The 72,089-nt window shown below is 38.2% G+C and overlaps 1 protein-coding gene across 1 annotated transcript; it reads left to right on the top strand.

Moving 5' to 3' along the window:
* The first annotated feature begins 15,236 nt into the window (after window positions 1-15,236).
* LOC114038901 (probable polypeptide N-acetylgalactosaminyltransferase 8) lies at window positions 15,237-65,328 on the top strand. Its single transcript, XM_027856413.1, is given in 11 exon segments — window positions 15,237-15,529; window positions 17,788-17,954; window positions 22,407-22,608; window positions 24,076-24,258; window positions 24,612-24,726; window positions 27,622-27,807; window positions 33,540-33,677; window positions 34,211-34,306; window positions 39,759-39,926; window positions 44,887-45,056; window positions 65,127-65,328. Coding segments are annotated over 11 exon segments (1,920 nt in total).
* The last annotated feature ends 6,761 nt before the right edge of the window (window positions 65,329-72,089 follow it).

Here is a 72,089-nt window from a genome sequence, read left to right as displayed (position 1 = left end):
CAAAACATACATTTTATAGTTATTTCGAATGAAGTTTTTCTATCCCTGCTGGATTTTGTAGTATGCAGAAAAGCTGATACTTTATGTGGGCTTATATCCTGCTACTTTGCTGGTTTCAATTAATTTTAGTAGAATCTTTAAGGATTCCTTAAATAGAACATCATAATTATGCATAGTATACACTAATTAAATGTTAAGTACTGTTATTTTTAAGGGAACACACATCTGTACAATGCTTACTGTGTGCCAGGTATTGGGGTTAAATGCCCGTTTTTCCTTCCTTCCCTCCTTCCTTTCCTCCCTCCTTCCTTCCTTTCTTTTTTCCTTCCTGCAAGGAAATAATTTGTCAAAATACAAGAAAAATAGAAAAGTATCAAGTCATGGAATTTTAAATGCTGATCAGAGGAGTTTCTCTTTGATCCTAGAGGAAATAGGGAACCATTGGAGTTTACTGAGGAAGAGAGGGATATGGTCAAACTTTGGCAACTGATATTTTAAAAACATAGGTCATCATGTTTTTAAACCATGTCATCCTCCTGCTCAATGAGCTCCAGAAGTGCACTAGTACTTCTGAGATCAGATATAAAGCCATCTTGTTTGTCATTGTTTGTCAGATGTTCAACCTCAGCGAAATCTTCTATGTACCTACTTATTTACATGTGAGCTCCTTGAGGGAAGAGACTTTTTTTTTTTTTTTTGCATTTCTTTGTGATCTCCACACTTAGCATGATGCCTATTATATAGAAATAAATAAATGCTTATTGACTGATTGTTGTAGACTTATGTGGAGGATATATTGGAGGGGGGAGAGAATTGAGGCAGGAAGACAGACAATTGCAGAGAAATACATTCGTGCAATGCTAGACAAGGGAGAATCAGAAATAATTGAACTCAGTAACCCACTATTTGATATCCCTGTTTGGTAAGAATTGCTGGGAGATCTGGAAAGCAGTCTGACAGAAACTAGACTTGGACCAAAACTTGCGCAATAATCCATGATAAATACAAAATGGATTCATGACTTGAATGTTAAAGATAATATTATTTAAAAATTACACGAGAAGTGGATCATATACTTTACATTTTATAGATAGCAGATAAATTCTTTTTTTAAAAATATTTATTTTTAGTTTTCAACATTCTGTAAGCTTTTGAGTTTTAAATTTTCTCGCTCTCCAAGATGGCATGCAATCTGATATAGGCTGTACATATACATTCCTATTAGACATAATTTTACATTAGTCATGTTGTAAAGAAGAATTAGAACCAGTAGGAGGAACCACAAGAAAGAAGAAACAAAACAAGAGAAAATAAAAAGCAAATAGTATGCTTCGATCTGCATTCCAAATCCATAGTTCTTGCTCTGGTTGTGGATAGCATTTTCCATCATGAGACTTCTGGAAATGTCTTAAATCCTTGGCAGATATATTATTAACAAAACAAGGGAGAGATACAATTTCAAAAGATAAAGTAAGTCATTTTGATTAGGTGAAATTGAAAAGCTGCACAAACAAAATGTAGGATAAGGGATGTAGTCAAATAGGTAAAAAAAAAAATCTTTGTATCAAATTTCTCAAATAAGGAATTCAAGATAATAATATGTAGATAAAAGACATTCTCCAATAGAGGCCAAAGGATATGAACAAAGAGTTCTGAAAAGAATTGCAAACTATTAACAGCTATATGTGAAAGAATGCTCCAAATCACTAATAATAAGAGAAATGCATATCAAAACAGCAAATTGGCAGAGATGACAAAAGACAAGTCAATTTTAGACGGGTTGTGGGAAGATAGGTACACAAATGTATTGGTAGAGCTGTGAAGTAATGCAACCATTTTGGAAAGCAGTTTTGGATTATGCAAATAAGTGGCAAATATCTACCTGGACCAAATATCTCTGGATCTTTGATTCAGAGATTCTGTTATTAATTTTATACCACAAGGAGGTCATTGATCTCTAATGTCCCTGCAACCTCTAAATTACCTTGCAAAAATGTTAGAACAAACTGTAAGTTGGATATAATAATTCGTATAGTATGTTGTTGTGAGGATCAAACTTTAGGGCACCCCAAAATGTCAACTATTATTAATCTGAACTTCTCTCTCTAAGATCTAAAATGAAGCCTTTTGTTTCCAAGGTAAACCTTCATTACCACAGCACAGCAAAACTCCCATAGGGTCACACTGATCCTCATGATTGATTTTGAGCACAATTTACTCTCATGTGGAGAACACATAATCCCATGATGAGAACAGATTGAGCTGTGATCACAGAGACAGAGTAAGTAGGTACTATTTAATAAAAGCCATGAACCAGCACCATGAAAGATTCAAGAGCTTCAGGTCTTTCCTAATCTCTGGGAATAAGTATCAAAATCATGTGTAAAATTAGTACATGATTTTTGGGGGAGGGGCGAGAAAGAGAAGAGTCTTGGACAAATCTTTTCCTAACCAGTAGCATCCCAGGCATAAAGTGTGGTCGTTTCCATTAGTAGAAAAAAAAACATCATCAATGTTACAACTAATTCAGATCTTTTAGAGTTTTTATTTTTTCAATTAACAAGTATTTTTCTCCTCACAGCCCCTGCCCAATTGAACAAAAATTAAATAAGAAAAGAAAACCAGTTTCAGAGAAAATTAGGAAGAATGATATGAAATATTTAATCATTGATTAATGATACATGATATGTAATTATTTGGTTAATGATACATGATATGTAATATTTAATCATTAAGGAAGGCATCCCATATTTCTGAGCATCACCTTAACACCCCCCCCCCAAAGTGAACATTCTTACTATTCCTATTGCTGAGGAATAATAGACTCTTCTACTAAATTATACTACTAAAACTAAGTAGAAAAGCAGCGGGAGGAAAGTAATGAGAAAATTACTTCCTAGTTTCTATTGAATAAACTTTTGGTCATGTCTATAAATCTTCAAGCAGGACCACTTATTTGAATTGAGGGTTTTGTTCCCCCTTCTTTCTGTATTTCTCCCCCAGTGGAGAGGATTATAATTCCAGGAAGTGTTCTGAAATCCCCATTTGTATAGAATGTCATGTCCTGAAGTAAGGGGAACATTCCTTTTTAATTTCTGGTTCAATTTTCTGTATGTTTCTAGATAAAGAAAGGCAAACGTTATGTATGATGTTGAAAAAACATACTTAAACCAAAACATTGATTTTTGCTGGTTCATTATTCATATTCACATTATTCATTATTTTCTAACTGTGGGTATTCCCCAAGGTTCTGTCCTGGGCTTTCTTCTCTGTATTGGCCTTGGACACTAGCAGGGGAGCAGAGTTCCTGGTTTCAGCTCCAGGGCGGAGAGGACAGTTGTAGTTTTCAGCCACCCGAGAGAATACAGGGAGCAAGATCATTTGTAAGACAGCATGGATGGGGACCCTAGCTGTGGCTTAAAAGTGGAGAGGAGATCCCAAGGTTAGGCCCTGGGACAGACCTTAGAAAATAACAGTAAGAAAGACCTGAGACTGGGAGCATCATTCTCCATACCTCAGGACTAGAACTTGATTATACTAATAGCTGCTAAAAAATTAAAATAAAATAAAATGAAAAATGAGTAAGCAAAGGGGAAAGAAGCCACCCATAGATAGCTACTATAGGGATAGAGAAGATCTATGTTCATATTTAGACCAAGATAATACAGCTAAAAAAGCCACTTCTTTTTCAATGAGAAATGTCAAATGGTCCCAAGCACAAAAAGAGTTTTTGGAAGTACTTTAAAAGGACTTTAAAAATCAAATAAGAGAGATTGAGGAAAATTAGAAAAAATAAAAGCAATACAAGACAATCAAGAAAATTATGAAAAGAAAGTTGAGCAACTTGAAATAGAGAATTAAAACTTATAGAAGAAAATAATTCCTTGAAAACTAGAATTGGGCAAGGAAAAGCTAAAGACATTTTAAGACACTAAGAAATAAACAAAATCAAAAGAATGAAAATATAGAAGAGAATGTGAGACATCACTTCAGAAAAAACAACTGATCTGGAGAGCAGATAGAGGAGAAATAATATAAGAATAGTCAGACTACCTGAAAATTATGACTAAAAAAAGAATCTTGATATAATATTACAAGAAATTATTAAGGAAATTACCCTGAAGTTTTAGAACAAGAAGGCAAAGTAGAAATAGAAAAAAAAATCCACCAATCACTACCTGAATGAGAGCCCAGAAGGAAAACTTACAGAAATATCATAGCCAAATTTCAAAGTTCCCAGGTTAAGAAGAAAATATTGCAAGCAACAAAAACAATTTAAATATTATAGAGTTACAATAAGGATTACACAAGACCTACCAGCTACATGAAGGACTGTAGGTCTTGGTATACTATATTTCATAGAGCAAAAGAGTGGTCACCATCAAGGGTAACTTAAACCCAACAAAGTTAAATATAATCCTGAATGGAAAAAAAAAAGGACATTTAATTACCTGAAAAGCTTTTAGGTATTTGTGACAAAAACACCACAGATCTTAAGGGAAAACTCAGCATATAAGATCCAGGAGAAATATAAGGTAAACATTAAAGACTTAATAAGGTACTTAATAAGGTCAAGTTGTTTACTTCTTATATGTGAAAATGATATCAGTACTCTTATGACTGTCATCATTATTTCAGTAGTTTGAGAGAAAGGCTTGAGCTGAGCTGTGTATGATGGAGTGATTCTAAAAAAAAATAAAACTATAGGAAGAGATAAAAAGGAACAATTATTTCATACAAATGAGGCATAAAAAGAAAAACTGATACAGAAGAAGCTAGTAAGGGGGAGGATGGGAAGTGTTGGAACCTGACTGTCATCCAGAATGGGTTAAAGAGGGAACAATACACACACACACACACACACATAATCTAGAAGGATATAAAAGTCTTCTCAGAAAGAAATCAAAGGGCAAAGGGATAGGGCAACGGAAGAGAATAAGGGAGGCACTCTTGGAGGGGTAGGTAGGTTAAGAAATAGGAGGGGAAAGTAGTGGGTACAAGGAAAGCTGAGGAGTGAGGGAGGATAGGGTAAATAGGGTGAGAAGGATAGTGAGGAAAAATAGGAAGGAGGAAAATCCACAAGTAATTATAGCTTAGAATGTGAATGGGATGAATTTACCCATAAAACAGAAATGGATAGCAGATTAAAAATGTAAATTCAACAATATGTTGCTTTCAGGAAACACTATAAAAATGAGAAATATACACAAAGATAAAATAAAGGGCAGGAGTAGAATTTATTATGTAAAAAAAAGCAGAAGCAGTAATCATTATCTTGGACAAAGTTAAAGCTAAAATAGATTTAATCAAAAGAAAAAAATAGGGAAATTACACTGTCAGCAATATTATTTAATATTGTTTTAGACAATTTAAAATGATTAGACAGTATAAAATACCTGAGAGTATACCTGCCAAAACAGACACAGGAACTCTATGAACATAAACATAAAATACCTTTTTTTACAAATAAAGTCAGATCTTTATAATTGTAGTAATATTTATTGTCCATGGGTAGGTAAAGCCAATACAATAAAAAAAGACAGTTATACCTAACTAATCTATTTATTCAATGCCATCCCAAATAAATTACTAAAAAAATTATCTTACTGAGTTAGAAAAAATCATAACAAAGTTCATTTAGAAGAATAAAAGTTCAGGAATTTCAAAGAAACCAGGGGGAAAATATGTAAAGGAAGCAGATTCAGCAGAATTAGGCTTTAAGCTATATTATAAGGTAACAACATTGCTGAAATGTAAAATGGATAACTTCAATTATTTTAAATTGAAAATTTTCTGGTATAAATAAAATCAATGTAGCCAAGAATAAAAGGAATACAGAAAATTGGGGAAATAAACTTTCATAGAAAATCTCTCAGATAAGATGTGATTGTGCTGTAGAAAATGAAGAGCTAGTTGATTTAGAAAAACATGGACAGATGCTATCCACCTTCAGAGAAAAAGGTGACAAGTGGAAATATGCATAGTACAGTCTTACATATATGTGTATGTTTATAGATAGCTATATATGTATATATATTATTTCTTTTCTAATTTTTCTTCTAGAGCTTTCACATATATACGAAAAGAAAAGAAAATATGGAAGAAAAATTAGAAAAGAAATAAGCTATGAAAAAGTTGGAAAGGAAAGCAATAGCTTGGCATAACAGGTATAAAACCTTGCCCAAATAACAAACTCCCTGAATATTAGAGTGGACTAAACAGAAGCAAATTACTCCAAGAGACAATAAGAAATATTAAAACAAGGTCAAAAGGCTAGAAAAAAATTGGAGGAAATATAAGGTTTCTGGTACCAAAAATAACTGACCTGAGAAACAGATGGAGGAGAGATGATTTAAGAATCATTGGACTACCTGAAAGTCATAATTAAAGGAAGGTCCTGGGGATCATATTTTGGGAAATCAGAAAAGAAAGCTTTCCATATCTCTTAGAACCAGAAGGCAAAGTAGAAATAGAAAGAGTCTACCCAGTTATCTCCTAAAAGAAACCCCAAAATGAAAACTTCCAAGAATAATATAGCCCAAATCTAGAGCTTTCAGGTCAAAGCAAAAAATACTTCAAGCAGCTGAAAAGAAAAAATATAACTACCAAGGAACCACAGTTAGTGGTAAATCATACATGATTTAGCAGCCACCACCATAAAGGAAAAGAAAGCTTGTAATATAATATTCCAAAAGATAAAGGATATAGACTTACAGCCAAGAATAACTTATCCAGAAAAACTGAGTATAGTCCTATGGGAGGAAAATGGGCCTTTCATGAAATGGAAGACTTCCAAATATTTCTAATGAAAAGACCAGAGCTGTGTAGAAACTTTGAAGTATAAGCACTGGAGTCAAGAGAAACATAATAAGGTAAATGTGAATGAACAATCATAAGGGATCAAACAAGGATAAATGGCTTATATTCGAATATGGAGATGATATATGTGTCCTCTCTGAACTTCATCATCAAGGGTCATAGAGAGAGTTGAATTAGATAGGTCTAGGGGTGGTTTTGTTATATCTTGATGATCTTAAAAGAAAAATGGAAAGAAGGTGTAAGGGGAGTACAGTGAGTAGGGGAGGGGAAGGGGAAGAAATCTAGGGAAAATAATCTCACATAATCAGTGTGAATAAATATGTATCTACACAAAAAAGGAGGAAGGAGTATTGGGAGGGGCTGACATTTGAACTTCACTCTCATCTGAACTGGTCAAAGGAGGGAAGAGTATACACACACACACACACACACAGATGGGTGCAGAAATATACATTTACTCAATAGGGAAATAGGAGGGAAAAATGAAAAGGGGAATTAGAGGAAGAGTAAATTAAGAGAGAAATTAATCCTAAACAAAACAAACTCTAAGGATGCATAAAAATATAGCATTATTGTAAAGACAACCAATTTTGACAGACTTAGTGAATCTTACCAGCGCTGGTTAGGAAACACTGCCCTACCTCACTTTTCTCCAAGAAAGATGGCTAGGCCTAGGCCATATGTTTTTTAACTAGGCATTTATTTTGTAATTGATTCTCTGGCATATGCACATTTCTTTTTGTAAATGTTATCCACCCAGGGACCTAAAAGCTCTTTTGTATCACCCCACAATACATATCCACAGAAAAGCAATCTAGAGTAGAGGGAGCCATTGGAGCCAAACTGGAGAAAGGTCTTGAATACAAGGATAAAGACTTTATTTGGTAGGCAATGGGAGCTATTAAATATTTTTAAAGAAACTTATAAAAACCCAAGGCACAGAGTGGTTCACCAATTTGCCCAATGCTACCTTAAAGATGTGAGTTGGAGCTAAAAGGAGATTTGGGAAGACGGGTCAGAGATGGATGAGAACTCAAGTGTCTTTACCTGGAATACAGGTTTGTATTTATTGGGTGTAAGTTTTAGATATTCTTGTTGTTGTTGTTGCAGTCATTCTGTTTGTTCTATATACAATCCCTATGTCATCTTGTATATTAATATTCCCAGTGTCTATGTTATTCTCTTATTAGTCTGTAAGCTCCTTGGGGATAGAGACCTCACATTATCTAAACTTTTCGTTTATCCCTTTCCCTTCCCTCCTATACCCTCAGAATATTGTGTGTGTAGTAGGTGCTTAATAAATGTTTAACATTCTTCTCAAAGTCATGCTACTTTGCCACAACTTGGTTACAATGAAGGCAGAAATATAAGTGAATGAAGGAAATCTCAATGAAGCATATCCTTTATTGTGTCAAATTTCATTCCATTCCCATCTGGCCTGAGTCAACACAATGTTTAGGAATATGATCTGTGTAGGTCACTGTTTTCTGGAGGCTTCTTTTGCATTGGAAAGATATCTATAGATTCTTTTTTTTTTTTAACCTTACTTTTCCCTTCTTTGCACATATACTAATTAGGTCTCACATTCCCTGCTACATTTCCATGTAAGTTTCCCCTTAAGATTAAAAAAAAAAAGCCTCATCTAGTTGGATACATAACATTTAGTCTGATTTCTGAAGCCTTGTAAGGTATGCCTGACTGACCCAGTAGTTCTTGGAAATCCATTCAAGCATGTTCTAAAAGTTTGAAACTGTCCTGAGAGCTGGGCTAGCTCAAATAGCTTCACTGAGTAGGAAACACCTGATTCTTTGGTAGTGTAATAATGTAACACTTGACAATACTGTGCTTTTGCTGAAGACGCCCTGGGGAAGAAGCCCATACCTTTTTTATCCTTTTTTCCACCCCAACCCTCCAAAGGACAAGGGAGCTGAACCAGCAAGGGAAAGTAGGCAGAAGATGTTGCTAGGGAGGTTCCTAAAGGTCTTCCTCACAGGGCTGCCTCTGCTCTTTGCCCTCTACATCATCTTCTTCCTTTTTATCAAGAAGATTGTTCCAAAACTAAACATACAGATACCTGCAAGGGAAGAGAAGACCTATCCACATCCTTCCAGAGGCAATTCAACAATGATAAATCAACCTCAATGGATGTTACATGATTTGGGTTAGGTTTGGACCCCTTTGAATCACAGACTATGGGAAAGAACCATGCAGAGGGTATGTCCAGTATGTTCATGGTCATGATTTTCACTGAAGGAGTATGCTTTAAAACATGTCTAAAGACGGATTTTTAGTATTTAGTTGCTCAACTAAAAATTGCACTCTATGAAAATGTAAGCAACACTATATACAAATATTAGCAACTACTAGTCAGTAATTCAATGAGCATTTGTTATGTGCCTACAATGTATCAGACACTGTGCTAAGTGCTGGAGATACAAATAAAGGCAAAAACACCTCTTGCTTTCAAGGATTCCCCAGTCTAGTGGAGTAGACAAAATGAAAAGAATCATAAAAATGAGATATGAATTGGACAGAATCAATAGAAGGAAGGTGTTATCATCAAGGAGGGCCAAAAAAGTTTATTGAAGAAGGTAGGATTTTAGCTCGGGTTCATAGGAAGCCAAGAAATGGAGATGAAGGGGAGAGAATTCCAGGCATGGGGGCAGCCAGTTAAAAATCCCCAGAGTCTGGAGATGGAGCATCTTATGTGAGGAACATCAAGGAGACCAGTGTCACTGGGTTACAGAGAGTATGAGGCAGTTGGTGTGAAGAGTAAGGTATAAAAAGAATAGAAAGTTAGGAGGGGACAAGGCTATAAAGGACTTTGAATGACAAACAGGATTTTTAATTTTTTTCTGGAGGTGATAGTTAACTACTGGAGTTTATTGAATGTGTGGGAGATTAGAGATGGGGTGTGGCACACATCCATTGATCAATTCCTCGTCATCCTTTTAGTTCACTGTGTGTACCAGGGGCAGCAAAGTCTGAGAAGCATTCTCAAAGTAACTCAAATTGGGGTCTAAGGAATCCAAAACTAGTGGGAAGAAGCTTTAACCACTGTGTGGTAGTTGTTTGTTCAGAGGACCCTGATGCCTAATGGCTTTTACGCTTATGTTTCACTGATCCTTGCCCATACTTCTGCCAAGGCTTTGTAACTGAAGGTTGCTTAACCTACATACTCCTCCTTCTGGAGGTTCTCAGAGCTAGGTTGTGGGTTGACATTTCAAGCAGATATATCTCAATCGCAGTGCATCAAGATTCCTGTGTGGGCTCCCAAATAGGGTCTACAGTTTTCCAAATTCATTCATTCATTAAATGAGCATTCATTTAGCACCTATTGGGTGCCGGGTACTATGGTAGGCACTGGAGATACAAAAACAAGAGTGTCTGTCCTCAAAGAGCTTACATTTTTTTTTTCAGGAAAAACAACCTATATGCATATAAGTAAATTTGAAATAGGAACAAAGTGATTTTGGTGGAGTAGGGAGCACTAGCAACTGAGAAAATTAGAATACTTTGTTCTCCTTTGACTTCCATGACTCTATGGTTTTCCTTCTGCCTATATTGACCATTCCTTTTCTTTGTTAGCCTCATCATCTGTCTCCCTCCCCCTAAACATGGGTGTCCCTAAAGTCCATGTGTCTTCTCTCTTTACATTCTCTTGGTAATCTCATAAATTCTCATGGGTCTAATTATCTGTACACAGATGACTTCTAAACATACATAGTTAGTCTTAATCCATTTCCATTCTTACATCTCTAATAGCCTGTTGGACACTTCCACTTGGATGTCCTATTGGTACCTCAAACATACCAAGTACAAAATTAGCTAATAAGTTGACCCTCTTAACCTTCCCTTGCTCTAAACATCCCTATTTTTGCTTAGGGCATGGTATACTCCATAGTCACCCAGCTTCTGACTTTGGGGTTATTTTCCAATTTTGGTGAGGTAGCATGGAACAGTGGAAAGGATTCTGGATTTGGAGTCTGAAGATCTGGGGTTCAAATCCTAGCCCCTTACTCATCTGTGTGACCTTACATAAGTCACTTGGTCTCTCTAAGCCTTAGTTTCCTCATTAGTAAAATGAAGGAGTTGGACTAGATGACTTCTAAGGTCTGGATCTATATCTTCAAACAGACTATAGGGAAATTCTCTACCGTTCTTAGCAAATCACCTCACAGAGCCTTTAATGGTATTCTTGGGGAGATGTTGGAGAGATATGGCCTAGGCATTGACATAATTACATGGATTTGAATCTGATTGAATGACCAGAACCAAAAGAGCAATTTGTTGATTAATGGTTAGATGCTATTTTGGAGGGAGTTCTGTTGAAGTGACCCAGGTGCTTGATCTTTTGTTATTTGACTTTTTTTTTTCCAATTTCTTCCATTTTTTCAATGACTTAAGCAAAGATATAAATGGGAAGAGAAAAAGTACTTATATGGTGCCTACTAAGTTCTAGGTGCTGTGCTAAGTGCTTTACAAATGTTAATTCACTTGATCTGCATAACAGCTTTGTGAGCTAGGTGCTATTATCCTCATTTTACAGTTGAGAAAACTGAGGCTGAGAGATTCAGTGACTTGCCAAGATTCGAACAACTGGCAAGTGACTGAGACCATATCTGAACTCAGGTCTTCCTGATGCCGGAATCAGCACTCTATCTACTGTACCACCTGGCTGTCTCTAAATGCTATGCTTGTAGATTTTCAGAAGACACACAACTGGGAGGCATATCTATCACTTTGGATGACAGAGTCAGGCTGCAAAAAGCTCTCAGCAACCAACTTGACATTATTTTGATTGAAATTTAATTGGGACAAATGTTCAAAAACTCAATTTCACGAGTACAAGCTGGATGATGAGTACCTTGACAGCAGTTCATTCACTTATTCACCCATTCAAAAGATCTGAGGATTTCAGCAGACTACAAACTCAATGTGAGTTGATAGTGAGTTGATATCAGCTAAAAGAGCTAATGTAACCTCAGGCTGTATTAAGAGGGAGTGTAGGGGAATGGCTGAACAAGTTGTGGTATATAAATGTAATGGAATACTATTATGCTATAAGAAATGATGAGCAGGTGGATTTCAGAAAAACCTGGAAAGACTTATTTGAACTGATGCTGAGTGAAGTGAGAAGAACACTGTACACAGTAGCAGCAACATTGTGCGATGACCAACTTTGATAGACTTAGGTCTTTTCAGCAATACGATGATCTGAAACAATTCCAAAACACTCATGATGGAAAATGCTATCCACATCCAGAGAAAGAACTGTGGAGTCTGGATGCAGATCAATGCATACTATTTTCTCTCTCTTTTTTTCTTTCTTGTGGTTTCCCCCGTTTTGTTCTGATTCAACTTTCACAACATGAATAATATGTAAATATGTTTTTTTAAATAGGGGGTATAGTGCCCAGAGCTATAGAGATGAAAATTTCATTGACATGATATGATCACTGATATGATCATATATGCAACATTATGTTCTTTTTTAGATTTCAGCATTTTAAGAAAGATATTAATAAAATAGGAAGATTTTTAGAGGAGCAGCCAGGATGGTGAAAAATATTGAGATTATAGCACATAAGAAAAGTTGAAGAAGATGACTTTAGCATATGGAAAATAAGGTTTAGGAAGGATATAATAGATACCCTTTAAGCAGAGGCAGCTAGGTGGTGCAGTGGATAAAGGGCTGGACCTGGAGTCAGGAAGACCTGAATCCATATCTGGCCTCAGACACTTACTATCTCTAGTGTGACTCTGAGCAAGCCACTTTTCCTATGCTTGCCTCGGTTTCCTCAATTATAAAATGGGGATCATAATAGTACCTATCTTCAGGATTGTTGTAAACATCAAAGAGATCATATTTGTAAAGTGAGCAGCATGGTGTCTGGCACATAGTAGATGCTATACAAATGCTAGTTATTTATTATTATTATTGTTATTATTAATAAAGTATTTAGTAGGACGTCAACTGGAAGAGAAATTAGACCTGTTCTTCTTGAGCTCAGGGGCGAATGTAGGAGAAATTGTGAAGATGCAAATTTAGGCTTGATATAAGGAAAAATTTCATAACAATTGGAGCTGTCCTAAAGTGGAAAGGGGGTGGCTTGAGAGATGGGGGTTCCCTACATTGGAGGGCTTTAAAAATCCAAGCTCAATGAACCCTTGTTGTCAGTTTACAGGCTACAGACTTACCTGGACGTTTAGTCTAGGAAAAGGAAAGAGATTTCCTTGGCATCCTGGATTTGCAGCTCACCTTTCTGGCCAGGGTTTCTGGTTCTTTGCACTCCCTAGTCAGAGTTCTTTGAATGTGTTTGCCTAACTGGTTTTACAACCCACTGTTTGCATTTTGACTATACCTTGAGATGTAGGCTTTCTGATCATTTCAAGATCCAGTTTTTCCATTTTCTGTTTTCATTCTGACCTCATTGTCCTAATTCTTTTAGATTGTCTGTTAGTTTGTAATGATAGATTGCCTTATGGGTATTGTCCATTCTGTTGTAGCCCGACAAAGGCTGATCTAGTACTGATAACTTCCCAGCTCCTTGTATCTTGGACCCATTTCTTATAAGGGCCAAGTGGGACATGAGAGAGTCACAGGGGTGTAATAATTCATATGAAAAGGACCTGGTCACTTACGTGAACTACAAATGAGACAATATTAAGCCCCACATTTTAAGAAGGATATTTACAAACTAGAGTGGATTCATATAAGGGCAATCAGACTCATGAGGGGATTGGGCACTATGCTGTATGATGATCAGTTGAAAGAAACTTGGAACGTTTCACCTAGAGAGCAAGAGATTTAGGGAGGACACGATAAAAGTGTTCAAGTATTTGAAGGCCTGTCAATGGAAAAGGGATATTTCTTGGCCCCAGAAAGTACAACTAGGAGTAATTTCAGGGAATATGAATAGTTGCAGGGAGGTATATTTTAGTTTGATATAAGGAAAACTTCCTAGCAATTTAACTGTTGTTCAGATGTTTTTTATTCATGCCCAACTCTTTGTGACCCCATTTAGGGTTTTCTTGGCAATGATATTGTAGTAGTTTGCTATTTCCTTCTCCAACTCATTTTACAGATAAAGAAACTGAGGCGAATAGTTAAATGACATGCTCAGGGTCACACAACTAGTAAGTGTTTGAGGCTGGATTTGAATTCATAAAGATGAGTCTTCCTGACTCCAGGCTGGGCACTCTATCTACTGAGCCACCTAGCTGCCCTTTTTTAACAAATTAATATATATGTATGTATACACACACATATACATGCATACATATGTATAAACATATGTGTGTATGTATATACACATATAACAATTTTATGTGTGTGTATGTATGTATGTAAATATATATACATATATACAGAGAGAGAAATATTATAGTAACTGTATTATCTACTTCACAAAGTTATTGTGAGGAAAACATTGTATAAATGTGTGGAGCTATTATTTTTATTTCTAACTTGGATTGGTGGTGGTGGCACCTTGAAATTATTTAATAGAATGTGAACTGATCATTGAAGGATTAGTAAGATTTCAATAGACAAAGAGAAGTAAGCTAAGTATAAGCAATGGCATAAACAAATGCATGCTGAAGGGCACAAATTTCTGGGAAGGTGAAATATATTCATCCCTCAGACACAGTGGAGTTCTGTGTAGGGCACAATAGCCAGGATTTTGGCTGGAGCAGACAATTTAGACCAGTAGGTCTTAATCTCTTGTTTTGCAACGGACCCCGTTGGCATTCCAGTGAAGCCTATGGACCCCTTCTTAAAATAATGCTTTTAAATACATAAAATGAAGAACCTAGTTTCACAAAGGAAACCAGTTTTATTGAAATGTAACTATAAAAAATGTATTTAAAAACAAAGCAAAACAAGTTCGTGGGTCTGTTGAGAGAACCTTCCTGGAACATTTCCTCAAACACGCTTCCTCCACTTTCCAGCTCTTTCTCAGGCTTCTTTCCCTCTGAGGCCACACTGTATCCAGCTTGCATCTCTAGCTTTGTTTCTTTCTCTAACCAGAGCTGTACCCCAAGTGAGTTTCCTTTTGCCTTTGTCCAGGTGAAAATATTTCTAGCTGATTCATACTAACACTCTTTAATGTGATTTTCCTTGACAGATAAAGGCTAATCAGACACCTAATAGATTTCTTGCAAGGATGGGATACAAACCAAATAAGTTTTAATGGTATAGTTGGGTGGAATGATCTGGAAGATGAGTGCTACCCAGGGTGGACAGGTTTGGGTACAGACCCAGACAGTTTTAAGGAATATTTAATTTCCTCTGGGGGCAAGGATCTCTTAATCTTTGGTTGAGTCTAGGAGAAAGTGGAATAGATAGAAATATCCAGCTGATTGTGGTTCACCTGAATGTTTTGTTTTTCTTCTATTCATCAGCTGAAAACTCCATGAGAAAGGCTACGATACACCAAGACATAATACAGCCAGAAGCTGTGAACAAATCTCTAGTGAAGGTGAATACCAGAGGGAATGGTATTTCAGCATTTGTGAAAGCCAGAAGACACAGAAAGCTCCAGAGGAAAATTTTCCCAGACTCTGCTCTTTTCCGACAGTGGGGTGATAACCTGACCAACGCCCAGCAGATCCAGGCCTTCATGCTCTTCTCCCTGTACGGTTACAATGTTTACTTCAGTGACCACCTGCCCTTTAATTGAACCATTCCAGACACTCGTTCCCTCAGGTACCGTGGAAATGGTATTGGTCTACCCAACCCCAAGCAGCCTCTTTTTAATTAGGGGCTAAATTTTTAGGGGAGTAGAGAAGATGGTCTGAAGAACAAGTAGAGGGCAGCTAGGTGGCACAATGGATAGAGCACTGGCCTTGAAGTTAGGAGGACCTGAGTTCAAATCCGGTCTCAGACCAGATACTTGACACTTACTAGCTGTGTGACCCTGGGCAAGTTAACCCCAATTGCCTAAAAAAAAATGAAGAACAAGTAGAGTGGTAGAGAGTGGCCTCTGCTTATCCCAGTACTGTTTTGCTTCCTATTTTAGAGAGGAGGAAATTAAGGTGCTAAAGTTTAATGACCCATTCAAAATTCCAGAGCAAATGAGAAATGTACAGAAAATTCATAAAGTGATAAGAGATTTTATAGTAGGAAAGGTTCTCTGAGATGATCAGGTCTAGTTTTTCTTCCCACTATTTATTTCTACTTTCCATTTTACAGATAAAGTGACTGAGTCCAGCAGTATCTTGGCCTTCTATTCTTTCAGACAGTCTTCTTGGAAGGTCCTCTTTGATATCTGACCCAATTTAGATCCTTTCTTCCCACTTTTCCCTTCTCCTTTCCCCAGTCTTCCCTTCTCATTTTCCTACTCTCTCTTCCTCTCATTCCCCCCTTCTTTCCCTTTTCTATTCTTTCTTTTTTTAAAAAAATTAATTTATTTTTAATTATCAACAATCACTTCCATAAGTTTTTGAGTTTTAAATTTTTCTTCCCCTCCCTCCCCACCTCCCTCCCCAAGACTGTGAGCAATCTGATACAGCCCTTTCTATTCTTTCAAGGCCCTTATACGGTGCACAACTCATTTCTTTTCTATGCAGTATTCCCAAATCCCCAAGGACTTTGAATCTCTCCCTTTGTACTTACCACTTCTTCCTTGTATCAGTTAGTCAACAAGCCTTTTTAAAAACACATTTTATGTACCACGCATTGTGTTAAGTTTGTCTCATTTATGTACATGTCTTATTATTTTTGGGGGGGGCAATTGGGGTTAAGTGACTTGCCCAGGGTCACACAGCTAGTAAGTGTCAAGTGTTTGGTCTGAGGCTGTATTTGAACTCAGGTCTTCCTGACTTCAGGGCCAGTGCTCTATCCACTGCGCCACCTAGCTGCCCCTACATGTCTTATTTCTTCTATAGATCTATAAACTCCTTCAGGGCAGAGACTGTATCATTTCATTTCTATATTCCCAATACTCCCCTTCCCCAACATTCTCCCCCTCCACTCCCATAGTACCTCACACATAGTAGCTAAGAAATATTTGTTAAGGGACAGCTAGGTGGCACAGTGGATAGAGCTCCAGCCTTGGAGTCTGAAGGACCTGAGTTCAAATTTGGCCTCAGACATTTGACGTGACACTTACTAGCTGTGTGACCCTGGGCAAGTCACTTAATCCTGATTGCCTCACCAAAAAGCAAATATATATATAATATATAAATACATATGTATTATATATAAATAAATATGTATTTATGCATATAAATATATATTATAAATATATGTATATTTGTTAAAATAATTTGATGTAGGTCCTTAAGGAACTTAAACCTCATCCTATAATTTCTGAGAGCCTTTATAGTTTCTTGTTCTGAGGAATGAGATAATGAAAGCAATATCCCACAAAGTTTAATTTGGTAATTTCATGCAGGATAGATTAAAGTTTACCTGAGACAGAGAAACTGATTTGTTAGTTATTGTCTTACTCCAGGGACAAAGGTCTGAGAGCCTAAACTAGGTAGGGCATTGGCAGCAGAAATAGAGGAAGGGACACATTGAAGGAAAATTAATGAAGACTTGATGAAGGGAAGAAGAAATCACAGATGTCTCTCTTTATGGTTTTAAATTATTAGTGGTAGTACCACTAACAAAATGGAGAATTAGGGAGTGAAGCTGACTTCCAGGGGCTAGGAAGGGGAATTCTAATTTGAAAGATTTTGAATTATAAGAGGTGGCAGGACATCAAATTGAAAATATCCACTGAAGTACAAATAATCTCTCCCTCTTAGCCAGAAGGATTGAGATTAGCAAAAAATATATAGAATAATTTCTTGACTGTCACTGTTTCAATCTCCTATTCAGAAGTGCATAGAAATTGTCTTGTATGACTGAGGTACTGTTCAATCATGCCTTTAATTGAGGGGGATGAATGAGATGACTTTTGGAGGTGACTCTAAACTCTCCCCCAAATTATATAAATATCACAAGGTCTCTTACAGGTGTCTTGAAAAGAAGTATCCCCCACGACTTCCAACCCTTAGTGTTGTTATCACATTTATGGATGAAGCTCTGTCCATTTTACAATGGGCCATTACCAGTATCATCCATAGAACCCCTTCTCACCTGCTGAAAGAGCTCATCCTGGTGGATGATTTTAGCTCAAATGGTAAGTGAAAGTTGTCTTTGGAAAGGGCTGGCACTGACTAATTAGAGTTAGCTAGCAGAGAATGCTGGGGAGGCAGAATGCTGGTGTGAATGTATGATAGTACCTGCTCATATTGGATTCTTTTTAATGAATTCCCTCCTGTCTATTGGAAGGATCCACTAGTAGCTTATAGAAGGGAAACAGTATTGAACTGGTCACTTGCCAATCAGGATTCCCAGGAAATGAGTGCAAAAAGATCAAATTTAACATAATTACAAATGGGTTACACAGATTATTTGACCAACAAACCAATAAACAAAAAAGAGAGGCAGTATGGCCCCTAGACAGTTAGAGATTTTGTCTTAGAGTGAGGAGGACCTAGATTCAAGTCTCATTTCTGACACATAGTGGCTGTGCTACCCTGGTAATGTTGCTTAACCTCTCAATGTTCTAGGCAACTCTGTAGCACTATAGGTTACAGAAAAAGTGCCAGCCCTCATTGGTAGAGAGTTTCCTTAGTAAGCAATTCCTTATACCAATGAAATCACAGGCTTAGTCCCTATTGTTGTTCAGTCATTCAGTCATGTTTGATTCTTTGTGACCCCATGGACTATAGCACACCAGGTCTTTCTGTCCTCCACTATCTCTTGAAGTCTGTCCAAGCTCATGCTCTTTGCTCCATTACACTATCCACTATCTATCTCATCCTTCTGCTGTCCCCTTCTCCTTTTGTCTTCAATCTTTTCTAGCATCAGAATGTTTTTCCAATGAGTATTATCTTCTCATTATGTGGCCAAAGTATTTAAGCTTCAGCTTCAGAATTTGTTCTTTCAATGAATAGTCAGAATTATGGGCAAGGAACTCTTAAAAGTCTTCTCCAGCACCACAATTTGAAAGCATCAATTCTGCTGTGCTCAGCGTTCCTTATAGTCCAAATCTCATAGCTATACATTGCTACTGGGAAAACCCATAGCTTTGACAATACAAACCTTTGCTGGTAAGATGATGTCTGTTTTTTAGTACTCTGTCCAGATTTGTTATAGCTTTCCTTTCAAGAGGAGCATCTTTTAATTTCACAGCTGCAGTCACTATTTACAGTGATCTTTGAGCCCAAGAATCTGATACTGCTTCCATTTCTTCTTCCTCTATTTCTCAGGAAGTGATGATACCAGTTGCCAAGATCTTTTTTTTTTTTTTTGATGTTAAGCTTCAAGCTAGCTTTTACATTTACTTTCTTCTCTTTTACACTCAAGAAGAGGCTTCTTAATTCCTTTTCACTATCAGCTGTCAGAGGGGTATCTTCCGCATATTTGAGATTGTTGATATTTCTCCTAGAAATCTGGAATTTTACATGATGAACTCTGCATATAAGTTAAATAAGTAAGATGACAACATACAACCTTGTTATACTCCTTTTCCAACAGTTCATGGAATCAGCTGTTCCAAGTTTGGTTTTAACTGTTGCTTCTTGGCCTGCATAGTTCCTCAGGAGACAAGTGAGAGGATCTGATACTCTCAACTCTGAGGAATTGCCACAACTTTTTGTAATCCACAAGGTCAAAGGCTTTACTGTAGTCAATGAAGCAAAAGTAGATTTTTTTTTTCCTGGAACCCCCTTGCTTTCTCCATAATCCAGCAAATGTTGGCAATTTAGTCTTTAGTTCCCCTGCCTCTTTGAAAACCAGCCTGCACTTCTGGTAATTCTCAGTTCACATAATGCTGAAACTTAGCTTGAAGAGTCTCAAGCATAACCTTGCTGGCATGTGAAATGAGTGCAATTATTCAGTAATTTGAACATTCTTTGGCATTACCCTTCTTCAGGACTGGGACATAAACTGACTTTTTCCAATCCAGTGGTCACTGAGAGTTTTCAGAATTTCCTGGTATACCTAGTGCAACACTTTTAGGATTTTAAATAGTTCAGCTGGAATTCCATCACCTCCACTAGTAGTCTTATTGTTAGCAGTGCTTCCTAAGGCCCACTTGACTTCATTCTCCAGGATTTATGGCTCTAGGTCAGCAACCATATCATTGAGGTTATCAGTGATGTTAAGATCTTTCTTGTATAGTTCTTCTGTATATTTTGCCACCTCTTCTTCATCTCTTCTACTTCTGTTAAGTCCCTACCATTTTTGTCTTTTATCATGGCCATTTTTGCATGAAACATTCCCTTGATACCTCCAATTTTCCTGAAGAGATCTCTTGCCTTTGCCATTCTATTGTTTTTTTTTTCATTTCTTTGCATTATTCATTTAATAAAACCTTATCTCTCCTTGCTATTCTCTGGAATTCTGCACTCTTTCCCTTTCTCCTTTCCTTTTTGCTTTCCTTCTTTCCTCAGCTATTTGTAAGGGCTCATCAGACAGTCATTTTACTTTCATGCTCTTTCATTAGGATTTTTTTTTATTGCTTCCTCCTGTACAATATTGCGAACCTCGTTCATAGTTCTTCAGGCAAACTATCTACCATATGTAATCCCTTAAGTCTATTCATCACTTCTACTACATATTCATAAGGGATATTATTTAAGTCATACCTATACTGTCTGATGTTTTTTCCTACTTTCTTCAATTTAAGCCTGAATTTTGCAATAAGAAGCTCATAATCTGAGCCAGTGTCAGCCCAGGTCTTGTTCTGACTGTATAGAGCTTCTCCATCTTTGACTTCCATCACTCTGATTTCAGTATTGACCATCTGGTGAAGTCCATGAGTAGAGTCACCTTTTGGGTTGTGGAAAAAGAGTGTTTTCTATGACTAGTAAGTTATCTTGACAAAACTCTACTAGTCTCTACCCTGCTTCATTCTTTACTCCAATGTCAAACCTGCGTGTTATTCCAATTATTTTTGATACCTACTTTAGCATTCCAATCCCATATGATGAATGTGACATCTTCTTTTGGTGTTACTTCTAGAAGGTGTTATAGGTCTTCATGGAACTGACCAACTTTGGCCTCTCCATTGTCAGTGGTTACAGCATAGACTTGTATTACTGTGACGTTGAACAGTTTGTCTTGGATTTGAACAGATATCATTCTGTCATTTTTGAGATTGCACACCAGTACTGCTTTTCTCACCTTTTTATTAACTATGAGGGCTACTCCATTTCTTCTAAAGCATTCTTGTACACAATAGTAGATGTAATGATAACCTAAATTAAATTCCCTTATTCCCATCCATTTAAAATCACTGACACCCAAATTATTGATGTTTAATCTTTCCATCTCCTGTTTGACTACATCTGGCTTACCCTGGTTCATAGATCTTACATTCCAGGTTCCTATGCAATATTGATTCTTATAGCATCAGACTTTCCTTTAGTCACTAGATACATCTACAGCTGCGCATTGGTCTAGATTCTTTCTGGAGTTATTTGTAGTCATTCTCCACTCTTCCCCAGTAACGTGTTGGACACCACCTGAGTGGCTTATCTTTTATAATATCTTTATCATATCTTTTATCATTTTAATACTGCCCATGGGGTTTTCTTGGCAAAGACACTGCAATGGTTCACCATTTCCATCTCCAGTGGATCACCTTTTGTCAGAACTCTCCACTAGGACCTGTTGGTCTTGGATAACCCTGCATGGCATAGCTCGTAGGTTCGTTGAGCTCCTCTGCTATGACATGCCATGTCACTACTCCTAGTAAATTATAAAAAAAAAATCTAGGATTTATATAGTGCTTTAAAGTTTGTAGAATTCTTTACCTATCATCTCATTTGATCTTCACAACAGCTCTGTTAGGTGGATACTATGATTATCCCCATTTTACAGCTGGGTAAACTGAAGCTGAGAGAAGTTACGTGAGTTACTTGCCCAAGGTCACAGATCTAGTGCATAGCCAAGGCAGGATTTCAAACTCAGGTTTTCCTTATTTCAAATCCAATATACTATCTACTGTGCCATCTAGCTGCATCAAAAAAAAAAAAACCCAAACCCATAAGTTTTTAAACAATGGCCTATAGCTAATGGTTCCTTCACTAAGTTGTAAAATTCATGAATAGTCTCTTAGTGATGCCTCTCTTAGATCAGCAATCATTTATAGACCATAGCTGCTTGAAAGGGGGCAATTGTGTATCTTTAGCTATTGGGAATAACATCCCAAGTTAACCCCAGGCCAAAACTACTGTGGGGCCCGTGGATTTGATCTCTTCCTTCTGAAATAAGAATGAACCAGGACCTTTCTATTTGGTTACAAGGTGAGAGTTGAGGGAGTGGAGTTGAGTAGGGAAGAGAATAGCATTATTCAGACCCACCTAACTAAACCCAACCTAAAAGAAGGGGGTGGAGTTACACATGCATGCATGTTATTTAGTGGCATGGTATTGTGGGAATCAGCTTAGCTTGCACTATGTAGATTCTATATACGTGGTTGCATGATATATGAAAATATATCATGATTGTATGAAAATCCTTCACTAGAATTAATATTATTGCACCCAGAAACTCTGTAAGAATTGTGCTTGATTGACAGAGGACCTAAAGGCAGATCTAGACAAAGAGATTCAGCTTTACAACCTCAAGCACCCTGGACTGCTGACACTGATACGTCACACAGAGAGGAAAGGGATAGCCTCTACTCGCCACTCTGGAAGTCAAGCTGCTACAGCAGATGTAGTGGTCTTCTTGGATGCTCATACTGAAGTGAATATTGAGTGGTAAGATACTGTGGGTTTGTCCATATGGGAAAGAGAAGTCATTAGCTGTTACACTTCTTCATGTGTAGTATAGGGTAGAGATGGAAGATAGCATTAAGTTCCTATTATCTCCACTATAAAATGAGGATGATATTCCTTATCCTTTCCCTGGATCAAACTGGAACTTTCTACATGAAAATGGCTCTTGAATTAAGAACACTGCTCTGAGAAAGGATTTTGTATTATAGCTACCCTGCCCCCAACTAATAACTTGCATCATTAAGCAATGGATGGGATGACCTTTGTCTAGCTGAACCTCTTGAATACACTGAATAAATAGATAATATTTCCCAAGAGAAGGAAAAAAAACTATTTAATAAGGACTTGATATTATATGGTTTTAGAAGAAATTACTAGCTGAGTGCAAATTATAAAAAATGACTTCTGTGAATTAAAAACATATTTTTTAACATAAAGACAGACATACCAGTATTCCTGAAAAGACAATGGAGATAGACTATCAACAGATAATTTAAGCTGAGTCTCCCATACGGGTATACATGTACCCTTTGGTTAAAGGGGAGAGCAGAAGATTGCTGTGGCCAGTCCAGGGGCTGCTCTGCCCCAAGGAGGATAGAGTGAAAGAACAGAGCCAGTCAAGAAAGAGTTGAGAGGGAGTGGAAAGAACTGTGTATCCTTAGTCTTACTCATTTTGGGGGGTCTAGTAGGGTAACATATAAATACTTTCCTCTTTGTTTGTCCTCTAACTTGCAACTTCAGTATCCCTTGAGGGTTGGAGATAATATCTGCATTCCAATCTCTGTCTGATAATGTTGGACTTTTTAAAAAGGATAACTCAGTTTTGCATCAAAGACATCCAATCCTCTTAACAATAGAAAACCACCTCCTCTATCCATCCATATAAGATCATAGACTTAGAGTGGAAGGGACCTTAGAAGCCAGTGATCCCAAGCTTCTCATTTTACAGACAAGGAAACTGAAGTGGGATTTGAACCTGTTTCTTCCTGACTACAAGTCCAACATTCAATTCACTTTTCCACATCTGGTCCACAAGTGTTTTTCCAGTCTGTTGTTTTTTCTGAGTCTGAGTTGGGGAGGGATAAATCACTTGTACTTTATTTATCTCAATTAGCTAGAATATAGCTATTTGATGGTTGATAACTAAGATATTACCAGTGATAGCAAAAAAGGAAAATGCCTCACACTTGAGATGATTTGATTTAGAATTCATCATGAGCTTGGCTGGGCAGAGGGATCTTCAGACATTCCTTGGTCCTGATCCAAACTTTTGCCCTAAGGCCGTCAGAAGTTCCCGAGTGTCCTCTGTGTATTGGCAGCCTGGATATCCTGGCTCGCTACCCAGCAGGTAATGGCAGGAGGAAGTACAAAAGTGAGAATTTAGGATATCTCTTATATACTCTTTACTACACCTTGCTGACATTTCCCATCATAACATAAGCTGTCTTTCTTATATTCCTAGGGCAGAACCCATTTAGCTAGGATCCAGGAAGACCACACTGTAATTGTGTCACCTATAATCGACAATATTCTTTTTGACACCTTGGAAGTGGACGAGTATCCATTGATGTCCATTGGGTTTAACTGGAGACTGTATGGCCGCTATGACTATCAGTCAGTCAGCCTGAAAGATGACACTGTACCAATAAAGTAAGTCTGGAGAGTGTTCTCTGGGAGGCAGAAATGCTAAGGTTGGGTTTGGGTTTTCTTTCTCATCACATGAGTGTTTGTCCATTGAGAAGAATGTATACAGTAAACCACCAATGTTCTTCCAGTAATACGGGGCCTTCAAGATCACTTATAATCCCACTCACTGACTTTGGCAGGACTGACCCTAAATTATTCAATTTTGCTTTTAAATGTCTCCAAGATACTGATTTTCTAGTCAGATTTTCCTGACCTCCTCCTATCCCAGCCTTGTTTCCCACACCTCACACCTAAACCCCAACCTTCCCACTTCTTAACAGAGAAGCTAGTGACTCTTCAATTATGTGTTCATGCAGGAGTCCTGCCGTCATGGGCATCTTTGCTGCAAGCAGATTGTTCTTGGAGAAGATTGGGTTCCTGGATACTGGGATGCTGTTTTATGGAGGAGAAAATGTAGAATTGAGCCTGCGGGTATATTTCTACTGTTCTTTCAGTTTCTGTTGTAACTTTCTCAAATAGCATTCTATAATATGCATTGAGCTGGAGTTATGGGTAATCTATTTCATTAGCATATTTTTCTATTTTTAATTAAGCTTAGATAGTTTTGATAGTTATTATCGTATGGTATTTAAGTTTTGGCTCTACAAGTTTCCCTTTTTCCCTTTCATTATACTTTAATGTTTTTGGTTTTTCCATATTCATTTTGTTATTTCATTTAGTTTTATAAATTATACCACTGGTAACCTGCTAACCCAGTATCTTATGTACTGTAGGCACTTAAATGTTTGTTGGATTGAATTTAGGATCAAAGTATCATAGATTGAAATCTGAAAGGAATTTCAGTGGTCATCTAGTCCAATGCTCTCATTTTATACATGAGAAAAATAAGGAAGGCCTGGAGATGTTAAGTGACCATCAAGTGTGGAAATGAAGATGAGAGAGTTTGGAGATGGAATTTAGAATCACTGGGCTACAAGACCTTTTTCTAGAACTAGCAAGGACAAATTCCATATTGTCAGGCCACCAATCATCTTTTAATTTTATGGCTGCAGTTGCTGTGTACAATGATCTTTGAGCCCAAGAATAAAAAATCTGATGCTGCTTCCATTTCTTCTCCCTCTATTTTCCAGGAAGTGATGAGAACAATTGCCAAGACCTCAGGTTTTTTTTAATGTTAAGCTTCAAGTCAGCTTTTACATTCTCCTCTTTCACCTTTATCAAGAGGCTTCTTAATTCCTCTTCACTTTCTGCTATCAGAATGGTATCATCTGCATATCTGAGATTGTTGATATTTCTCCTGGCAATCTTTTGATTCATCTAGTTTGGAATTTTGCATGATGTATTCTGCATATAAGTTAAATAAATAAGGTGACAATATACAGCCTTGTCATACTCTTTTTCAAATCTTAAACCAATCAGTTGTTTCATATTCATCCTGCATACAGGTCTCCTCAGGAGACAAGTGGGAAGATCTGGTATTCCCATCTCTGAGCACTTGCCACATTTTGTTGTGATTCACACAGTCAAAGGCTTTAATGTAATCAGTGAAGCAGACATAGATGTTTTTCAGGAACTCCCTTGCTTTCTCTATAATCCAACAAATGTTGACAATTTGGTCTCCAATTCCTCTGCCTCTTTGAAAACTGGCCTGCACTTCTGTAATTCTCAGTTCACATAGTGCTGAAGTTTAGCTTGCAGAATCTTAAGCACAACCTTGTTGGTCTATAAAATGACTTCAATTGTTTGATAGTTTGAACATTTTTGGTGTTACCCTTCTTTAGGATGAGAATGTAAACTGATCTTTTCTAATCTAATGGCCATTGTTGAGTTTCCCAAATTTATTGGTATATTGAGTACAACACTTCAACAGCATCATCTTTTAGGATTTTAAATAGCTTGGCTGGAATTCCATCGCCACCACTAGCCTCATTGTTAGCAATGTTTCCTAAGGTCCATTTGGCTTTATTCTCTGGGATTTATGACTTTAGATCAATAACCAAACAATTGTGGTTATCAGTGTTGCTAAGATCTTTCTTGTATAGTTCTTTTGTGTATTCTTGCCACCTCTTCTTAATCTCTTTTGTTAAGTTCTTACCATTTTGGTTTTTTATCATGCCCATTTTTGCATGAAATTTTCCCTTGATATCTCTAATTTTCCTGAAGAGATCTCTTATCTTTCCCACTCTATTGTTTTCTTCTATTTCTTTGCATTATTCATTTAAGAAAACCTTCTTATCTCTACTTAGCATGCTCTGGAATACTGCATTCAGTTGGGTATATCTTTCCTTTTCTTCTCTCCTTTTTGTTTTTCTTCTTTCCTCAGCTATTTGTAAAGCCTCATTAGGCAGCCATTTTGCTTTCTTGCTCTTCTTTTTCTTTGGGGTATTTTTTGTTGATGCCTCCTGTACAATATTGTGAACCTCTGTCTATAGTTCTTGAGGCACTCTATCTACCAGATCTAATCCCTTAAATCTATTCATCATTTCCACTTTGTATTCATTCCTTATGAATATGGTCAACATACCTATACAGTCTGATGGTTTTTCCTACTTCAATTTAAGTCTGAATTTTACAATAAGAAGCTCAGGAATAAAGAGGAAACTTTTCTTCCTCTTTTCTCTGCACACTCTGCTTTCTTGATACAGAACTTATTCTGTTGTTCTCTCCCTTGTTTGTTTGAGGGAGTTCCTACAGAGTTTGGGTACACTTCCCTAGAGACATGTGTGTGTGTGTGTGTGATTACATTGGCATATGTTCAAAAGGACTAGCATTGCTAGTGCCCTTCACAATCATCGCACATGACACATTTATTGCCAATGCCTTATGATATCAGTCCTTAGACTAGGATTTATAAGAAAAAAATAGGTAAGAATTACATGGGATGAAAAGGTGTGGATCAGGTAATATCAGTACCATTGGCAGGAGGTTCTACATGGATATAATTAGTCTACAGGTTAAAGATAAAGGCATACCTGCAAGGGAAGGCAAGAAGAATGGTTATTTGAGTAAGCCAGTACAGAGACATTTCTCTATTATCTCTTAGACACTTTCTCAGTAAGCCATGGGATAACTTGTACTTTTTGTATTTTTTTTCTGGTACTGAAAGGGATCAACAGGGATCTCTTCTCTAACCAATGGGGAAAAGTTTTCTGCAAGAGATGGGATTTCATGAGCTGAGTGAAAGATGGGGAAAAGATTTGTAGGACAGGTTGGTCCAGAAAAGCATCGCAAGAGAAGGCTCAAAGATAGAACTTGAGTGAAAACATAATTAAAACTAAATGGTACTTAAATGTAATCTTGTTAAGAATAATATATTTTGCAATTTACCAGCACTTACATGGATACATGGTTCTTTTTTGCATGCAGGCATGGCAGTGTGGAGGGAGAATTGAGATCTTACCATGTTCTCAGATTGCTCACCTTCAAAGAGCCCATAAACCCTATTCTCTGATTATCTCACCCCTGATGAAACCCAATGCTCTTCGTGTGGCTGAAATCTGGATGGACAAGCACAAATGCATGGTCTATTTAGCTTGGAATCTGCCTCTAGAGGTTTGTCATGGAATTCAAGATAAGTAGGGAAAGACAGAGTGGTAGAGAGAATGGAAGGACATAAAGACTTATGGGAGATACTCCCCCTCTCAGAGAGCCATCCCATAGAACAATGGATTTCACATTATGTGTGACAATGTACCATCCCTGAGCCATCCCCAGGGTTATTAGGCAAGCCTTCTCTTCTCATGAAGGAGGTCAGAAATTCAGGGTTCTGAGCACATGTACTCATGGAATATATTCTGCTTTTTGCCATTATGATCTAGTCACTAGTATATGTGCCTCACTAGTTCACTTCAAGAATTATACTGTCCAGAAATAACAGCTGCCTGGAATCTGTATTTGTACTTGAAGCAAGCTGCTGCTGGCCACAGTCATATTCAGAAGTGTGTGTATCAATCATCTAATGGGCTTAACCTGCTTGCTCTAAGGCCAATTCATCATATTCAGAGTACCATGAAGTAAAAAATTCCTTGATGAAAGAGAAGAATTTGGAATGGGATCTTATAGGAGGGAAAATTGAAATTGATAGGAGAACTAGAAATTATAATAAATAGCTGGGAATTCTGCAGTAAGTTACCATTTTTAAGGAATATATTTTACAGTGCCTAGCTTACACTGAATTTTACTCTTTATTCAAAATCCCTAACATAGCCTACGGTATTGGTAATAGATTATAATTAGTATATTGTTTGTTATTGTTCAGTCATTTCAGTCATGTCTGAGTGTTCAGGACCCCATTTGGGGTTTTATGAGCAAAGATACTAGAGTGGTTTGCCATTTCCTTCTCCAGCTCATTTTACAGATGAGGAAACTGAGGCAAACAGGGTTAGGTGACTTGCCTAGGGTCACACAGTTAGTAAGTGTCTGAGGCCAAATTTGAACTCAGAAAGATGAGTCTTTCTGACTCTAGCTCTGGCACTTTGTCTACTGTGTCACCTGACTGCCAGCATATTATTTAAATATCATTTGTTCAGTTACCCCAGGAAACATTGGCACAATGGGAAAGCAGTATACTCTCCTCCATGGGAGGATCCTTCTTTTCTCCATCACCAGTAGGTGGAGGGGGGGATGTCTTAATTTTTTTTGTCTATCATGGACCCCTTTGGAAATCTTGTGAAGCCTATGAACTCTTCAGAATAATGTTTTTAAAACCATAAATAAAATACACAAGATAACAAAGGAAATAAATTGTTTTAAATCTTTATAAAAATATAAAAAAAACCATAAATTCATGGACCCCAGGTTAAGAACTCATACTCTATAGTGACCCAATTTTTCAAGAATGGTCACATTCAGAAATTCACATATGAGAAGGTGGAAAGAATTTCATTACATAACTAATGATATTCAGCTTTAAAAACAATTACTGATTTATTTAATCTTGGTAATAGGATACATGCTGATTGCCAGTTTAAACAATTAGTTTTTATGGATCTTTTTTTTATAGTTTTCTCCAGCATCCTTTCCTTACCTCTCCCAAAGAGCCATCCCACATAATAAATATAATTTTTTTAGGGACAAAAAAGGAAAAAAGAAAAAAAAGAGGAAAATAATGAGCATAATTGATCAATACACTGGAAAAGTCTGATAATGTGTGCAAATGAGCAACCCTTTTGGACCTCCCTCCTTTGCAAAGGAGTGGAAATATCTTCTCATATCTCTTCTTTCAATCTATACAAGTTTTTTATAATTTTGCAGCATTTACCTTTCTTTTTTGTGGTTATTCTTTCAATTTACATTGTTTTCTTGGCTTTGATTGCTTTATTCTGCATCATTTCATGTAGATTTTTCCATGCTTTTCTGTATTCATCCTATTTGCCATTTCTGATAGCATAGTAATATCCCGTTACGTTCATGTACCACAGTTATCTTTAGCCATTCCCCAATCAATAGGCATAGAAATGGTCATTTACAAAAGGCTGATGATAAATGGGTGCTTAGGCTCTTCTGGCTGACTACTTGATGTGTGCTTGCTAATTAGAGAAAAAAGAATTAGCTAAGAATCTGAACTAGTTTACATGTAGCCTGAAAATTCCATGTTGAATTTCTTGGCTCCACAGTCATGTTTTGCTTTCTTACCCCTTTATGATGTCCAGGAAGATTGAATTGACTTAGCCATAAAATAATATTGATCCATTCATCCATTCATAAAAAAATCATTTATTAAGCACTTATAGGCGAAAGTAAAGATAAACTAGGCACTGTGCTAAGCATAGAGGATACAAGTAAAAACAGTCCCCATGCTGAAGAAGCTTACATTTTAACAAAGGAGATGACATGCACATAAAAAAGCTAAATATGCAATATAAATACAGAGTACATAGAAGATAAGCTTAGAAGGAAAGTCATTAGCAGCTGAGGTGGAGAGGGAACCAGGAAAGCCCTCCTGCAGAAGGTAGCATTTGAACTGAATATAGAAGAAAGTCAGGGCTTCTAGAAGGAGGTGAAGAAAGAGAGGATTCTAGGAATGGGGGACAGCTAGTAAAAAGGCATGGAGATGGGAGAAGCACCAAATAGACCAGTCTAACTGAACCATAGAGTATGAGAAGGAGCAGGAAGTGTAAGAAGACTTGAAAGATAAGGAAGGACCAAGTTGTAGAGAACTTTAAATGCCAAACAGAAGTTTATACTTGATCCTTGAGGTAATTGGAGTTTTGTGTGTGTGTGTGTGTGTGTGTATGTGTGTGTGTGTGTGTGTGTGTGTGTGTATGAGTGTGTGTGATATGGTCCTATCTGTACTTTAGGAAAAATCACTGTATTGAGCATGGATTAGAGTGTGGAGAGACTTGAGACAGGGAAACCAATTATTAGATTATTTCAGTAGTTCAAGTGATGAGGTCCTGAGCTAGGGGGCAACAGAATGAGTGGAGAGAACGGGACAGAACTAGGAGATGTCGTGGAGAAAGAAAGAAGATTTGATAATGAATTGGATTTGTGGGGTTGAGGAGTTGAGGATGACGCTGAAATTGCAAGCCTGGGTAACCTAGACGATGGTGCCTTTGACAGCAATAAAGAAGTTCAGGGGTCAGCTAGGTGGTGCAGCAGATAGCACTGGCCCTGAAGCCAGGAGCATCTGGGTTCAAATCTGGCCTCGGACCAAACATGACACTTACTAGCTGTGTGACCCTGGGCAAGTCACTTAACCCCAATTGCCTAAAAATAAAAAATAAAAATAAAGAAGTTCAGGAGACAGATAGGTTTTGGGAGAAAGATAATGAGTTCTGTTTTGGACATGTTGAGATGCCTTTGGGATATCTAATGCCTAATGTGAAATGTCTAATATGCAGTTGTAAAGTTCCAGTAAAGGAGATTGAGAAAGACCAAATTGGTAACAGAAGAACTGAAAGGGAGCAGTGTTGTAAAAACAGAACAAAACAAAACAAAAACTAGAGAAGAGAGAACATCCAGAAGGCAAAGGTAGTGAACAGTGTTACCAGCTTCAGAGGTGTCAAGAAGGACGAAAATTGTGAAAAGGACATTAGACTTGCAAGTAAGGGATCATTGGTAACTTTGGAGAAGGCAGTTTCAGTTGAATTGTGAAGTCAAAAACCAGATTTCAGAGAGTTTGGCAGAAAGTGAGTAGAAATGTATATAAACTGTATCAAATTGCTTACCATTTTAGGAAGAGGGAAAGGGAGGAAGGAGGGAGAAAACTTTGGAGCTCAAAATTTTGTAAAAATGAAGGCTAAAAATTGTCTATACATATAATTGGAAAAAATAAAACATTATTAAAAAAAAGAAAGTGAATGGAAAGCAAGTGGAGACCCTAAGTATAGATGGCTTTTTCAAGGAGTTAGCTGACTAAGGATGAGAGATATAGAGTCATAGCTGCCAGATTTAGAGAGAGCTTTTTTTTTTAAAGGATGGGGGTAGACTTGGCCAACTTTGTAGGCAGCAGAGAAGGAACTAGTATGTAGAGAAAGATTGAAGATTAGGGAGAGACTGGGTATGATTATGGGGGCAATCTGCTGAAGAACTTAGGAAGAGTTGAGATCAAGCTTGCACATAGGGGGCTAGGCGTTGGCCTTTGCGAGGTGAAGGGTCATCTCTTTGTGTGACACAGGAGTGAAAGAAGTGTTAGTGGAGGAAGATATCTGAAGGATATGAGTTAAAGCTAAGGAGAAAAGAAAAAGTTCTCAGTAAAACTTTAGAATTGTGTGTGTGTGTGTGTGTGTGTGTGAATATGAAGTAAAGCCTTTATCTAAGAAAGAGAGAGGAGGAGTGCCATGGAAGATGTGAAGTGGGGAGCAAATAGTTGGAATAGTTGTTATGGGATGGTGAATAGATTAGGGAGGAGTGGAAGGATTGCCTAGCTGCAGTGAGGGTCCAGTTAAGATTAGCTAATACAAATTGATAACAAATAGTAGGCCCAGTCAGCAATTTCATTTTCCCAGCTCCATTCAGGGGCACATGAATGGGAAAAGAAGGCAAATGGTAAGAGTAATCCAAACTTGGGTGTTGGCAAGGCAACAGAACAAGGGAACAAGAGATGGGATTTGAGAGCACAGAATAGCATAAAGTTGAAATGGTTCATAGAGATTAGGAAGGGAGAAGAGTATATTTGGAGCCATAGCGATAGCCTGGGAAAGTGCCGAGGGATGGAAGGATTGCAAGTCATGGTTAAAATGAAGAATAGGATTAAGGATAGAAAGGCCTAGGGAGAGCTGTAATGATAAACAATTATGAATACTGGAGTTCTTAAATATGGAAGTGGAACATGTGGGCCCTGGCAAGATTAAAAGTATGTTGTGTAGCAGAGGTGAAGTGGAATTATCAGCTATGAAATGATTGAAGAAATAGCAAATTGTACATAACAGATTTGCAATTTCACGCGTAATCATCTTTTTTTATTATACTATGTTATGGAAATGCTTGTTTTTTCCATAAATTAAAACTGAAATAAATTAAAACTATGTGAGTGAACATCAATCTGTATATTGAAGTCCCCTAGTATGAGAGCAGGAGTTGGGGTAGAGAGGAAGACAATAAAACAGGCACAAAATTCAGTAAGAAAGGTGAAGCATATACTGGAGGTCCATTGAAAATGGCCACCAAGATCTAGATTCAGGGATAAATTTGGAGAAAACCTTCAAAAAGAAAAGCTTGCTAAGTGATAGCAATAGACATAGAGAAAGTCTGGAAGTGACAATGAGAAGTAAAGGATATTCTGTTTTCCCCTACTTACTGGGATAACTTTTACTGGAAAGGATGGCCAAGGATGCTGCATCATCTGGGAGGATTCAGGTCTTAATGAGTACCAGAAGATGGAAAGAGGAAAAGAGAAAAAGGCTTAAATGAAAAACAAAATGTGTTAATTGTGAATATGGAATCCAGGATAAACTAGTTGCCTTTTTTAAACATGTGAGCAATGTGGACTCTAATCTTATTTAATCTTGAACGAAATCCTGACCATTTCTTATGGAGTGAACTGTAGAAAAACAGGCTTTTTCATAAGTTGAGAGGCATGAAGCCTTACGGGCAACATAGAATGGTTTCTACACAGCAGATCTGGCAAATATCCATGATGTCAAGTGAGTTGACAGATTTTGAGAGGTCAAGCTACTGTTGCTCCCCTCTTTCCAGGAAGACTCCAGAATGTGAAAGTAGCCCACACATCCCTGAACAAATACTCGGTTGTCCTCAGGAGTGACCATTAATCCTGACAGTGATCAAGGGGTTGCGTATTTGAAGGCACAAGTAGGTCCCTGAAGCATATTGTTTCTTTGCAGAATCATGGAATAGATTTTGGGGAGGTGTCTTCCAGGATAGAACTCTGCAAGAAACTGAAGTGTAATAGTTTTGAGTGGTACCTCAAAAATATTTATCCAAATCTGATGCCACTTCAGAACATTGTTGGCTATGGAGCTGTAAGTATACAAGGGCCCCAATATACTTTCTTTCTGGGATCCTCTGTCATTTAATTTTTTTTCTTGATCTTCTTTCTCAAGTTTCTTCTCAATTTTCATCACTCTATTGCCCCCATAACCAGAATTTCCTTCATTTCATAAGAGTACCATGCCCATGCATTTTACCTCATATTTTTACCCTAGATCCTACTTTTTTCTTTTCAGTGTCTCAAGTGACCAGGCTATTTGTTTAAGAAATACCAGTCATCTGGCTTTAAGCATGTGTATCTTCCCAAGAATACCTTTAGGGGCTGGTGCTGGGAACAGGTTATTGTTCCCAAGATATGGGAGCCCCAACCAGTGCCACTCTGTTACCTCCTTGTCTCTTTCTCAATAGCTAGAAAATTGTTTCTGGATCCCCACATCTTTGCTTATTTTTAGCTATATTTCATCTTGTGGTACTCAATAGTGTGAGAAGGCAAACCTTTGACAGATATTATGCACTTCCTCCCTCTGTCTATATTCAACAGGAATGGCATATTTTATTCCTACAGATGAAAAATTCTGTGAATGAAAAGATCTGCATGGACCAGGGAAACATCCAAGAAAACACACCAGCCATGTATAACTGCAATGGGTTCAGACAACAGGTATTCTTCATAGATGGGCATCTCACCACAGGTTGTAACCTATTATGGCTCATCCCCTTGTGTTACTGGGCTTCATTGGGGTTCAGGAGATCTGGAGTTTGGTTTTGGGGGAACATTCAGGGTGAAGAAAATCAATTAATCAGTAAGTATTTATTGTGTCATAGTATATATGTATGTGTATATACATGTGTATATGTATGTATATATGAGTATGTGTATGTATGTATAAGCCAGGTCCTGGACTAGGTACTGGGGATATAAATATAAAAATGAGACAGTTCCTGCCCTCAAGGAGTTTACATGCTACTTGGGAGGGTACAGCAAATGTTAGAAAGCAGTGGTTAGGGAAGGGAGCATTAGTCTAGTCAGTCATAGGCACTATGAGTGGAACTACAGTACAATAGATGGTGATTCTCTTTTGAGTAGCAATGGTAATATTGATTGGATTATTGTTCCCTAAACAAGAGATGAAAAGTGAGGAAGGGGACAGTATATGTGTAGCAACAGGGCATATGGTAAGATGTCCATGCTGGCATCTTTTATGTCTAGGTGTTTGACTGTATGAGATGGAGCATGATCTGGGGCCAGCAAAATATTACAAATTGATATAAGCATTCATTCAGCCTCAAATCTGGTTCCTCTCTGCCCCAGAGTGAGTTTTAAAGTTCAATATGTGTACTTTAACAGTAGTACTTTGTACAAAATAGGCACTTAACAAATGCTTAGTAAATAAATGAAGCCCCTCTCTAGATTCTCTCAGGAAATGGCTATGACAGAATGGTTTTTTATAGCATTTTATTTTTTCCCCTAGTTACATATCAAGAAAAATTTTTAACATTCATTTTTATAAGATTTTGAGTTCCAAATTTTTCTCCCTCCCTCTCCTCTTCTGAAAATGGTAGGCAGTTTGATATAATTTATACATGTGCTATCATATGAAAATATTTCCATATTAGTCATAGTTGTGACTAACCCATGAGAAAGAATAAAGTAAGTGAAAAAAAATGCTTCTATCTGCATTCAGAGCCCATCAGCTCTTTATCTGGATATGGATAGCATTTTGGTTCATGAGTCCTTTGTACTAGTCTTGGATTGTGGCGTTGCTGAGAAGAGCTGAGTCACTCACAGTTAATCATCACATGGTGTTGCTGATACTGTGTACAATGTTTTCCTGGTTCTATTTATTTCACTTTGCATCAATTTGTATAAGTCTTTCCAGGATTTTCTGAAATCTGCCTGTTCATCATTTCTTATTACACAGTAATATTCCATTCCATTCATATACCACAACTTGTTCAGCCATTCCCCAATTGATGGGCATTCCCTCAGTTTCCAATATTTTGCCACCATGAAAAGGGCTGCTATAAATATTTTTATACATGTAGGTCCTTCTCCCTTTTTATGATCTCTTTGGGATACAGACCTAGTAGTGCTATTGCTGGATCAAAGGGTAGGCACAGTTTGGTCGCCCTTTGGGCGTAGTTCCAAATTACTCTCCAGAATGGTTAGATCAGTTCACAACTTCACCAACAGTAATCAGTGTCTCAATTTTTCCATATCCTCTCCAATATTTGTCATTTTCCTTTTTTGTCATATTAACTAATCTGATAGATGTGAGGTGGTATCTCAGAGTTGTTTTAATTTGCATTTCTCTAATCAAAAGTACTTTAGAGCACTTCCTAATTTGTTTATGTATAGCTTTGATTTCTTCATCTGAAAACTGTCTGTTTATGTCCTTTGACCATTTAAAAATTGGGGAATGACTTGTATTTTTATAAATTTGACTCAGTTCTCTATATATTTGAGAAATAAGGCCTTTGCCAGAGACACTTACTATAAAGATTGTTTCCCAACTTTCTGCTTTCCTCCTAATCTTGGTTGCATTGGTTTTGTTTGTTCAAAAGCTTTTTAATTTAGTATAATCAAAATTATATATTTTACAATTTATAATGCTCTCTATCTCTTGTTTGGCCATGAATTCTTCCTCTGCCCATAGAACTTACAGGGAGACTATTCCTCGCTCTTCTAATTTGCTTATGGTGTCACCCTTCATGTCTAAGTCATGTACACATTTTTAACTTATCTTGGTATAAAGTGGGAGATGTTGGTCTATAACTAGTTTATGTCCTATTGTTTTCCAGTTTTCCCAGCAGTTTTTGTCAAATAGTGAGTTCTTGTCCCAAAAGCTGAGTTCTTTGGATTTATCAAACACTAGTTTACTAGAGTCATTGACTATTGTGTCTTATCTACCTAATCTATTCCATTGACCTACCACTCTATTTCTTAGCCAGTACCGGATATTTTTGATGATTACTGCTTTATGATATAGTTTGAGATCTGGTTTTGCTAGGCCACTTTCCTTTTCATTTTTTTTCATTAACTCCCTTAATATTCTTGAACTTTTGTTCCTCCAGATGAATTTTGTTGTCATTTTTTCTAGCTATGTAAAGTATTTTTTGGTAGTTTGATTGGTATGGCACTGAATAGATAAATTAGTTTAGGTAAAATTGTTATTTTTATTATATTGGCTCAGCCTAACCATCAGCAATTGATATTTTCCCAATTGTTTAGATCTGACTTAGTGTGCAGTGTTTTGTAATTGTGTTCATATAGTTTGGATTTGTCTTAGCAGGTAGATTCCTAAGTATTTTATATTGCTTGCAGTTATTTTAAGTGGAATTTCTCTTTCTATCTCTTGCTGCTGGGCTTTATTGGTCATATAAAGAAATGCTGATGATTTGTGTGGGTTTATCTTATATCCTGCAACTTTGTTAACGTTGTTAATCATTTCAAATAACTTTTTTGGTTGATGATCTAAGGTTTTGTAAGTATACCATCATATCATTTGCAAAGAGTTTTGTTTCCTCATTGCCTATTCTAATTCCTTCAATTTCTTTTTCTTCTCTTATTGCTATAGCTAACATTTCTAGTACTATATTGAATAATAATGGTGATAATGAGCATCCTTGCTTCACCCCTGATCTTATTGGAACTACTTCTCACTTATACTCATTACAGATAATGTTTGCTGATGGTTTTAGATAGATATTGCTTATCATTTTAAGGAATGCTCTCTTTATTCCTATGTTCTCTAGTGTTTTTAATAAGAATGTTTTTAATAAGAATGGTTACTTTTGTCAAAAGCTTTTTCAGCATCTGTTGAGATAATGATAGGTTTTCTATTGGTTTTGTTATTGATATGGTCAATTATATTGGCAGTTTTCCTAATATTGAACCAACTCTGCATTCCTGGTATAAATCCCACCAGGTCATAGTGTATAATCCTTGTGATATATTGCTATAATTTCCTTGTGAGTATTTTGTTCAAAATTTTTGCATTGATATTGATTAGGGAAATTGGTCTATAATTTTCTTTCTCTGTTTTAGCTCTTCCTGGTTTAGGTATTAGCACCATATTTGTGTTGCAAAAGGAATTTGGTAGGACTCCTTCATTAGCTATTTTTCCAAGTAGTTTATATAGTATTGGAATTAATTGTTTTTTAAAGGTTTGCTAGAATTCACTCTGCAACCCATCTGGACTTGGGGATTTTTTCCTAGGGAGTTCGTTAATGGCTTGTTCAATTTCTTTTTCTAAGATGAGGTTATTTAGACATTTTATTTCCTGATCTGTTAATCTAAGTAATTTATATTTTTGTAAATATTCATTCATTTTGCTCAGATTGTCAGATTTATTGGCTTATAATTGGGCAAAATATTTCCTAAAGGTTGCTTCAATTTCTTCATTGGTGGTGATTTCATCCTTTCCAATTTTGATACTGGATATTTGGTTTTCTTTTCTTTTATAGATCAAATTAAGCAATGGCTTATTTATCTTTTTAGTTTTTTTCATAAAACCAGCTCCTAGGTTTATTTATTAGCTCAATAATTTTTAAAAAAATTTTTAATCTTACTGATCTTGCCTTTGATTTTCAGGATTTCCAATTTGGTGCTCAATTGGGAATTTTTAATTTGCTCTTTTTCTAGTTTTTTTTAGTTGCTTGCCCAATTCATTGATTTGTTCTTTTTCTATTTTGTTGATATAAGAACTTAGAGAAATAAAGTCCTGCTTTGACTGCATCCCTGGAGGATGCCTGTTTTCCTTGGGCTGTGCTGAAGCACTTGGAGATCCAGTTGCTGGAGGATGCCTGCCCACCTGGGGCAATGCTAAAACACATGGAGCTCTGGCTTACTTTCTTGTCTCACTGTTTGCCCAGGGACTATGTGGTGGTTCCTGGAGCTGGTGTCTCCTGGTTCCTCTGGCTATTCTAAGGCACATGGGGGAGGAGGGGGTCCTGTTATTGGCATTTTCCTGCTCCACCACACTAGGACTCAGTATCTCCCACTGGTTTGCTGAGGTGGGGCTTGCTGCTGGCTTGCTGGGATACTTCCTGTTCTGGACTGTGCTCATCTTTTACCTGAGTCAGATGGACCTTTATTGCTGATCCTCCAAGTCTCCCAGACTAAAAGACTGCTCCACTCCATCTTTCTGCTCATGCTGCTGTTCCAGGAATTTTCTGAGATTCTATTTTATGTTTGGAGATGAATATTGGAGAGCTACAATGATTTGCTGCTTACTCTTCAATCGTGGCTCCCAGAAGTCCGTCCCACGGAATGATTTTGTCAGGTCCATGGTGGAATGAAATTTGAACTAAAGTTTAGTGGCAATGACTCCATGTCAGTGAAATATGAAAATATAGGGGAGTGAAGTTGGAACAAGCTGGGGTAGCCAATTGGGCCAGTACCTCGACTGGTTCTCTCCTGAGAGTCCTTGCCTCTTTATCCAATCAATATAAGTACCAGCATTCAACATTAACCATATCTCACTTTCCCTGTATCATTACAATGGTTGCCATCTAGATATCTAGGAATTGATCCAAATCCTGTCTTCTCATATTGTCGATTCCTTGCACTCCTATTTCTCCTTTTTTCCTCTGACTACCTGTATTTGATCAGTTCACTTCTTGCCTTCCCTAAAAGGTGGGAAGGTGAAATCAAATCCTTTCTGTCTCGAGAAGCATACAGGCCAAGAGAAGTGAGAAAGCAAGTATTTGAGTGTGAGCACAAGGTCTCCAAGGGGATTGAAAGGGCACAGATCAAGAACACAGATGGAAGGGGTTATCAAAGTTGAAGTCATGTAGCTGGGACCTCATGCTCAGATCTCTATACTTCCAATTTCCTCATGTTTAACTTAAGGAATATTTTATTCTTTCCTATTAGAGTTGTTGGAACTCTGGTGTAGTAAGAAGGCTCAGACCCCTCTCACAGGTTTACTGTTTTCTGGGGGAATCAGCTGGGACTCAATGATATAAAGTAGACTGTGAAAGGAGCCCATGATGGAATGGGCAAATGTATTGCAGTTCCCTAAGAGTAACCTCTGAATCATTTATCCAGATTGGGTGCATTTTATTGGAGGGTAGATATCTAGTAGTATCTATCCTCTGTTTCTTTTCAGTTTGTATACTACCACTTGACTGGAGAACTCTATGTTGGACAGTTATATGCAGAAACTTATTCAAGTGATCTATGCCTGGCAGATCCTGGAGAAGGATGGAAGTCGGAATTAGTGTCATGCCAAGAAGCAACAGTGAAAAGGCTGAACATGTATTGGGATTTTAAGCAGGTAATTCATTTTACTGATGAGGACACTGAGGCAAGCAGGGTTATGTGACTTGCCCAGGGTTACACAGCTAGTAAGTGCTGGAGGCCAGACTCAGGAAAATGTGTCTCCCTGACTCTAGGCCGGGCACTCTATCCACTGTGCCACCTAGCTGCTCCAATTGCCTAATTATAGATAAATTTAATTCAACAAACAAATTGCACACTATTTAGTGCTCTTTTCTCAAGTATTTTAGCCCCTGGATCACTATTTTCCTCTCTTCTCCAACTCCTGACCTTATACTAAAGGATTCCAATATTTATATTGACGCTCTTTAAAACTCCCTAATCTCCCAGTTCCTCAATCTCCCCAAATCCTATGACCTGTTCTTATGCTCCACCTCAGATACACAGATGACCACATCCTGGATCTCACCATTACTCACACATATTCCAATACTGTGGACAATTCTTTGAAAAAAAACCCTGACATTTCTCCATTCTATCTCTCCCTATATTTCAATGCTCCTAAATCTGATCAGCACTTTTATTGGTGATTTCACAACCTTCTATCTCTACTCTGACTTCACATTCCTCTCTGCCCCCTAATCTTGACCCAAAAGTGAACCAATTCAAATCCACACTGTCCTGTGTTATTGAATCTCTTGCCCCCCTGTACCATTGCTACTTATCCGTTGCCAAACCCCAACCCTGGATTTCTCTGAGCATCTGTCTTCTCCATCTGTGCAGCTAAATAGAGATGAAAGAAGTAAAAACAAACAAAACAAAACAAAACAAAAACCCAACTATACTGATTGGATCCACTTCATTTATGCTTTCTAACTTCAATTGGGCAATACCAAACTGCAGAAAGGCAACTTTTTATTTCTCCCTAATTTATTCCCTGTCTCACTCTACACAGAAGCTATTCAAAACCTTTTCTTCTTTCCTCAAACCTCCCCCCACCTCCTCAATCCTTGTTTTTTCATCTAAGGACCATATTTTTTACTTTTATAAGGGGCCACCCCTTCCAAACGTGGGCCTATCTGCTGCATTTGATGAAGAACTCTTTTCTTTTCTCTCTGTACTTCCTCATCATTTCCCATAAGTTTAATTATCATCTCTGTATAGATGACTCACAGATCTATATGTAAAACTCTAGTCTTTCTTCATTCCCACATCACTGGCTATCTGTTGGATATCTCAGAAGGGATGTCCTCTCAATATCTCAAATTCAGTATATTCAAAACTGAACATGATTTTACCCCTCAAGCCCTCCCTTCATCCCAACCTCAATATTTCTGTTGAAGGCTCATCATTTTTTCAGTCTCCAGCTTCATAACGTCTGCCATATTTTCCACTTCCCACATTCCATCACCCCACGTAGACAGTCAGTTGCCAGATTGTAACATTTCTACCATCACAGCATTTTGCATCTGAAACATCCTCTCTACTCAAACAATAATCACCTTAGTTTAGGCCCTCATCACCATTTGCCTACCCTATTGAAACATTCTACTAAATATTCCTCATGCCTCAAGCCTCTACATATTATGGTTTAATCCTCTATAAAGCTTTCAATATAACTTCTCTTAATTGCAGAACTGCCCATGTCACTCTCATATTCAATCAACTTGAGTAGTTACCTCTAGGATAAAATATAAACTCGTCTACTGAGTTCTTTTTTAATTAATTTATTTTGAATTACCAACAATCACTTCCATAAGCTTCTGAGTTTAAAATTTTTCCCCCTTTCACTCCCCACCTCTCTCCTCAAGATGGCACACAATCTGATATGGGCTATACATATACATTCCTATTAAACATATTTTCACATTAGTGATATTGTAAGTAAGAATTAGAACTAATAGGAGGAACCACCAGAAAGAGGAAACAAAACATGATAGAAGAAAAAAAAAGCAAATAGTATGCTTCGATCTGCATTCAAACTCCATAGTTCTTTCTTTAGATGTGGATAACATTTTCCATCATGAGGCCTTTGGAGGTGTCTTAGATTCTTGTATTGCTGAGAAGGGTTAAGTCTATCAATATTAGTCATCGCACAACGTGGCTGATACTGTGTACAATGTTCTCCTGGTTCTGCTCACTTCACACAGCATCAGACCATGCAGGTCTTTCCAGATTTTTCTGAAGTCAGCGTGTTCATCATTTCTTATAGCACAATAGTATTCCATTACATTCATATACCACAACCTGTTCAGCCATTCCCCAACTGATGGGCATGCTCTCAGTTTCCAGTTCTTTGCCACCACAAAAAGAGCTGCTATAAATATTTTTGTACATGTGGGTCTTTTTCCCATTTGTTTGATCTCTTTGGAATATAGCCCTAGAAGTGCTGGGTCAAAGGGTATGCACATTTTTATAGCCCTTTGGACATATCTACTGAGTTCTTAAAGCATTTCACAGCCTGACCCTAACCTATCTTTCTCATATCTATATCTATACACACACAAACACACACATATAAATATGCAGACACACATATATCCCCTTCTAATACTCTGCAGTCCTTCCAAGGTGACCTTCTCTCTATTTCCAACACATTGTCTTCCAACAGCCACCTGTATGCCTTTGTAATAACTGTCCTCCACATCTGGAATGTTGTTTTTCTTCTTCTTTCTTCAAGAGCTCAGGTACCACCTTCTACATGGTGCCTTTCCTGATCCCAACAACTTGTCCTCTTCTTCCCTCCTCCCCTATCTATCTAATATTTAACTACTTTGTATTTCTTCTTTTTATACTTATTCTGTATATAATTATACATGTGCATACAAATATAACAAGCCTATATATAATGCAACAAACATACACACAAGTGTGAAAAATGTATACATATACATTCAAATGGAGAAAACAACAAATACATACACAAACACAGGTATTTATTGTCTTCATTTGAATAAGAATCTCCTTGATAAGAATAATTTCATTCTTTGTATTTGTATCCATGGTGCCTAGCAGAGTACCTAGAATATAATAGATAGTTAATAAATACTTTTTGATTGATTGGAATCTTACTATGTTGGACCCATTGTGTAAGGCAAGGTAGGTACAAAGGTAAGAAGTCTTCTGTGTCTTCAAGAACCTATTATTTATGAGAGAAGAAAAAACCATAATCAACTATAGAATGAGAGTCTAAGTTTATTGATTTAGAACTGAAAGGGAATTTAGAGACCATCTAGTTTAATGCTGTTGATGGAGTACTGGGCTTGGAATCAGGAAGACTCATCTTCATGAGTTCAAATCCAGCTTCAGGCACTTACTAGCTCTGTGACCCTGAGTAAAATCATTTAACCCTATTTACCTCAATTCTTCATCTGTAAAAATGAGCTAGAGAAGGAAATGGCAAACTATTCCAGAGTCTTTGCCAAGAAAACCCCAAATGGAAACATGAAGGGTTGGGCATGACGTAAAAATGACTAAAAAACAAAGTTTAACACCTTCATTCTATAGATGTGGCAACTAAGGTTCAGTGAAATGACACAAAATTGTCCAAGGTTGTCAGATCCTACGGTTCCTATCTTTTCAACATCTCTCATGTACATCTCTTTCTCTCTCTAGTCATACAGCCACAACCTTAGTTCAGGCCCTCATCACCTCTCTCCTATACTATTACAATCTAACAAATCTCCTCCCCTCAAATCTCTCCTTATGCTAAGCTATTCCCATTCAGTTGCCAAGGTGATTTTTCTTAAGTATAGGTCTGAGCATGTTACTCCTTTCCTAAATGAGCTTTAATGAATTCCTATTACATCCAGTATCCAATATATATTCCTCCTTGGTGTAGTAAATTGTCTTGGACTGGAAGTCAAGAAGACCTGAGTTCAAATCTAGCCTCAGACTCTTACTAGTTGTGTGACCCAGAGCAAGTCAACTAACCTCTGTTTACCTCAGTTTCCTCAACTGTAAAATGGGGGTAATAATAGCACCTACTTCACAGAGTTGCTGTGAGGATTAAATGAGATAGTTTTTGGGAAGCATTCAGCACAGTGCCTGGCACATAGTAGGAGCTATATAAATATTTATTCCCTTCTCCCTTTCCCCGTTTGACATTTAAAGCTCTTCACAATTGGATCTCTTCCTACCTTTCCAGTCTTCTCACACTACACCCCTCTCCAGGCATTCTATGATCCAGTTACACTTGCCTATTTACAGTTCCTCCAACACAATATTCCATCCATTTCTCATCTCCGTACTTTTGCCCTACTGTTCCTCATGCTTGAAATGTCCTCCTTCCTCACCTTTGCCTCTTAGTTTCCTTGTCTTCCTTAGAGTATAAGCTCCAACTCCACCTTCTGCAGGAGTCCTTCCCTAGTTCCCCAACTATTAGTGCCTTCCCCTCTGAGATTCCCTTCATCTACCCTCTCTATCTTATATTATCTAGCTATTTATATATTATATTTCTCATTAGAATGTTTGCTCCTTGAAAGGAGGGACTATCTTTTGTCTTTTGTTATATCTCCAGTGCTTAGCAAAGCACATAATAAGCACTAAGTAAAGGTTGACTGACTAAACCATATGTGGCATCAGGACATCTTCAAGAAGTGTCTTTTCAGCCTCTGTCAGAGGATTATGGGTAGAATGTTGGGTAGAATCAGAGAGGCTGCTTATCTGAAGATTCAGAAACAAGATGAGCTAATGTTATAATTTGAAGTCAGCACTTGTCTCCCCTCCACCCCTTTGGAACATCTATACACTAGAAGTTTGTGACTTCTAATCTGGAAGATTAGAGACTCACAGTGGAGTCTCACTGTGAACTGGAGACTCACAGTGAATGCATTGAAGAACTTGTTTACCTTCCATTTGAATCTTCTCCAAGGTAATATCTTAGGGAATGTGACAGCCTCTTATGAGCACAGCTCTAGCCATAGCAGTGACCATGGATGTGGGAAAGGGAGAGCTGGAGGTGCCAGCACATGAAGGCTGAGCTATTTCAATGTTATTACCTCTTGTCTCTTATCCAGGGAGCCTCAATCACCAACAGGGACACCAATCGGTGCTTAGAAGTCAGTAAGCGTTCCTCAGGTTCCCATATCCTCATCCTCCAGAAATGCACTGGACAAAGATGGACTATCCAACATACTGTCAGAAATTGGGGGGTTTCAAGTGCCTTCAATAAGAATGGAACTGGCAGGTGACAACATGAGGCACCCTGGATCTGAGGATACGTAGCCCTGCAATTGAGAAGACTGTCTGCTTTCAAACTTGTTCTGAGAAGGATGCCATCTTGTATACGTGAATAAAAGTGCATATACCAGCATAAGGGAAAATGAATGTCGTGGTGCTAAATAGGATATGAATATAGAAGAAGTGCAGTTTAGAATGGGATTAGGGAAGGAGAGTGGATGGGGGGTCAAGAAGATACAGTTATGCTTTGTTTTCATATCAGTCCAAAAACACCATTACAGTCCATTCCACAGATCAGAAATTGGTTGAAATGTAACAAAATGTAAGATTATTGCTTTGGTTGGGGAAGTGGAGCTATCAAAGAGGAGTGTAAAAGCTACTCTTTGGGTTCTACTAGGATTATTGGGTTCACATATGCTATAGTTGCTCTCTCTGTTTTTTTTTATGCCTCCTCTTGGCCCATGTACTCAGGCTGCTGGGTCAGTCTTTGTTCCATGTGAAGGATTGAGTCCTTTTACTTTCTTTGTCAGAAATCAAGGAGATCCCTGAAGAAATATCAGTGTTTCTTCTGGTTTCAACAAACTTTAAATTCGGTAGCCTCTCTTTCCTCTTTATGAAAATGTGTCTGGTCATCATGTCATTAGGGCAAGGTATGGCTACTTGTATAATCTCAGGTACCCATCAAATCCTAGAGGCACCAACCCCACCTGGGTGGCATTTTTGTGTCCTTAGGTAATCAGGAAGCAGGGGTCAAACAGGTCACTGGGAATGCTTTGTCTCCTTTTAGGGAAAACTAATTCTTGTCACAGGTAGGAAGGAGCAAGGTATGTAACCACATGTAACCATGTTGTGGGGAAACACTAATAGATATTAGTCTTATGGTAAGTAGAAAGTTTTTAGGTCTATGTTTTATGCAACAAAAAACTTTCAAGTAACTAAAATTCTCTCAAAGTAGAATGGACTGCCTCAGGAGGGGGTGGGTTTCTTTTTATTAGAGATACAGTCAAGCAAAAGCTGGGAAATGGCCTGTCATGTATGTTATAAAGTGGATTCTTTCTTATTCAGGTACAGGTTAGATGATAGTATCTGAGGTCCTTTGCAATCTCAGAATTCTGTTATTATGCTTGGCTTTCATAGCTTTTACCAGACATAGACATTCAGCTGATGGCATCTGTCTGATTTCTAGACATACTCTAGTTACCAGGAAAAATGTAATTGGCCCCTCTAGGTTTGATCCTGGAACACCCATACCAAAACCTTAAATGGACTGTGCAATAAAATAGACTTTCTTCTGTTCCCTTCCCCATTCTTGTTTTTCAAAGAAAGATGGAAGCCTGTACATCTGCAACAGTGGTTGATATGAAAATCTACTCTTCAATCAATGCTTCTTTTCCTCTGAGGACAAGAATGATGCTGTAAATATGTGATCCAATGTACTATCAGAATGAATAGCATACAATTTACTTTTGCCCTTGTGAAATTTACAGGAGGAGAAGAAGGCAAACAAAAAGGGAATGCTTTTTAGTGAATTCTCTCCAAGAGCATCAAGGTTAAGTAGAGAGTGTTGCTATGCCTTTAGAACTCAAAAGTTCTCTACTTCTCTTTTTTTATTTGGTGTCAATTTGTTGATTTCCACAATTCTTTCAGAATACCCTCTCCTTGTCTTGGTCAAATTCAGGGGTTACTGAAACAGAGTCCAAAGAATCAGAAAAAATTTAGATGTTCTTAAGGGTCAGATTTAGGCTACAGGAATCAGGAGACTCACAAAAAATGAAGTCATACTGAGGTTCAGTGAAGAAGGTATTTATATGATCCTATAAACCTTATCTCCTGGTGGCCTTTCTTCACTGGTAGTAACATGACTGTATGCTCAGATATACACCAGCCATCACACCTCCTCTCTCTATCATATCTGTCACCACCTCCCATGACTTAGCTCTTGAGCAAATTTAGGGAGCCCAGGACATTTTAGTACTCCAAAGATGTCTTTATCAGCAAATGGTGGGTTGTCTAGGGGAAGGGAAAGGAAGAGAGTAAGTGTTTATATAGTGCCTACTATGTGCCAGGCACTGTGCTTTATACTGTTATTTATAAATACCATCTCATTTGATCCTCACATATAGCAACTCTCTGACGTAGGTGCTGTTATTATCCCCATTTTACAGTTGAGGAAACTAGGCAAACAGATGTCAAATGACTTACCCAGGTTGGACAGTAACTTGATACCTAGAGGATACAAGCTGTCTCTTCTATTACTGACATGCTATATGATTCTAGGTAAATTACCCTCTAGTTATGTGCTTCATCTTTTTCACTTGGCCAATTCTCATAGAAACAATAACTCGTATTTACATAGTTCTATAAAGTTTGCAAAGCAATTCACAGATATCTTGTTTTGTCCTCAAAACAACTCTAGGGAGGCAAATGCTAATTATTATCCCACTTTATAAGTGAGTAAACTGAGGCAAATAGAAGTCAAGTAACTTGCCCAGGGTCACACAGCTAGTAAGTGTCAGAGGTCTGGATTTGAATCTTACTGACTCTAGATCCAGGGCTCTATCTATCCAGCTGCCAAGATAGTTAAATGCCTGGAGCTTCTCAGAGAAAGGCACCATAGAGACAATATTTCTTTTCTTGCAGCTTCTAAGTACCCTCCCACTGAAGAGCTGTGTCTAATAATTTTAATTCTGAGGAGTCTAGAATTCAATATTGTGCTCCCATAAGTAGCAATTCCTAAGGAAAAAGGGTTGGGATGAGAATATATGCTATGCAAGAAGGTATTTTGAGATCGCTTGAGATCAACAATACTGGGTCAATCTTACTAATGCCTTTTCCTCTATTCTGGTGGCTGAGTGTAGTCAGTCACTTTCATCTGGGGAGTTAAATGTACCTTCACCATCCTTCCCTGATGCTGCCTAATACTGACACAATCTAGTGGACTGAGACCTGAAAGAGGCCCCATTTTCTGAGGGCATTGATGTCTACCACTATGTTAATAACATAATGTTGAACAAGCCAGATGAGGTCAGAGTGGCAGAGGTTCTAGGTAGGATAGAGGCCCATAAGAAGGAAAAAGGGGAGTAGATCAGGCCTAAGAAAATCCAGGACCCAGACTGCCCAGCCAAGTTTGGGGAAATAGAGTAGATGGGGTGAACCCAAATAATTCCAACAGTCCAGAATAAAGTCTACACTTTGTTCTACATTATATATGTGTGTGTGTATGTGTATATATATGTATACACACAATATATCTATATGTATGTGTGTATACATCCATCCATCCATATGTGTGTGTGTATATACATATATGTGTATGTATGGATGTATGGATGTATATATGCTTTTCTTTTTGGATTCCAAGTTTTGAAAAACCAACATTTCCCATGTGTGTCTTGATGGCTCCTATTTACTGAGTCATCTGTAAATCTGCCTCTTTCAAGCAGGACCTAGAACATGGTTTAGCCTTGGAAGACCTAAATTGGTCTGCTGAGAGCTGCCCAGCAGTTTCTTTCCTTGGGCTTTTAAAGCTAAGATTTTGTGAGATCCATGTTTTTTTAGTTCTGTCCATGCAGACTAGGCTAAGTGGAGCCTTTGGCAAGAGTGGCCATATCAAACAACTATTAGTCTTCTGGAACTGAAAGCTCCCTCAAAGCAACCACTGACTAAATCCCTCTGGAAAAGCAGTTGCTAATCTGTTAACTGGGCCCTAGTCACTACCAAATTGATGATGGAGGGTCATTCCATCACCCTTTACCCTTTGCCCAGAGTTGCCCATTAAATGTTGGGTGATGCAAGATAGTACTTCTAACAAGATGGGTAGGGCCCAGGAAGCCTCTACTGTGTTTTTTTGGGGGGGAAGCGGGGAGTGAGGCAATCAGGGTTAAGTGACTTGCCCAGGGTCACACAACTAGTAAGTGTCAAGTGTCTAAAGTTGGATTTGAACTCAGGTCCTCCTGACTCCAGGGGTAGTGGTCTATCTACTGCCCCACCTAGCTGTCCCAGAGGCTTCTATTATTAAAAAGGAAGGGCATATTCAAAAACTTGCTCATCCGGGACCATCAGACATTAGTGTCCTTCACAAATAGTTTGTGATTTTACCAGAGGCTAAGGCCTTCAGTTCTAGCTGATTCCTGGGCTGTGGCTTTGGGTGTATCTGACTGTTCTGGGGTCTCAAGAATCAGGACTAGACAACCAAAGGCTCTCCTTTTTGGAGTTAGGACTAATAAACAAATTTTTACAGTGTCTTCCACGGCCTGTTATTCTTTGCGGGGCACATCAGCAGAAATAGGTGCCTGTTCATTCCCTCTCCTGAACTAAACAACTAGGTTGATGCTGCTTAAAGAATGGCAGAGATTGGGGATGATTAGGCCTGTTTCCAATCTGTTCATGGCGGACATGGTATCATGTTGTGCTGGACACAGGAACATATGGTTCTTCTAAATAAGAACAAGATAGCTATTTCTACTCAGCAGGGCTCCTCATGCAATTGGAGTCCTCTCTGTCCTGGTTCTCGACCTGCCTCCAGCTGACAAATTGGCCCTCTCTCATCACCTTAGGGTAAGAGATTTGTACATGCTAAAGAAGAGCTTTGGCATCATGCTTCTGAATACCTAAGTTGTGTGCCACCTCCTAGGGTCCATGTTAGGGATAAATTAAGGTCACCTGAGAAAAAGTGGGAAGGCTCTCTGGTCCAGTAGTTTCTTGGACCTAACCTCTGAATACTTTTAGATATATTTTCACTTAACTCTCTCCAGTCCTTACTTATTCTGTCCATGGCACAGAGTTTCCTAGACCTCAAGATCCTTGCATGCCTCCCTGCTGTCCCACCCCCTCATTATAGATGATGCTGTCTGTAATGAGGATTGGTGACTGTGATGGAAGTGTCATTGTGGCCCTGATGTTCCTTGCTGCTCATCATCATCACCGCTTTCATGGGAAGTCCACTGTGAATTGTCCCCCAACTCATCTGCTTTTCCCTTTATTTCCCTTCACTGTGTGCCAGAAACTAAACTTATTTCTGTTTGTTTCTTTTAAATTTAAAATTTTGTTTTTTCTCTCTTCCTCTTCTTCACCCAAAATGGTAAAAACCTTTGTAACAAATAGACAAAGTCAAGTAAAACAAATTCTTATACTGTCCATATCCAATGACATGTTTCTCATTCTGCCTATTAGTCCCTCACCTCTGTGTCAGGAGGTGGGTGGCATTCTTCATCATTGGTCCTCTGGAATCATGGCTGATCATTGTGTGATCAGAGTTCTTACATTTTAAAAAATTATTTGTTTTTACAATATTTTGTTCCCTGGAGGAAAAAGGTCACTGATGTGTGCTCTGGATTCAGAACTGATACTCCGCCTCCAGTAACTGTCTATGCCAGGCTCCTTGCATCCCTGAGGTCTGGATTGTCCAATAGGTGCCCTAGGACCATTAAAGTGATAGGAGTTCTTCTAGAACAGTGATAATAATTAATAAAACATCTATATATTGCTTAAAGGTTTGTAAAACACTAACTTTGTGAAATAGATGCTATTATTGTCCCTATTTTAGATGAGGAAATTGAAATTGATAGAGATGAAGTGGATTGTCTTTATAACTGGTAAACGTTTGAAGTAGTATTTGGACTCAACTCTTCCAGACAATAAATCCAGCAGACTTGCCACCTGGGGGCAGGCTGTGATAGGAGCTATATTCAGTAAGGTCACTTCGAAATAGGCTGTGCTACTTTTTCTAAAGTTCTACCCCATACAATTTAGGTTATGTTTCCTTAAAAGACAACAAAGCTGTTCTTGAGACCTAATTGGTCAAGTCTTAACTCGAACTTGAACCATTCATGTAGCTTCCTGGTACCCAAGTTCAAATGTCAGTGAATTAAGAGTCAGGAACAATTTCCTCCTCTGCAAAAGCAGAGGCAGAGAAGCTGTTCCCAATTAAATTAGTGCTGGATTGTTGCTAAATATCCTCTCCCATGCTTTGGCTAAATAAATTTCCTTTTGTTAGACTATCTACAAATATCTCATTTTGTTCCAATCCCAAATCTGTACCACTAGACTGTCCTGAGTCTTCCCTACTCTGTGATGACAAGTATATTTCATAAAGAAGCTGTGGTCATGTGGGTATAGTGAGGGATAATGAAAGTGCAGCTCTTACCTTCCACTGGTATCCTTGCAATGTTAAGAGAAAGTGAATAAGGCCTTTAGGGCTTTGGGTGAACTCTGTGTAGTTACCTCATGGGATGATCTGCACAAGAATGTCACAGGACAGGCAAGCATGACTGGACTGTAGATATGCGTTGATAAGGTCACAGATTCATTTGAGTAATGTTGGATGGAGTTTTGGACCTGAAGTCAGGAAGATTTGATTTCAAATCCAGCCTCAGACACTTACTAGCTGTGTGACCCTGGGCAAGTCACTTAACCTTTGTTTGCCTTGGTTTCCTCAACTGCAAAATTAATATAATAATGCTATCTTCCTCTTAGGGTTGCTGTGAGGATCAAAAGACATAGTATTTGTGAAGTGACTAGCAGAGTGCCCAGCACATAGTAGGCACTATATAAATACTATATTATCATTATTACATTATACATCATTTTAAGATTTGTGAAATCCTTTACACACCTATCTCACTTGATTGTCATGTAATCACTATCCCACTCTCTGCAGGGGTTCTTTCAAAGTTTTTTATCCCTCCTCAAACTTCCCATGGCTTCCTTTCTTCCCATTCTCTCAGTTGAGAACCTTGCCTAATATTTTACAGAAAAAATGGAGGCCATTCACCATGAGTTTCCTCTTCTTCCCTCTTCCTTGTCTCCTGTCACTCACAGACCTTCTACCACTATCTCCTCTTTCACTCTTTCTCACACAATGAAGTGGCCTTGCTCCTTGCCAAGGCTATCCCCTCTACTGATCTGAGTGATCCCATTCTATCCTATCTCCTCCAATAGATTACTTCCTCTGTTATTCCCATGGTATCACTTATTTTCAATCTCTCCCTTACCTACTAGTTCATTCCTTTCTTCCTACAAACATGATCTCCCGCATCCTAAAATAATCTCTCCCTTGATCCTTCCATTCCCACTAATGTCTTATATCTCTTTTGCCCTTCATAGCTACACTTCTCCAAAAAGCCATCTATGATAGGTGCCTCCACTTTGTCTCTTCCCACTCTATTTTTTTTTGTGAGGCAATAAGGTTAAGTGACTTGCCCAGGGTCACACAGCTAGTAAGTGTCAAGTGTCTGAAAGCTGAATTTGAACTCAGGTCCTCCTGACTCCAAGGCCAGAGCTCTATCCACTGCACCACCTGGCTGCCTTCCTCCCACTCTATTCTTAATCCTTACAATCTGGCTTCTGATCTTATCATTCCATCAAAACTGCTCTCTCTAGAGTTACTAATGATCTTTTATTTGCCAAATCCAATGATCTTTTCTCTAATTTCATTCTCATTGACCTCTCTGTAGCCTTTGACACTGTTGATCCTTGATACTCTCTTCTGTGTAGGTTTTTGAGACTCCCCTTTCTCCTGGTTTTCCTCCTAAATATCTGACAGTTCATCTTCTGTGCTGGATCCTCTTCCAGATTACAGTTCCTCTTCTGTCTCCTTTGCTGGATCCTCTAACCCTAAGTGTCCCTTAGGGTTTTGTCCTGGATCTTTTCTTTTCTTTTTATGTTACTTCATTTGGTAATCTCATCAGCTCCTATGGATTAATTACCATCTCTATGCTGATGGTTCTCAAATCTACCTATCTTGCCCCAAACTCTCTGCTGACCTCAAATCTTGCATCTCCAATTGCCTTTCAGACATCTCAAACTTTATGTCCAGCAGACATCTTTTTAAAAAATAATATTTTATTTTTCCCCAATTACATGTAAAAACAATTTTCAAGTGATGACAACAATTTGATTGAAATCTAGACCCACCAATGAACATGGTCAGGTGCATGGTCAACAGTGCCCCCAGGCTGTGACCCTGACCATACCTCACAAGGTAGGTCCTTCGCATATTGCTATTATCTCCCATTTTATAGATGCAGATGAGGAAGTTGATATTCAGAGAGGTTGTGAATTGCCTATAGTCACATAACTAGTAAGAATTATGAAGGACTTGAATTCAGGTCTTCCTGACTCCAAGTTCAGTACCCTTTTCATTATGCCATGAGAAGAACAAGTCAATTAAGACAATTTACCTGAAACATGTCCTAGGTGGAGGGAGGGGGGATTTTACTTGGTCCACCTCTTCCAAAGATTGGAGGGATCCTAAGGTCCAGGAGATAAATGCCTGTGGAGCTTGAGCATCCTTGAAGGTCCCTTCTGCAAGAGAGGGAAAATTCCTGTTTCACCCTAGTTTCATCCCTTTTCATGTGTAATGCTTGCACATGATAATCTCTGCTAGAAACGCCCTCCAATTAACTTCTCATGCCAAAGGGAAAACAAGTATCAACCAACCAGCATGAGGTGATCTCCACTACTTCCTACTTGCCCTCCCCACTGGGTGATTAATATGATTTCTGAATCCCCACAAGGGATACCTGGCTGGTCCAGTAGCGCTTGAAAAGGTGCCCCAGCATGTTCTAAAAAATTGACACTGCCCCAAGAAAACCTGAGTTATTCTGGCTTTCTTGAACAGGAGACATGTGACTCACTAAGCGTCACAGTGCAAGACTTGCCAAGGCACAGTCTTTGCTGAAGCATTCCTGAAGATGACCCCCAGCCCTTGGTGATAACTTCTTGAACTATACAGGAGTTGAGTCAGCTAGGAGAGGTAGATAGAAGATGGCGCTAAGGAGGAGGTTGCCAAGAACCTTCCGTATCAGACTGGTTCTGGTCTTTGTCCTCCATATTGCCCTCTTGTTTTTTATCAAAAGGATTAGCCACACACTGAAGATGGACATATCTAAATCCTTGAAGAATCCCTTGCTTGCTTCTTCATGGGCCTTTGCAAAGAAGGAAACTTTCAAAGATCTGGGTAGGTTTACTACCCGCAGCATTTGGGAGCACTGTATATATTGTATACTTTCGTACCACCCTTAAGGAACAAGCTAGTGTGGCAATGGTTTACACTGAGGGGGTGAGTCTGGGATACTTTACATATGTGCAAAGTTACATTTTCATTCCTTAGTTACTCAATTAAAAACCTTGTTTAAATGTGTCTCTATCCTACATAAACAGGAGCTTTCCACATTTTTGCTGTCTGTGATGCAAAAAATACCTAAAACGGAAAGGAAGAGGCTATTCAAGGTGTAGATGAAGAGAGTCCCACATACGTGGGACCTGGGTTTGGGAGAATCCCAGAGCAGAAGGGGAAGAGAAAATAGGGGGAAAAAAAGAATTGTAAAACAAATGGTTTTGATTTTGACCTCAGTGAGTAAAGAGAAAGTGCCTTGTGTCATTTTAATCTTTGTATTTCTCCTGTGTGCTTTGCACAAAGTAAGCATTTACTAAATGTTGGTTGAAGGAACTTGAAGAAATGGGAAAGTGGTTGTGTGTCAATCACATGATGACATAGTAACTCCAAACCTTCCTCTTATCCCTCCCTCTACCCATAGGTGAATGAGAGCAGCAGAACCGAGGAACAGCTGGGCTGGAACTGACTCAGGAGAAAACAGTGGCTGAGAAAAGGAGCCAGACAATTGTAGGATCATAGATTTAGAGCTTGAAAGGATCTTAGAAGCCATCAGATCTGAGCCCCTGATTTTACAGATGAGAAGACTGATATGCAGAGAGGTTAAGTGACACTGTGTGCCCAAAGTCGCACAGCTTGTGTCTGAGCCAAGATTTGAACTTCACAAAAGCTCAATTGATCCTCACAACAACATTGTTTTTGTTTAATCGTTTTCAGTCATGTCCTACTCTTTGCAGCTCCTTTTGGGGTTTTCATGGCAAAGATACTGGACAGATTTGCCATTTCCTTTTCCAGATGAGGGAACTGAGGCAAACAGGGTTAAGTGACTTGCCCAGGGTCACACACTGGTAAGTGAATGAGACCAGTTTAGAGATCATCAAATCTGGCCTCATCATTTCATATATCCTTCTGTTTGTGCAGCTACCAGCTATGGTGACTTTTTTGGGGGGAGGGAGGGATGGAATGGGTGCTGTTTTCTGGGCTGCTGATTGTTGCCAGTGCTACTCCTATGGCTTTCTGAAGTACTGAGAGCAGGCATCCTCAGGAAGCAGAACAGGGCCTTGGTCAAGATCAGGGTCAGCGCCAGTTTTCTCTTTCTGAGGGTGGAGATACTTTGACCATATTGGAAAAGACAATGATTTACACAGATTAAGGAAAGGTCCTTCCCACTCCCAAAATATCTCTGTCCAGTCCTGTCATGATGCCCTCTGAAGTTGTTAGAGAAATATTCTTTGGGGTTAGAACATTGACTCTTCAGAGATTCCCATTAAAAGGTGAACATCTCTGGGAGAGAAGTCACATTAACTGCATAAGAAGCACTAACACATGATGGTGGATTTATTTATAAGATTAGAAAAAACCTGGAAAGGCCAACAACCTCACAAGGCTTTGAAGGAATGAGATATAGAACAGATAGAGCTCCAGTGAGTAGGACTTATTTCATTGTATTTATAGGCTTAGCACCTAGCACAATGCTATTGTAGGTACTTGATAGGTGCTTACTGATTGATAGATGGAGCTATCAGGATGAATGGGTATTTCTAAGGTCACGGATCTGGTCGTGGTCTAGTACATTGCCCTATTTAGCATCCTATAAGACCCAGACATCCTAATAATGGAGCTCAAGAAGTCTCAAGTACTTAGGGGTTAGAAATAGATGTCCAGATGATCTGGGTTTGCCTGAAATGTTTTGTTTTCCCTTTCTCTCCTCCCTCCTTTCCTTCTCACCCTACCATGCACAGATGACTCAATGAAACAGGCCATAAAACAACTCGAGGTGAAGCAGGCACAGGCCCAAAGAAGTTGAAGGATGAAGGGAAGAATGTCCCTAGAGCTTGTAAATTCAAAGATGGAAAGAAGGCTCAGCTTAAATCCCAGAGGAAGCTCTTCCCTGACTCAACTCTTTTCAATCACTGGGGCAATGGATTGACTAAGAACCAGCAGAACCAGGCCCAGAGTCTCTTCATCAAGTTTGGTTACAATGTTTTTCTCAGTAATCCGCTACCCCTCAATCAGTCTATTCCCGTCATTCTAACTAATCTTTTTTTTTTTTTTTTGGTTGGGTGAAACAACTGGGGTTAAGTGACTTGACCAGGGTCACACAGCTAGTAAGTGTCAAGTGTCTGCATTCTAACTAATCCTAAGGAGTTTTTTTTAATGAATTAGTCAAAGTTTAAAGTAAAGGATACTAGTTTGGGGGCAAATTCTAATTTTGAGAGATGTGGAAGAAATTTGCATATGGTATACAGACAAGTTAAAAGATCAGAAAGTGAGATTTGGGAAACTGAGTAGTATTTTTATTTCTTTTGTATAGCTGAAGAAATTGATACTGGAAGAGATTAAGCATCCAATAATAATAGCTAGCTTTTGTATAGTACTTTAAGATTTGCAAAGCACTTTCCAAATGTTATCTCATTGGCAGAGGTTAAATGACTGCTCAGGTTCACACAGATGGATGTTTGAGGTCAGATTTGTATTCAGTTCTTCCTGATTCCAGGTGCGGAGTGCTATCCACTGAACCAACCAGAAATATGTGGATGAGTTGGAACTGGGTAGAGATTTCAAAGAGTCACACAATATTTAGAGTTGTAAAGGACTTTTGAGATCAGTTAAACTCCCTCATTTAACAGATGAAGAATCTAAAACAGTTAAAAGAACTGCCTAAGGTCATCCAGAGCTCAGGTGTTGAGTCATGTCTGACTTTACATGACCTCATTTGGGGTTTTCTTGGCAAAGATACTAGAACAGTTTGCCATTTCCTTCTCTAGCTCATTGTTACGGATGAAGAAACTGAGACAAACAGGGTTAAGTGAATTATCCAGGGTCATACAGCTAGTGTCTGAGGCCAAATTTTAACTCAGATCTTCCTGACTCGAGGCCTGGTACTCTATCTGCTTTACCACCTATCTAATTAACAAGTTTCTCTGTCTAATTTCCCCTTTGATATTTAAACCAGTTTAAAGGGTCTGATTTTCATTCTTTCATAAAATCATAGGATCATAGATTTAGAACTGTAAGACATTTTAGTCTTACAACCATAAAACAGATTAGACCAACTCCCCTTATTTTACAGATGAGGAAACTGAGACAGCTTAAGCAAATAGCCTAAGATTTGATGGATACTGACAATAAGGATTTGAATCTCAGTCAGCTGACTTCAGACCTAGGCCACTTTTCACTTGTCACTGTCTGAGGCTGGATTTGAGCTCAGGAAGATGAAGCCTGGCACAGTATCCACTGTGCCACCTAGCTGTTATGAGGCAACCTATAAATAATCTGGTCTTCTTGCAGCCCATCCACTGCTTTCTTTCTTTTAAATTAATTTATTTTTAGTGTTTGTTAAATTGAAATTGATATATTCTAAATTGTCTAAAAAAGACTAATGGAATGTTTGTCACTGAGTTATTTAGAAAAGATTAGTTTAGATGAACACTAATCTTCAGATGAAAATGTAAAAATCACAAGCCTGTGTTTTGTTCAGTCATTTCAGACTCTCCGTGACTCCATTTGGGGTTTTCTTGGCAAAGATACTGGAGTGGTTTGCCATTTTCTTCTCCAGCTCATTTTACAGATGAGGAACTAAGGCAAACAGAACTAAGTGACTCGCCCATGGGTACACAGCTAGTAAGTGTCTGAGGCCAGATTTGAACTCAGGTCCTCCTGACTCCAAGGCCAGGACTCTATCCACTGCACCACCTAGCTGCCCTCACCTTTCAGATATGAACCGTTTGGTTGCTGAATGGGGAAGAAAAAGACCATATGTATGAGGAAAAAAGATCTAATGCAATTGCGAAGAACCACAATCTCTCAGATAAAATATTAAGGAGAGACACAGATTGTTCTAAGGACCAGGTAGAGAACCGATTCCCACATAAATGTAATGAAAAGACCTGTTTGTAGGCAGACTAATGACTGATGTAATGATTACTGCAGGACATTATGGTCCATCAGCGCATTTGCATGTGTTTCCAATGTTTTAAAAAGTATGACTGACAAAACTATAAATCAAATGACTGTTTGGGGACTATGTTGAGCTATACCAGGCAGAGAGGTGGATGTCTCATTGGGGGTGTTTGGATTCATGTTCTGAGTAAATAAGGAGGTTGATGGCTTCTTAGGTTCTGTTCTATTCTGTTATTTCGAAGATACTTTTATTAACTCATTGTACCCAGAATAAGAATAATTGGGACTGATTTTGTGTTAAATCTAGTAATAGAATTTTAATTCTAAAATGTGCATTGTGGACGAAAAGTCATTACTTGTTGATGAACTTTTCCACAAAGGTAGTTGTACCAGTTTGGACCATCACCCCAAAAACTTCATTTACAAGATCCTGACTTGTGAATGTCCTTTTATTCAGCACAATATCTTAGCTTTCCACAACTTGTTATCTTTGCAAATCATAAGGAGATAAGGAGTCCAGCAGGACATTCAGGCAGTCACATCTAGAAGGCAGTTGGAAATAGACTACTGGTGTTCTGGGAGAATTTAGAGGTATAGATGTAGATTTGTGGGTCCATTTCAAAATTCAAACCCTTTATCTCAGTCACATATAGTTAGAAAGTGATTTCCTGGTACCACGAATGTCAGCTGAATAAGCTCCATGGTCTGGGCTCTTAAACAATTCCACCTTTGCTATATGTTTATATAAATTTACATGACTTGTACCACCCAGTTTCTTAGCTCCTCTATCAGAAAGGAAATCATAGAACTATGCTAACTGGATTTACTCCAAATTTAAGCTCAACAAGACTGTCACTGATAGATGCCAATCTCTTTCTTCATCTCTTATTGTACACTGCATTCCTCAAAATGAAGATTTCAGACTTTCTCTTCTCTCTTTAAACTCCCAATTTCATTCCCTTCCCTCTTAACTCTCAGATGTGGCAGCCTCTTAACTTTACTAATGTAATTGGAACTGCTATTTTTGTTTCTTCACAAAGCATGGTAACAACTAACCCCCCTACAGTGACTCTTGTGGGAAGAAATCACGAGTAATTTATGGAGGAGACTCATAGGGACCAAGAGATAATTGGAGAGAAAATGTGGTATTTTGATAAAAACTTATGCTCATAGAAAATGCAGAAGTAGCCAAGAAAACAGGTCACCTGAGAACTGGGTAGAAGAAGTCATCAGACTGTGAAGTTAATCTTCCCTAATTCAGTGTTGGTCAAAGAAGACTATTCCTGGAGGTGAGAGTGATGGCCAGTTTTGTGTAAGGTCAGGTTTTGGCTGTAGCACAAGGGAAAGCTTTAGAGTGGAAACTCCTGCTCTGCCACTACATTTGAGCTATAATGGAGAAAGAAACTGCATCTTCTGCTATGATAGGGAATTTTTGACCTACCACCCCACCCCCTCTTGTTATAAGGGACCAACAACATAGAAGTTACTCTCTAGCAAAAGAGGCTAGTGGTGCTACCTTCTGGGAGCTGCAAGAAACAACCTAGACTGAGGAACTAGGAGAAGCATCATCTGCTGGGAACCTTACCTAAAGCATAATCATAAATGACTGAGGCTATACTTTTAGTCTGTGAAGGGCTGCCCATTGACAGATGTTGACATTTTCCGTGGCCCTTGTCTGCCAGGAGATTTGTTTCCTTTGCTCCGTAAATAAGCTATTTGCTTCATTGAGTTTTGTGTCTTCACCTTTGTGGCCTTCCTCTGCCCTTGTAACTATCATTTCATGTTTCTTTGGATAGTTCTTTATCCTCCTATATTCTCTTAGTTGTGAGTGTTTGTCCTTGGTTTTCTTGTCTTCTCTTTCACACTTTCCCTCTTGGTGGGTTCATTCAATGGTTTAAATCATTTCCTCTATGCGATGATGCTCAAATCTATATCTACACCTCCAAATTCTCCCAAGAACATCAGTAGTCTATTTTCAACTGCCTGCTAGATATGGCTGCCTGAATGTCCTGCTGGATTCGTTATCTTTCTACCAATATCAGTTTGTCTGTTTAACTTCTCCACTTCTGCTGACGGCTCTACAATCCTCATAATCATCCAGATTTTCAGCTTTGAAATCATATTTTGAATCTTCTCTCTCCTTCACTACCATAACATACAATCATCAAGTCTAATTGATTCTCCTTCCACTATCTCTTGAATTAGTTCCCTCCTTTCAACCACCCCACTACAGGTTCTCATCTCTTCTCTCTTAGACTATTATAATAACTCTGTTGCCCCTTTCTTGTCATACCTCTTTTCAGATGCATTTCGCATTACTTCCCAAGAAACTTTCTGAATGCAGCACCCTGTTCATATCATTCCCCTATCATGTATAATTATATCAAATTATATCAAATATATACCAATTATTGAATTAAATCAGTGAATGAAAATTATACCTGTTTTGATATTGTACACTCTTGGGGCAAAAAACACCAAGTACAATCCTTTCACGTCACAGACCTCAAATACTAAAAAACAGTCATTATACCAGTATAATACCAATATATCAGAATATTATTAATATTCATTGTATCTCTATCCCCAGTGCCTAATAGTGCTTCACACACAGTTGTTGTTCAATTGTTTTTCAGTCATGTCCAACTCTCCATGACCTCATTTGGGGTTTTCTCAACAGAGATATTGTAGTGATTTGCCATTTCTTTCTCCAGCTCATTTTACAGATGAGGAAACTGAGGCAAACAGGGTTAAAGGACTTACCCAGAGTCATCTAGCTAGTAAATGTCTGAGGCAGGTTTTGAACTCGTGAAGATGAGTCTTCTTGGCTCTAGGCCCAGCACTCTATCCACTATAGCACCTAGCTACTCCACACACAGTAGGTACTTAATAACTATTTGTTGATTGATTGATTTGTATCCCCCAATTCTCATATCATACCAACCTGAGACACTATACCAGTAGTACGCTAAGAAATGTTTAACAACAGGCTCTCAAAAAAGCATACATAAGTTTACTATCCATTATTAACATTTTCCATCATTTTTAAAAGTTTAGAATATAGGTATCATATATTATTAATATATAAATTAATATATATTAATGAATGTATCTATGCATAAAGTTGTATAAGTACATGTGTATATATCCACACATGTTATATGTGTATATATATCTATGTATATAATATATGTACATATATATAATTATACATATATTATATATATATATATATATGCATACAATGCCCCAAAAGTCTTAGTGCTATTTTCTGTAATAAAAAGCTTAAAACAGCACTAAGATTTTGAGTCACTATGTATCATGGAAATGGGAGATAATCTTAGAAGAAAAGCTCTAGAAGTGGGGGGTGGCCTAGAAAAGCCTCTTGTAGAAGATGAGATTTAAGCTAGCTAGGAGACAGAGGTGAGGAGACAGGAATACCAGGTGTGATGGATGGCCAGTGAAAAGGCACAGTCATATACTACAGTGTTGTGTCTGAGGAACAGCAAAAAGTCTAGTGTCCCTGGATCATAGATTATATGGAGGGGAATGAAGTATAAGAATGAAAGATAGGAAGAGGCCATGTTATGAAAGCTTTAAAAGTTAAAGGATCTTCTATTTGAACCTGGCAATAATAGGGAGCCAATGAAGTTTATTGAGTAGGGAGTGATATGATCAGCCCTGAGCTTTAAGGAATATCACTTTGGCACTGGAGTGGAAAGAGACTTGAAGGAGGGAGGTCAACCAGAGGGCTATTGCAATAATATAGGCATGAAATGGTATAGATCTCAACCAAGCTGACAACTGTAAAAAAGAGGAGATATGTGAGAAATGTTATGATGGTAGAAATGACAAGACTTTGCAATGGATTGGATATGTAGGGTGAATGAGAGTGAAGAATAAAGGAGTACACTAAGCTTGTGAGCCTGAGTGACAGTGGTTCCCTGGGTAATAATCGAGAAGTTTGAGAGATGGGAGAGCTCTGGGGGGTGGGATGGGGAGGGAGGAGGAGATAATGAGTTTTCTTTTGGACATGTTGAGTTTGAGATCTAGTTCTAGTTCTCTAGATCTAGATGTCCAATAGGCAGCTGGTGATGGGAGACTGTAGGTCAACAAAGGAGTTTGTATTTGACCCTCAAGGAAATTAGAAGTTTTTATTAATCATTTATCAAGCAGTGAGAGAACAGAATCACTGAGTCTGAGATGTGGAAAAGATCTCCGTGGCTTTAGAGTCCAACAGATACATGAAAGAAATCTCCATGGTAACATACTGTACCATGCTTGGATTACCCAGCTTGGTTAGACCTATGCTTTAGTAGTATCCTTTTGGAAGTTGCATGAAAGATAAATTGTAGAGAATCAAACTTTGAAATAGGGAGACCAACGAAAAGACTATTGCTGTAGTTCAGAAAAGAGATGATGATGCCTGATTTAGAGTGGTGGCTGTGTGAATAGAGAGAAGGAAATTCATATAGGTGACGTTGTAGACCACACTTACCGAATGATTGTGTCAATCAATCAAATAAACATTTACTCAGTGCTTATTCTATGAGTGGTCTACATAGCGATAAATGAAACCATAAGAATTGGTGAGGTGACCTGGAGAAAACATGGAGAGAAAAGAGGGCCCAAACACTCTTTGCCTTGATCCCCAGTTATGGGAAGGAGTATGGATGATGGTGCATTAAATTAGGCTGAGGAGGAGCAGTGATATTGGCAGGAGCAGAACCAAGAGAGAGCAGTTGGAGAGGTTATCCAAAAGGGTGGTGAAGAGTGTCAAGTGATGCAGAGAGGTCAAGAGGGATGAGTACGGACAAAATGCCTGAAATACATGGAATCATCTGATGGGTTTCTAGTGAAAAGAGCCCCAACCATGGAATAGCATGGTTTAATTGTGGTAACTGGTGGGGAAGAGGTACCATATGGATGCTTCTTCTTTCTCTGTAGGTACACATGAAATAGCCATACTGATGAATTGGCATGCACCTATAGAAACCTAGAAAGAAAACACAGGAAATATGAAAACTGAGGTGTCTAGGGTAACTCACAACCGTAGACTGCAGGCTTCAATGTTACTGCTCCGTTCAGGGACATCTATACGGTACAAAGATGCTTCTCTGTTCACCGCTTTACTGCTGAGCCTCACTACTCTTAGAAAATACTTCTCTCCTTTCTTGAACATAACCTTTATAGACTCTTTCAATTAACTATCACCTTTAAAAGGAAATTTAGAAAGTGCTAACTGATCAGTTCTCTTTAAGGAAGAGAATCACAAAGCTCATCTTTTCTATTTCTGAGTTATACAGACCAGACCAGTAAGTTTTCCCCTCACCCTGAGTGGCATAGTTCTAGCTCACTAGGACAATAAGAATCACAAAGAATCCTTTTTTTCCTTTTAACTCATGGTGGTGCTAAAGGACAGTACTGCTTACTTTCAAATATGGGGGAGATGATACTCGTGTCCCTTCTAAACTGTACCATCAGAGTTCATAGAGGGACTCCAATTAGACAAGGCCAGGAAGTAGTCCTGTTATGTCTTGATGATTTTAAGAAAATGGAAAGAGAGGGGAAGAGGGATATATTTCACTTAACAGGGAAATAGGAAGGAAAGGGGGAAAAAAGAGAATGAGAAATTAGAGGGAGAGTAGATTAAGGGAAGGATTAGTTCTAAGCAGAACAAACTCTAAAGATACACAAAAGCATTTATAACTCCTTTTTGAGGTGGAGAAGGATGAGAATCTGAGGGTGTGCCCATAAAATGGAGAATGGGTAAACAAGATAAGGTATGTAAACGTGATAGAATACTACTGTGCTGAATTCTTAACAGTGTAGTGACCAACCAGAATTCTAGAGGACTAACGAGGAAACATGATACTCACATGAACGAGGTGAAGAACCCAGAATTCAGAATGAGAAATATATTTTAGGGCATGATCAATGTTGAAATTTGATTTGATTCATGTTTGTAACGCATTTTATTTTTCCTGTGTTCTCAGTTTGTGTAGGTGTGGGGTAACGCTGAGGAGAATAGAGTTGGGAGGGTGAAAAAGAGGATATTAGCTGACTAAAAAAATAATTTTTTTCTTAAAAAACAAAGTGTACCAGCCCTATAGACATAATAAACTTTGTAGAGTATGATTCTTGTATCTTGACCAGAAAGTAGCAAGGTGAAAGGCGTAAACAAATCCAGATATACTCAGGTCCAAGCCAGCCAAACAGAATGTAGAATGGCTTACATGTGTACAGGTTGGTATGGATTAGAATTGAAATTAAAATTGAACTATTTTGGTGGAGAGTCAGGCATCTTCTCTTTTTTGTCTGCTTTTTGGTGAGGCAACTGGGGTTAAGTGACTTGCTCAGAGTCATACAGCTAGCAAGTGTCAAGTGTCTGAGGCCGGATTGGAACTCAGGTCCTCCTGACTCCAAAGCTGGAACTCTATCCATTACACCACCTAACTGCCCCAGTCATCTTCTTTTTTGAGAGAGAAGTAAATATGAAGCAGGAGAATCTTTGCCTAGTGGTTTAGTATTGTGGGAATTTTCTCAGCTGGTACTATGGAAGTTGGCCAAATATGATTACATTTGCATGACATATGAAGTGTGTAATTATTGTATTTCATTGGCAGAGGAATTGAAGGGAGATTTGGACAAACAAATAGAGATCTACAACTTAAAATATTCCAGACTTCTGACACTGATATGTCACAGCAAGAGGGAAGGCATAGCTACTACTCGATTTTCTGGCTGGCAAGCTGCCATGGCAGATGTGATTATCATCTTGGATGCTCATGTTGAAGTGAATGTTGGGTAGTAAGATTCCTTGGGATTGTTGTGTTTCTCAGAAAGGGGAATAAAATGATGTCAGACATTTTTCAGGAGTCCAAAGAGGGGTGGGCTGAAGGTTGGAAAAGGAAAACAGGAAGCCCAAAAGAGAGTGAATATTTTTGTCCCCAGGATTGATTAGCCAGAGGAGGCCAGTGGAAGATGCACTGGTCTTGGGAGTCGGGAAACCAGGGTTCTGTTCCTAAATTTGACACTAATTGTTTTGTGACCTCTTAGGGCAGAACCCATCTTAGCTCGGATCCAGGAAGACCCAACAGCGATCCTGTCACCCATGTTTGACAAAATTCATTTTGACACCTCGAATGTGAAAGAGAATGCATTGGCCGTTATGGGATTTGACTGGGCCTTCTGGTATCATTATGATCCTTTGCCCAAAAATTGGCATAACCTGAAAGATGACTCTGCACCAGTGAAGTAAGTCTGGCAATTTTGTAAAGGGAAGACCTGGAAACTTTGATTCTTGCACTTTGATTAGTGAAATGATCAACATGAATCTGACTTTTCTTCATCAGGCAATGATTATCAAGTTTGTATAGTATGAGAAATATCACACATTGAGCTGAATCCACATTAATAATTTGAGATCTATCCCCTTGCTTCTAGACAGGACGAAACCTTAACTGTTTTATTCTGTTTAACATATGTTGGGGATTGCAATATCTCATCAGGCCCTTTCACTGCCCAATTCTATGCTACCTCACTTCCTTACCAAACTTCAAATTATCCTCAATCTTTAGGGGAGATAGTGACCTTCACACTATGTATTCTTACAGGAATCTTTTCATTATGAGCATCTTTGCTGCATACTCACTTTTTTGGGAGTTGACAGATTCCTTGACGTGGGAATGCAAGTCTATGAAGGAGAAAATGTGGAGCTGGGTGTGAGGGTACATTTTTTAGTCTCTTTTCAATTCAAACCAAGAATGAAATACAGTGGTGAGGATGATGGAAGTCCTAGAATCAATGGGCATGACTGGACTTCCTCTGTGGAGGAGGAGGGACAAATATCCATGCTGCTAGACCACAGACAAGAGTTTTGGGAGAAGCAGGATTTCTTGGGTGGGACTTTCAGGATTGGGGATTGCTAACATTCTATCATGGGACGATGGTGGTGGACTAAAGGTAAAACTCAGCAAACTGATTGAGAAGTTTTGGTTCAACTCATTACTTTCAGATTCAACATGGACTTTGGTTTGAAATTGCTGTCTTAGGCTGTTTTAAAAAAGATAGACTGCAAATTTCCAGAATTTTAATTCCACACTGGGGCTGACCACTTCTTTTGGGAAGTATTTTTGAAATAGTGACCTTGATCAGTTTCTTTTGCTATTAAAAAAAGAATCATCATTGGTTTTCCTTATTCAGGGTGTTGGTTATATTAAATATATAAGCAGATAAGAATTTCTGTGTTTATATATACTATTCTTCCCATAATACTTTTATAGAAGAGATACTAGTATTAATTAATTAAGTTATTAATTAATTAAAGCGAGGGGAAGATGAATGATTGTTGTGAAAATTGATTATTTTACTCCTTTCTTGACTGGGGGTTAGGCACCTTAGGTAGTTAGATCCTTAGAGATTTTATCTACTCTACTTTATTAAAGTAATTAGACCCAGGGCCTAGAGAGACTTAGTTCCTTTCCTGGCCCTGCAACTGGCTCATGTGATCTGGATTCAGTGACGATACACAGACACTTTAGTGTTACTCCTTCTGCATACTAATGATAATGATGGCTTGTATTTGTACACAGTTTTGCATTTTTAAAAAGGCTTTCTCCGAGTGTGTTGTAAAAAAAAAAAAATAAGACTAGATATGGTGCCAATAAGGAGACCTGGATTTGGGTTCCAGCTGTGACACCAACTAGAAAGTAATTTCATTTTAATTTGAAACTGCATCGCAAATTGATATAATAATTCCTACAATAACTACTTCAAACGGTTGCTGTTCCTCATAGCTTCTTATATAATGCTATCAAAATGTGAGTTATTATTTATCCTCACAATCACTCTGAGAGTTAGACAGGAAATTTAATGGATGAGGGAAGTTAGGCAAAAAGGTATTCAGTGACTTGCCCATGGTTACACAACAAAGCAGTGGCAAAGTACAGATTAGAATTCAGATTTCCTGGCTCTTAGCACGTGTTCTGTAAAATGTGGAGAATTAATTTTTAAAATTTATTTTATTTTTAATTTATGGAATAAAATAAGCATTTCCATAACACAGTATAATAAAAAAGATGATTGCACATAAAACTGCAAAACTATTATGTACAACTTTCTATTCCTTTTAAATATATAATAAAATTATCACATAAATGTCTTTTTTCTTTTTTTTCCTTCCGTTCCGCACCCCACTCCTGCCGTAGAGATAGCTACCATTAGACACAAATAGGCATATATATATATGTAAAATTATTCTATACATATTTTTATTTATCAGTTCTTTCTCTGGCTGCAGATAGCATCTTACTTCATGTGGACTTTTTACCCTTCTTCTATGATCCCTAAGTGTAGGTAGCTGGAGAATGAAATTTGAGAAGACACGGCGAGAACGCAGAGCTAATAAGGCTAGAAAGAAGTAATGTATCCAGTGAAGGGGTTGTGAGTTTCCTGGGCAGAGAGGCTCTAGATATAGCCCCATAACCCTGAAGAGGCAGTAAGGCATTGTGTGTAGAACATTGGTGTATTAGCCAAAAGATTTGAAATCTGAACTTGCCTCTACTGCTTACTAGTCATCAAATCTATCCAAGTCTCAGTTTCTTCATCTACAAAATAGAAATCATAATAAAGATTTTGATCAACTCGCATGATTGTTGTGGGTATTGTAAGAGACAACATATGGAAGTTTTTTGAAAACTGTATAGCTATACAAAGATAAATTACTATAACTACTATGATAACAATGACTACTACCAGTACCACTACCACTACCATCATGACTGCTCTTACTACTACTGCTGCTGCTGCTGCTGCTATTATTACTACTACTACTACTACTACTATTACTACTACTACCACTACTACTTAAAAAACAATAGCCATATGTAGGGTTTACATTTGACACCTCATGGCTAATGAAAATGCAGTAATGAAGATGAGTCCCATGGAAAAGTATTAAATGACTAATGTTAAATTTATATAATGCTTGGTATGGTAGCTCTTAAAGCCAGAGATGCAATGTTGTCATCATATTTCACAGGGTGGTAAAAAATATAATTCACTAAAATGTTTTTGTGTTTTTTTAAGTATATTTTCCATGATGTTCCATAAAACATCAAAATTCTTAAAATTGACATTAAACGTCATAAAATCACTAATTTATCTTGGCAAAAGAACTGGTCATCTATCTAGGCAAAAACTCCACAGATCATGAGGGTTTTTCAGGGAGTAGAATGCATGGAGTTGGCAAGAAGGAGCAGGTGGGAGGTGTATGGCCTGAAAACTGAAAACCATGAGTCTAAAATAGAGGTTGGCAATCTTTCAGAAGTGGCTTGCCAAGTCATCCTTAACCTGAGGGAATCATGCACAGCACATACCATCCTGGATGTCCCCTGAAAATAAGCAGCTCGGGGCAGCTAGGTGGCGCAGTGGATAGAGTGTCGGCCCTGGAGTCAGGAGGACCTGAGCTCAAATTCGACCTCAGACCCTCACTAGCTGTGTGACTCTGGGCAAGACACTTAACCCCAATTGCCTCACCAAAAAAAAAAAAAGAAAGAAAAGAAAAGAAAAAAAAAGAAAATAAGAAACTCCTTGCTCAGACGCAGGTGGGAAAAAAAGATTCAGGAACAGCAAACTGTGGTAGCTTCATGAATCTGTTGCAGCCAAAGTCGTACCTAACTCCTCTCTGTCCCTCCCAGCACTTGTTCCTTCTGCATAAGCGGTATTGAAATAATAATTGAAGATCAGAGCACCAAAACTCATGGTTTTGATAGTTCACCACTAAAATTAATTAGCGACATGTCAGTTCAGTGTACTTTGGAATACTGAAGTTCCACTGTGCCAGTGTGGTGGCTACATCTACTTCATCATAGGGGTTAAGCCACGTTGCCTATGATTGAGCTAACACAAATAACAAGTCATTATTCCAGTGCTATAGCTACCCTTAGTTTTTTCCATCTGTATAGTCTTGTAGCTGCCTTAACTTCTAACTATGCAAACAGGCAGAGTCATTCTTCTCAATGAATAATCCAATGAGTAATGTTTACTTTCTTCACTTTTCCAGGAAGTAGAGAGTAACAGCAGCATCTTGCACATAATAGCTGTTTATCGAATGGGATTGGAGAAAGTGATTAGGAGTTCTTTAAATGATAGGAGAAATGCAGCTTAGTATATTTATAGAGGTGGTTGTTGTTATTCAGTCATTTCTGTCGTGTTCAACTTTTTGTGACCCCAACTGGGATTTTCTTGACAAGAGTACTGGAGTGGTTTGCCATTTCCTTTTCCGGTTCATTGTACAGTTGAGGAAACTGAGGCAAAAGAGTTAAGTGACTTCACAAGGGTCACACAGCTAATAAGTGTCAGAGGCCATATTTGAACTCAGGTCCTCCTGATTCCAGGGCCAGCACTCTATCCACTGTGCCACTTAGTTGCCCCATATTTATAGAGGAAGTGGTGAGAATTGCATAATTGAACTTCTATTTTAAAAAAGGTATAAAAATAACCTATAAGTGAATCAATAAATGCAATCAATCAATTCAATCAAAGCAACTTGTAAGCTGGAGAGGGGGGAATGAACTTATATTTTAAAAAATGGTAGCCATCTCTATGGCAGGGTTGGGGGGAGAGAATAAAAAAGGGAAAATGTTACACGATAACTTTATTATGTATTTAAAAGGAATAGCAAGTTGTATGTAACGGATTTGCAGTTTAGTGTACAATTCTCATTTTCCCCCTACTCTACTATATTATGGAAATGCTTGTTTTGTTTTTTAAATTAATAATAAAATAAAAAAATTTAAATGGTACATAAATGTGGTCTATATGTAAGACTATATGCACTTTGCCAGGCCATGACATGGATGTGACTTTTACTTGCCTGCAAGTATGGCAGTGTGGGGGTACAATCAAGGTCTTACCCTGCTTCTGGGTTGCTCATCTTGAGCAAGCCTACACACCATATACCCCAGATCTGAGGTAAGCAATGAAATGCAATGCTCTTTGTTTTGCTGAAATATGGATGGATGAATATAAACCCATGGTCTACTATGCCTGGAATCTGCCTATGGAGGTATGGCAGGGCCTTCAAGAAAAGCAAAAAAAAAAAAAAATGACAGGAAGTGGAAGGACACAGAGAAAAGAGTCCAACCCAGCCTCAATCACAGGGTTAACAAACAGTCTAACCATTCTCTTCTCCACAAACCTGAATAAGTGGCACTATGATGGAGGTCAATGACTAAGTCTTCTGAGCAGATGCAGTCATGATACACAGAGGGATGCATCTGACAATGGCCAATATAGTCTAATCACACATTCATGACAACAATGAATAGTTTGAGAATACATAGCATCAGCACCAGCAGTAGTAGCCATCTGTCTGTTTGTATATGAATCTGCTACCAACATCTGCTCTTTGCTTGTATACAAATGCCTAAATTATTGGTTTGTATTGCTTCTAACCATACAGGTTCACTTATCATGAAAGAAAATAAAGTAATACTTAGGATACTAGGGAGCCAAGATTCCTGGATGGAGTGGTGGAAGCTTGTGGAAAGATGCTAGAAGGGAGAATTTGAAAGGGAGTGGAGCTGTGTATTTTAAACTTTGTGAGCCTGAAAGAAAAGGTAATTTCTTTATGGAACTGTGGAATAGATTACAGAGATGTGTCTTCCAAAAAGAAACTCCGAAAGAAAATGAGGTGTAAAAGTTTTGGCTGGTACCTCAGAAATGTTTATCCAGATCTGAAGCCATTTCAAGATGTTACTGCCTATGGAACAGTGAGTATCATAGTTGATGAAGCAATGGCTTATTTCAATGAACTCTGTATCCGTGTAGAACTGTCTTCTGAGGCACGCACGTCAGTGTCCCTGAAATTCTTTCTGGCTGATATACTCGTCTGACACTTGATTTCACTTCATCATCTTGTGTCTCCCTGAATTTGTCTCACTCTTGTCCCATAACCAGGATTTCTGTCCCTGCCCAAGACCCTTGGGATTCTTGAGACAGCTAGAATTAGGAACATTTTGCATTTTAATTCTATTTCTTCCTATATATCACAAAATCCCCAACCTTTGCTCTTTTCTCCTCAGATCTTAGATGATCCAGTTGTTTAAGAAAGCTCACTTATCTGACCTCAAGCAAGCACTTGCTCCCAGGAACACTTTCAGAGTGCAGGACTGGGGACAGGTTGGGTCTTCCCAGATATGGGTTACTAGAGAAGTATCGTCCTGTGGCCTTCTCATCTTCTTAATCATTATGAAATAGTCACTAGTGGTACAGCGATCTCTGGGCATGCAGATGGGCCTAGTTCCTCTGTCTCAGCTCACAAGGATGTTGTGTGTTTTGCTCCAACAAATGAGAATCTCTTTGAATGAGAAGTTCTACATTGACCAAGGACCTATCAAAGCAGATACAACAATAATGCATATGTATAATGGCAGCCATGCACAGGTAAAGAACCCAGAATTTTAAAGATTAAAAAGACCTCAGCAATTTAACCTTTGTATACTATTTCTTACAAAAGGTTTTCTGCTTGGATGGTCACTCCACCATAATGTGGACTATATTGCCTCTTGGTGCCTAGCATAGTGCCTTTAATGTTGTAGGTACCGAATATGCATTTATTGAATTCAATGGATTATAATTCTTGTTGGGCCTTAGTGGGAAACTATGGAACCAGGGCATCTAGGATGAAACTAATACCTGAACTTTATTTTCTTTCTTTCTTTCTTTTTTTTTTGGCTAGGCAATGGGGTTAAGTGACTTGCCCAAGGTCACACAGCTAGTAAGTGTTAACTGTCTGAGGCCAGATTTGAACTCAGGTCCTACTGACTCCAGGGCCAGTGCTCTATCCACTGTGCCACCTAGCTGCCCCTAATACCTGAACTTTAAACAAAGCTCTTCCTTAGTTTTGCTCAGGAATCAGCTATGGAAAGATGATTCTTTTTCAAGATAAATAATCTGTAAGATAAGGGTGGACAGCAGAATGACATGTCAATGGATTGATTTCTCTGCTCCCTTCTA

This window comes from Vombatus ursinus, unplaced genomic scaffold (assembly GCF_900497805.2).
Source record: "Vombatus ursinus unplaced genomic scaffold, bare-nosed wombat genome assembly UNPS02011431.1, whole genome shotgun sequence".
In the NCBI taxonomy this organism is placed as follows: domain Eukaryota; kingdom Metazoa; phylum Chordata; class Mammalia; order Diprotodontia; family Vombatidae; genus Vombatus; species Vombatus ursinus.
The sequence above is the reverse complement of the archived record's forward strand: the minus strand, read 5'-3'. Positions and strand labels throughout refer to the sequence as shown.